Source organism: Pinus tabuliformis, chromosome 1_1 (assembly GCF_031772625.1).
Source record: "Pinus tabuliformis cultivar Carrire ecotype Pingquan chromosome 1_1, CPIR1, whole genome shotgun sequence".
Taxonomy (NCBI): domain Eukaryota; kingdom Viridiplantae; phylum Streptophyta; class Pinopsida; order Pinales; family Pinaceae; genus Pinus; species Pinus tabuliformis.
The window spans coordinates 515,064,327-515,136,415 of record NC_142297.1 but is presented as its reverse complement, the minus strand read 5'-3'; the positions used below and the strand labels follow the sequence as shown (position 1 = coordinate 515,136,415).

The 72,089-nt window shown below is 37.4% G+C and overlaps 1 protein-coding gene across 1 annotated transcript; it reads left to right on the top strand.

Moving 5' to 3' along the window:
* Positions 1–31,169: 31,169 nt before the first annotated feature.
* LOC149214049 (TMV resistance protein N-like) lies at positions 31,170–32,518 on the top strand. The gene is made up of 2 exons (XM_089389273.1): positions 31,170–31,549; positions 31,855–32,518. The coding sequence occupies exons 1-2, from the start codon at positions 31,170–31,172 to the stop codon at positions 32,516–32,518; spliced, it is 1,044 nt and encodes a 347-aa protein (XP_089245399.1).
* Positions 32,519–72,089: the final 39,571 nt, after the last annotated feature.

The following is a 72,089-nucleotide window of genomic DNA, read 5'->3' as shown; positions in this document are numbered from 1 at the left end:
TGTCCTGCACAAAAACAACACATTACCCATACCTGTTTAAGATGGGCAAAAATACATTGAAAAATATCCTTTCACGGTAAAAAATAAACAAACTTAGCATTCATTTATCCAAAAAACCTATAAAAAGACTTTTTACCATGTCATTTTTACCATTTTACTGTTGAGGTTGAGAAAAGGGATTTTGGCAAGAAACTTCCCGTGGACATTGCGGAGAATCCAGCCGTCAGAATCGAGCGCCGTCTCTTTCAGGTATTTCAATTTCATCCGTTTAGAATTTCATTTCAAGTTCTAGTTTGATTTTTTAGAGGGTTTTAGGTTTTAGGGTCCGCTTTTCGGGGTACGCAGGTGCCCCATGGGTGACCTGCGTACCCCGACATTTTCCTACATAGGAAAATGGTCGGAGTACGCAGCCCACCTTCAGAACAGCTGCGTACCCCCGCTCTGTTTTCTGAACGCGGGGTGCGTACCCCGTGAAACGCGGATTTTCAAACCCCAAACCCCAAATTTAACCAACCAAATTTTGTTTAATGAATTCTAATCATTGTTTTTTGGTGTGTAGATTGCCCACCATGTTAGATAGGCGTGAAAGAGAACACGAAGATGTTGATTTGGCCGCAATAGGTCATCAACCTTCTATTGATGTGTTAAAGGCATGCGGTCTGTACAAGTACTGGGCCATACCTGGCATGAGGGCCCAGGTGCCATTCCTTGAGTGGCTGGTTGAAAGGTGGAACATTCAGGATCAATGTTTCTACATCGGAGAGCACCAGCTCGAGATAGAGCCCTCCAACATATATTTTCTCACTGGCTTGCCTAACAGGGGCGAGCAACTGTCTCTATTCGGGACTAGGCCAGGTGGCCAATCCCTTGCTAGTCTCCGGCTAGAGTGGTGCAACAATCAAAACCAGGAGAAGGGGATAGAAATCAAATACATATCCCGACCTGAACTTATGGTGATAGCCTTTACTGTTACCAGACTTTGCGGTGCTGCCGCTTTGCACATAGCTACTGGTTCCCAAATGCGGATGGCTATAGATTGCTTCCAAGGCACCATCTTCAACTGGTGTGATGCTGTGTTGGCCAATATGAAGGGCCAACTAACTAGGGTAAAGAACGGACAACTGAAAACCTTTGGATATGGGCCTTTGGTTGTGAGATTTTCCCTAGAGAGAGTTCCAATGTTGACCCCCCAGCATCTTACAGTTCCAGTTGGGCCTCCTCGGGAGCCTAAGTTGACGAGATGGGTTGCGGTAATGGCCCGGAATCCTGATGAGGGCGCGACAGTTGTTCGATTTCCTGATGGTTACTTTCACTGGCTAGAGAGCCAGGTATTTGCGATTCAGGATTTTCCTTATGCCGGAATGGATTTTCGGAATGATCCGGACATGGTTCTTCCACAGGAGAACAATGGGATGACAGAGGTACTTCATTTTTCACAAGTTTTTAAATTATCTATTTTCTTGTTTTTTATATATATCGTCTCAAACTGACAGTAAAAATGTTCAAAATGCAGATGTAGGCCCACGGTGTCCAGCCAATCTCTGGGCTTTTGAGAGGAGACATCCAGCTGCACCGGCACCGGCCCCACAGGACGCGGCCGCAGAGACACTAGCTGAGTTGGAGCAGGATCTAGAGCGTCTGACGGCGGGTATACCAGAGACGACCATAGATGATATTCCTATCAGACTGCAGCACTATGTAGTCGCAGTCCCGGGACCTTTTAGGAGGTTTCTATGTAGGGTAGCCCGTGCAGTGGTGTCGTATAGAGAGCATCACCAGTGATCGGATGGTCACTTTTGTAGACACATGTGACATTTTGACTTTTTGTACTTATCATTTTTGCCGATCATAAGGTGTTTTAAACCTATGATCGAAGACGATGTATATTTTTTGACACACTTCTATCTATATATATATATCATTATTACCGGCTTATTTCGTTAAACATGTGTGATGAAATGTTTATAAATTTACAATTATTGCAAATATCTGTTTAACACTCGAGACGCAATTGCATCTGCTAATGTGTTTAAAGACCTTGGAATATGTTGATATTCAATGTAATCAAATTCACGTTCCAAGAGACACACCCTCAAAAACAATCTCAGTAACACTGGATTTCTAATGGCATAGACTCTATTAAGCTGTAATACAACGAGTTCAGAATCTAACCCCACTATCAAACTCCGAATCCCAAATGAAATAGATTCAGATAATAATTCAATCACTACACTGTATTCTACAATGTTGTTTGTTGTTTGACCGAGGCTCACCCCATGCATAGAAACTAACTCGTCAGAGGGCGAATAGATAACCCAAGCTGCGGAAGAGATATTCCGTGTACTACGACAAGCACCATCAACAAATCCAATGTACGTTTGGAGAGGCGTCGACATCTGCAATATCAAGAGTAAAACCAAGATAAGCCATAATAACGACAAAAACCCACTCTCTAAACTAAGCACACTGTCTTAAACTAAACACATAGTCTAAACTAAGCACACATAGCAACTAGAAAGAGAAAACTAATCCTAACTAAAATCTCCATACCCATCATTTAAGCATAATACCTCTTTAGGTAAAGTCCATTTCTGGGTTTACCCAAAGAGTCCCCGTCAAAGTCTACCAGCTCATAGGCCCCTTTTGCTAGCTTTCACTTGACAATGTAGGGCCCATGCCACATAGGAACGAATTTTCCAGCACCTAACTTATCATTAGCTTGATCATATAACAACACTAGGTCTCCTTCCAAAAAACTTCGAGGGGTCACATTCCGGTCATACTGAGCTTTCATTCGTTTTGTGTGAGTCTCGATTGCTAAAGCAGCTTCACGTCGAGTCTCATCTAATTTAGCTAAGTATAACAGACGCTTCTCCTCTTCGGAAGTAGCTGGGAGTAATTCGATGGCCATTTGCAGTGACGGGATTTCGCATTCAATGGGCAGCACGACTTCCAAACCATAAACTAGTTGGAAAGGAGTGAACCATGTTGATGTTTTCACTGAGGTTCGGTATGCCCACAGCGCCAAAAATAACATGTTGTGCCAATTCGACCGATGAATACCAATGATCCATCGGATCATGATGACTAGAACTTTATTGATAGACTCAACCAGACCGTTCACTTGGGGATAATAAGTAGTAGAGCTATCATGACGTAAACCAAGCTGGCCTGTAAGTTTTGTCATCATAATGTTTCGAAAATGGCGCCCATGGTCAGTGATTATCACTTGTGGGACACCAAACCTAGCAATAATGTGATTGAATACGAAAATTGATGTTGTCTTGCCATCTGCCTCGAATGTAGGCATCGCCTCGGCCCACTTAGTAAAATAATCAACCGCAAGGATGATATACGCATGCCCCCCGACCGAGTGAGGGTTACAAGTAATAAAGTCGATACCCCATTTGGCGAAAGGACCAATGACAATTATAGGGTGGAGAGGAGCAGGTGGCGTGCGCATCTTTCGATCAAACACTTGACAGTTGTGGCATTTTCGAACCGCAATAATACAGTCTTTAAATAAGGACGGCCAGAAATAGCCAGCGCGCAATATCTTTTGGGCAGTGGCATACCCAGACATATGACCGCCACACGCTCCAGAGTGACAGTCATTTAAAACCCTTTCAGCTTCCTCATGAGTTAAGCAACGTCGAAAAATCAAGTCCGCCCCACGACGATAAAGAGTATCTCCAATAATTTTGTATTGTTGGGACTGGAACCGAATTTTCCGATGCTCTGACTTTGAGATTTCGGGCCGAAAGGATTGGGTCCGGAGATAGACAATTATATCCCCATACCACGGATCTAAAGTACTGATAAGAAACAAAGATTCGTCTGTAATGGGCTCCTCCGCCACTGTCTCTGTATCAGCATGCGGGAAATCACACATCAACTCGGCAAAAACTAAGGATTTCTTAGACTTGGACTTCTCGAACTCCAAATCGAACTCCTGCAGGATAACGATCCATTTGGAGTACTTTCCCCCTAGCAATTGTTTAGTCAGAATATAGATCATAGGGTTGCAATCTGAAATCACTGTAGTTTTGCGGAGAAGAATTTAGTGACGAAAACGTTGGACAGCTTGAACGGCTGCCAGTGCCAACTTTTCCACATGTGAGTACTTTAACTCGGTTGGATTTAAGGTCCGACTAAGATAATATATCACATGTTCCGTTCCGAATTCATCTTCCTGAAATAAAACCATTCCAATGGTGGAGTGGGAGGCGGCGAGATACAAAAAGTAATCCTGGTTGTAGTTGGGAGGATGCAGCAACGGTGCATGGGTCAACGCGTGCTTAAGCGCATCAAAAGATTTCTGAGCTATCTCATCCCAAGAGAATTGAGCATTTTGTTTCAACAACCGGGTAAAACCCTTTGTAACCTCGGCGTAGTTAGGAATGAACCGACGTAAAAAGTTTGCTTTCCCCTGCAAACTTTGGAGCTGGCGTAAACTCGAAGGAGGGGGCAATTTGATGATAGCTTCCACCTTCGAGGGATCGACGCAGATACCGGCTTTTGAAACGACAAATCCTAGTAATCGTCCCACTTCTATGCAGAAGACACATTTGTGTGGGTTCAATCTAATTCGATAATGTCGACACCTCATAAAAATAGCTCGTAAGTGAACAAGGTGATCAACTCGATATAAAGAGTGAGCAGGCAAATCATCGAGATACGGTTGCACAATGTGCTTGATGTCATGAAACGCATAAGACATTTCCCGTTGGAAAGTGGCTCCGGCATTCTTAAGTCCAAAAGGTAATTTGCAATAAGCAAATGTCCCCCAAGGAAAAATGAAAGCCGTTTTTGGTTGATCGGCAAGTAGAATATTGATTTGGTTGTAACCAGAAAAACCGTCCATAAAGGAAAATATTTCACTGCCGGCACAATCATCAATTATTTGATCGATATAGGGCGTAGGATAGTTGTCTTTTGGACAACCACGATCTGTATCCCTATAGTCGATGCATATTCTTATTGTTCCTTGTTTTTTGTTAACCAGAACAATATTCGAAACCCAATCCGTTAACGGGATCGGATAAATGAAACCTGCTTTCAACAACTTCTCGACTTCTGCTTTAATCGCAGCCGCTTTCCTAGGGTGTATCTAATGCAGACGTTTCCGAATGGGTTTAGCGTTCGGGTAAGTCTTAATCTCATGAACAACAATGGAGGGATCAATTCCTGGCATTTCCTCATAGGACCAGGCAAACACGTCGCGAAATTCTTGAAATAGGGCCTTGTATGTTTGAATCTCATCATCTGTACATGAGGCACCTATATGAATGTTCTCAATAGTTCCGGTTTTGACTGAAATATCAATGGCAATAGTTTGAGAAATGTTTGCCAAATTCAACTCCGAATCAGGATGTTTCATGGGATTCTGAGCGTCCTTGACATATTCAGCGGTAAAAATGGATGAAAAATCGTTTTCAAAGTCATCACCCTCAGGTAAAAACGAAGATCTATGATGGAGATCTTCCCATGGTAGATCGTCTACACTTAGGATTTCGCGAAGTTGTTCGTCAGATGACACGACTTCAGGAAACGTTATCCGTTCTGAGGTTGATGTGAAAAGTGATTCTTCACCGACCACATTCATTTGGTCAATTTGGGTTGAACTCGAGTCGGAAAAAGACTGCATGGCTTCATAAGCAATTTCATATGGACTCAAAGGCATAGCATCACCAAATGAGTTGTCAGGCCAGGGTAACTCCAGCTATTGATGAACGCAAGACAGAACTGATTATTTCACATTAGATAACTATTATTTATATACACAAGAAACGGATCAGTTCATATTCTAGATGACTGTCCGGCTTCACCTCATCCGTTTCGGATTAGGTGTCAACATTCCCCCCCTTAATCTGAAGGGATGTTGGTGAGTCCAAGCATCGTTCTGAATCTTTTAAGCTTTTCTCTTCCAAGCGCTTTGGTGAAGATGTCTGCAATTTGTTCGTTTGTGGAACAATGACGGAGATGGATTGTTTTGGCCTCAACATGATGTCGGATCAGATGATATTTAGTATTGATGTGCTTAGTACGATCATGGAACTTTGGATTCTTGGCCAACTTTATTGCAGATGTGTTATCAATCATGAGTGGAGTAGATTGTATTTGTTTTACTTGCAAATCTTCAAGAATTTTCCTGAGCCACACAATTTCTTTCGTTGCTTCAGCTGCTGCCACGTATTCTGCTTTTGTTGTGGAATCTGCTGGTACTGATTGTTTGCGTGATCTCCAGGAGACAGCTCCTGATCCAAGACTCATAGCATATCCTGAAGTAGATACCCCAGTTTCTTTGTCTCCATCGAAGTCTGAATCAGAGTATCCAATCAAGTTGAAGTCGTCCACCTGTGTATACTTGATTCCAAGGTCTTGAGTTCCCTTCAAGTACCTTAGAACTCTTTTTGCAGCAGACCAATGTCCCTCACAAGGCTTTTGCATAAACCTGGAGAGGATTCCAACAGCAAATGAAATGTCTGGTCTGGTAGTAGTGAGGTAGATGAGACTTCCTACAAGCTGTCTATACCTTGTTGCATCCTCAAATTCCTTTCCTTCAGTAGATGTGAGCTTCAAGTTTTCTTCCATTGGAGTAGAAAGGGGATTGCACTCTGTCATGCCAAATCTGTATAACAAATCTCCAATGTATTTCTTTTGAGAAAGAAATATGGACTTTGGATGTTGGGTTACTTCAATGCCAAGATAGTAATGAACATAGCCCAAATCAGTCATTTCAAAAAAATTTCCTAATTCTTTCTTTATGGATTCAATATAGCTTTCATTGTTCCCTGTCATTAAAAGATCATCTACATATACCACAAGATATACAACTGTTTTGCCAACTTTCTTAACAAATAAAGTTGCATCATCAAGATCAAAATGTTTGAAGTTGAGTTTCAGAAGATGCTCAGTTAGTTTTTCATACCAGGCTCGTGGTGCTTGTTTGAGGCCATACAAGGACTTCACAAGTTTGCATACTTTGTGTTCATGTCCTTTCACAGCAAATCCTTCAGGATGGGACATAAAAACATTCTCTTTTAGATCTCCATTCAAGAATGCAGTTTTTACATCCATTTGATGGACTTTCCAACCGTTCTGAGCAGCTAGTGCAAAGAGTGTCCGGATGGTGGCCCATTTTGCTGTGGGAGCAAAAGTTTCCTCGTAATCGACCCCTTCTTTCTGTGCAAAACCTTTTGCCACAAGCCTAGCTTTGTGCTTGTCAAGTGAGCCATCAGCTTTGTACTTGTTCTTGTAGACCCACTTGCAGCCAATTGGTTTGGTTCCAAATGGAGGATCAACCAGCTTCCAAGTGCCATTCTTTATGAGGGCATCATACTCCTTCTGCATCGCTTCTTTCCATTCATCATAAGAAGCAGCTTCTTTGAAGGAAGTTGGTTCAAAATCTGTAGACAAGTTCAATTCACAATCATAAGTAACATCCATATCAACAGGTGAATTAGAGTTATCTACATCACCTCCATCTTGTCGATTTGAATTTCGGGTTCCTGTTTTTCCAATTTCATCAGGATGAACACTTTCAAGTGTCTTTGTCAGCCACTTTGGGGGACCTTTCTGACATGGTCCAGGCTGTTCTGTTGATTGAGTTGGGTCTGAATCAAGATTGAGTCTCCCAATTCTATCAATTACATCACTTAAAACATCATCCGTTGTTGGACTGTCATGCAGGGGAGATTGTTCTTCAGAAGAAGATTCCACATGTTGATCTAGTATAGGAATCCCCCCTTCAAGATGTGGAATCTGATTATCAAACTCTTGGAATGATTTTGGTTTTGTGAATCTATCCAAGCGATCAAGTTGCCGCTCAACAACACTGTCAGATTTGGATGATTCAAGAAAAATGACATCTCTAGATAAAACAAACTTTTTATTTACTTCATCATAAAGGCGATATGCTTTAGATGTGTTTGAATACCCCAGGAAGATACACTTACGACTTCTAGCACCAAGTTTGTTTCTATGTACCTTTGGTATTAAAGCATAACAGGTGGAACCAAATATCCTGAGATGTTTTACCGAAGGAACATGTCCATACCACAATTCATAAGGAGTCTTGTTTCTTATAGCACTAGATGGACATCTATTCTTTATATATGCAGCACATAGAACAGCATCAGCCCAAAACATTGTCTTTACATTTTTGAAGAAAAGCATGGATCGTACCATATTCAAAATTGTTCTGTTCATTCTTTCAGCTACACCATTCTGTTGAGGATTATAAGGCACAGTTGTTTGATGTTTAATCCCATGTTGGCGAAGATAGTGTTCAAATTCATTTGATGTATATTCTTTTCCATCATCAGTGCGAATAGACCCAATATGAGATTGTGCATCATTTTCAATCCACTTATGAAAATTCTTAAATGTTTGAAAAGCATCAGATTTGTTCTTCAATAAGTAAACCCAACACATTCTGGTGTAATCATCAATAAATGTCATGATATATTTATTTCCATTTGCAGAAGGAACAGGCATTGGACCACATAAATCTGAATGAATAAGTTCAAGCTTCCTATGTGCTCTTGAATGTGAATCATGAAAAGACTGTCTGCTATGCTTTCCTAGAATGCAAGCATCACATTGTTTATGTTTTCTAGGAATTGTAGGCAAACCAGCAACACCATTTTTCTTCAACAAGCGGAGACTATCATAGTTTAAATGTCCAAATCTAGCATGCCATAATAAACTTGATGGAAGTGCACCTTCTTCATTATGAGAAATATATGAGAAATGTTGTGCATGAGCAGAGGTTCCTTGCAGTTTAAGGAGTCTTTCTTCTTCTATACCCCTCATGACAAGTGAGTGGTCAGATGCCTTTCTTACCTCAAGCTTGCCATCAAACATGTGAATGGAGTGACCTTGCTGGCGGATGTGGACCAGGGACAGCAAGTTTCTCTTCAGTTGTGGGAGATATAGAACATGATCCAGAAGAAAGTCTGGAAGACCAGGCAGTTTAAGCCTGATTGTGCCAAGCCCTGATGGCTTGATTTTTGAATGATTTGCAAAGTATACTGCTCCATCAACATTGTTAGTGAAATCTTCAAATAAATCTCTCCTATGAGTCATATGACAGGTTGCTCCTGAATCAAGCAACCAATCATTTTTTGAAGAAGCAAGTGAAGCATTAAACAAGTCTTCATTTACTCCAATATTACATTGTGCCTCAATATAGTGTGTAGATTCGGGTGCTTTACCTTTGTCTGAGTCATCAGTTTTACCTTTCTGCTGATTTCTTCTCTGCTCAACTTTGTCCCATGGTAGCTTGCATGTAGAAGCATCATGTGATCCATTTCGTTTGCAGTGAATGCAATGCAGATCTACCTTTTCTGCTTGAGAATGTCTGCCCCCCCTGCCTCTGAAGTATCTTCCTCTTCCTCTTCGTCCACCTCTTCCTCTTGCAGAATCTTGAGCAGGATGCTTTTCTTTGTGAGCAAGGCAAACAGTCTCTTCAGAAGATTCAGGGACTGTTTTCTTTCCAAAGGCTTTCTCTCTTTCAGCAAACTTTTTCACAAGAGAGTCAAAGGTTATATCTTTAAGGTTTCCATTTGCTTGTAAAGACTCAAGATAATTGGAGTAGGTAGGATAGAGTGCTTTGAGAAAGGAAATAAGAGAGATATCCAGCTCAACCTTAGTGGATTTTATATCATGCATTATAGACTTTATTTCAGATGCAAGAGCAAGAGGATCATTATTTTTCAGTTCAAGAGTGAAGAGTTTAATCATGAGCTGAACAACTTCAAGTGCATAATGTGTATCATAGAGTTCTTTCAGCTTTTGTATAGCTTCAAAGGCAGTAGAATAGCAGGAAATATGACGACTTACTTCCTCATTGACAGATGCTGCGATCAATGCAAAGGATTTGTTGTTCTTGTTTTCCCAAATGGCGAGTTCTTTGTCTGATGTGGGCTGCACAGGGTCTCTGTCTTCTTCTCCGACACACACACCTTTCCACAGCTCATTGTAGATGAGGGTGTGTTTTACCATCCGAGACCATTCAGATTCAGATGGGACAATCCAAGGATCATCGTAAATAATAGTGTCTGAAGTAATCATATGAATGAAAGCAAAAAAAGGGAAAAGTTCCCAGTAAACCGGAATCTTTAACTAATCCTACACCAACATCCTTGTAAGGGATAGTCGTTTTACCGACATGCTGGATACTCTCTGAAGAGGCTGGGTCGGATGAAAAGTAAGCCAACTGGTCTATGGTCACGATCTTGCCATTGTGTGGAAACTTTATAACTCTGAAGACCGATGACACGACCGCTGTCATAGCATAAGACCAACTGTGACCCAAAAGAAGGTTGCAGTCTAGAGGGGCATCAACCACTTCCACATCCAGACTAACGGTTTTTCCTTCAACCCCTATAGGCAAATCCTGTAGAATGCCAAACAGATGGAACCCACGGCCATCAAAGGCCTTAAGAATCGTCGGGGATTGGTTCAGTGCAGGAGAACCAAGCGATCTCCAACACTGAAACGACATAATACACGTAGAAGCTCCTTCATCAACTACAGTCCGATGAATATGCCTGTTTTTTACTATCACTGGGATCTGGAAAGCCATTTGATGAGGGAGACGTGGTGTACTATTTTCTAGATCAAAGATTATCAGGTTCGTGTCCTGAATATCAACAGCTCCTATAGCCAACAAAAGTAATTTTCGTTGTGCTGGACATGATTGCAGCACTTCCAAAGCCGACATTGCTGAAGGTGAAACAGCTAAGTCCTCAACAATGTTATAATTCTGAGTTGCTCTCGCATGTGGATTGAAAGCAGACTTTCGAAGTATACCCTTGGCGGGCGGTTTGATTACTAAGTCCTGGTTAGTTTTCTCGATCTGTAGTGGATCGGAACCGGGAGCTGAGGTTGTTGGAATAGAATGAGAAGATTATGCTTCTTTGCCATCAACAGGACTCTTACTACCATAATCTTGTGATCGAGTCGAAATCCGTACATGAGACATCATCAATATGGGCTCTTCACTGGCACTCAAGGAAGAACCTATCATTTTACTCTCCTGCTTTGGAAATGGATCTTTCAAAACAGCAGGAGTTGGGGAACCTTTAACGATTTTCACAACCTCCGCCCGATGAGGGAAATCTCTTGTGAAATGATCTTCTTCACAAATTAAAAAAGGATATCGAGGTTTGCGCTTCTCGTCGTTAGATTCCGACTTCTCTTTTTTCTCCTTTGTAGCCTTATCTGATTTTTCTTTCTTCTTACCTTTCTTCTTACCACCGTTTTTTGATTTAGCCGTAGATGACTCTAGAGCGTGAACGTCGGCGGTAATTTCAGGAGAAGACTCTCCTGTCGGGGAGTCTGGTAAAGTTATTATTGGAGAAGAATTCTTTGAGGATTTCTTCTTACTTTTAGTATTTACCGTACCAATCATGCCATCAGCAGCATGAGACCCCGAAGGAGCAGCAGCGATTTGATTCGACTTAGGAAGATCTAAGATCTTATCGTGCAACGTACCCGACTGAGTATAAACTAAGTCAAGGTACTGGGCTTGAGCAATGACTTGCTCCTCAGTAACTACTCCGGCCTTAGCTACATCTTCAGTAATCTTCGGTAACAATGGTTTTACAAACCATTCAGCTAAGATTTGGTCCGGGATAAAAGCTTTCACTAAACGTCTTCGACGTCGCCATTCATGAATATGATCGGAAATATAAGTGGACGTCGATTGTTTTAATGAAGTTAATAACTCAATAACATTATCGTATCTGACCGACAACTGAAAATGAGTAAGGAACGAGGTAGCTAACTGGATGAAGTTATAAAAAGAGGACCGTGGTAACTCAATGTATCACTTGGCCGCGAGACCAATGAGCGTACGCTGGAAAAGACGTAAACAGATCGAATCATCCGAGATAGAATTTGAAGCACACCAGAGGTGGTAAGTCATCACATGATATGACCGATCCTCTCCAGAATTACCTTCGAACTTAGGTATATCACTGGGCAACTTATTTGGCATTGACGGCCAGAATGGAAGATAATTGATTGGATCGTTCGTTACGCGCGTCAAGTCGGGTAAATCCAAAGTTGCGATAAATGGCAATTGCCAGTTAGGATCTCTAAAACTCTGGGTCACAAAACCAGTTCCAGGAGAAGGATATCCAGGATAACTAGGAATAGGAATCGCATTCGGGATATTATATCCTCCTGGAAAACCAGGATTAACCGGACCGTACTGGGGCTGTTGAGGTTGTTGATAAGTATACCCAGGATACGGTTGATACTGGTAAACCGGTTGTTGGACAGCAGGACCGAATTGATACTGTCCCTGGTACTGTTGATACGTAAATTGAGGTTGACTTGTTACAACAGTACTTAAACCAGGCTGCCCTACAGGCATCTGAACCGTGGTTTGAATCATAGATCCGGACAACGGTAAAGATGTCTGAGGGGTGGTTGCAGAGACAGTAGAAACCGGAGCTGTCGATACTCCAGAAGTAAGTGCGGTAGACTGGACAGATGGTGTGGTAGTTGCAGCAGTCGTTTGAGATGGAGTACTAGGCGCAATTGGCGACTGAGTAACTACCGAAGTTACAGAAGTTTGAATAGATGACTGGACAGGTTGTGGTTGTTGAGGTGTACCAGAAACTACACGTTGTCCAGTTTGAGGTAAAAACTGTATACTTGGTTGCATCACCTGTTGACCTTGTGATGGATCCCACACTATCATTCCGGGGTATTGACCCGTAACAGGTTGAGGATATTGAGATCCGTAACCAGGTTGAGGGTAGGATTGATAATTGACAGGTACATTTCCTATACTTTGAACATAAGTTTGACCTTGAGGTGGTAGATAACCTTGAGTCGAGTACTGACCCTGGGGTTGATACGCTTGAGGCATATACTGATACTGGGGTTGACCTTGACTCGAGTACTGACCTTGGGGTTGATACCCTTGAGGTAAGTACTGATACTGGGGTTGACCTTGGGGTACATATTGAGGCTGGGGTTGACCTTGAGGAATGTATTGTACCACAGGTATATATTGTCCTTGAGGTTGCCCCCCAGATACAATTTGTGTACCTTGAGGTTGCCCCCCAGGCGTTACTTGAGGTTGCCCCCCAAGCGGTAACTGTCCACCTTGAGGTTGAGAACTAGGAGTTGAACCTGACATCATGTAGATGTCTCCTACACCCAACGGCTTATTACCATTGTTTCCAGCTAATAACCCATGTTCAATGGGTTGAGGAGATGCTCCTGCAAAAGTACCAGCAAGTGACTGATACCCAGTAGGAACAGAAGGACCGCCATACAAAAATGATTCAGGTGATTGAGTGAACATGGACGACTGACCAGACATATTTACAGGAGTATAAATACCTCTAGGTGGAAAAGGAGTACGAGGTGGAGAAAAACTTGTACCTGAGTTGTCTAAATAATTAGTTAACGAAAGATACCAAGTAGTACTTCTAGGAGGACTGTAAAAGATAGATTCACGCTCTCTTAGATCAATGGTAGGTTGATCTTCAAGAACAGGGCCTACTTCTTCTTCTGGAGCAAGTTCTTCAATAGCTATCAAACCAGAAGGAAGATTTTCGGTTATGACTCTTTCTACCCTAGGTGAATCAGGAACACTAGAAGTTGGAGTAACAGGTTCAGATATTTCAGGTTCTTCGCCTACGTCACTAGCAGATGAAAAACTACCAGCAAGCTCAGAAACTGCAACAGCTTCAGGATTATAACCTGTCTCTAGACTTTGGTAATCTTGATGGACTACCAACGAAGACTCTCCTTCTTCAGGTGAACCTACTCTACTGCCACTAGGAGGAGTTACAAGGACTTTCAAACCTTCGTAATGACTCGGAACCTCTTCGGGAGGTTCACCCCAAATTCTACGGGATGTCCTCAACAATTCGGCCACGGAAACAATCTCAGGAGACTGGCCCCAAAGTCTACGGGACTGTCTCGGTAATTCCGCCACAGTTAAATATTTTTAACTACTGCACACGCAAACAAAGTAAAATCTCACAACAAGGGATCTTCCCTCCACCGTCACCTCGGTAGAATCCTAAAGATTATGGTCACTAAGGTTACCAACAGCAACAAGTACACCTGGGGGAACAGTCTACACTCCGACAGCACGCAAGGACAGAGTATCAAGCTCAATCCCCTTGCCGGCTCCTTGACAATAATCCAAGGTTTACCGACAAGTGACCCCTGGCTCCTCGACAATGGTTAATACGAGGTTTACCGTTTGTAATACGTGCGTGTCTGGCGTCGTTCCCAACAAGGGAGGATTGATCCCCTCACTGGTTCGGACACGAGCTCGTGCTTCTCCTTTAAGAGGAGCTTTCCCAGAGTATAAATGAAACAACTGGATTTAATCTATCACAAGATAAGCTACTTGTTTGGTTTTGTTATCTTGGAGAGTTTATTACTCTCCTACTCCAAGACACTAGCCTGATCTATATTGGTGTTTCAGAGCCCTAGTAAATAAAAAGTTACTAAGTTGATTTTACTTTAAGCGTTAATTTTATGGCTTCCTTAAGACAAAAGGTAGTGGAGATGAAACTGGTGGTGTGTAGACTTGACTCGCAACCACTACAAAGATGCACCTAAGATGATTTACACTACTTTTTTTTTTCAATGAATCTCCTAGCTAAGAGAGTTGAGAGAATGCAAATTTTATAGAAAACAACTTTCTTAACAAAGACAATCAAAGAAACAATTCTCTTTTATCTTTTCAAAACATGCAACTCATGACCACTAATTATTCACGAAATTTCCTTTTCTTCAAAAGACTACAAATGCTACCAAATCAAACTTGTTTCCAAAGAATTTTTTGTATTTTTCCTATATTAATCAAGCATATAAAACTATTTACCAAAAATCAAATTTAACAAATCTAAGGCAATCAAATCAAAATCACTCAAAAGCAAATTAAAGGGAAATTTACCTAAAAGCAAAAAATAATGAGGACAAAAGCCTACAAGGATAATTCCCAGATGTTTTACTTAGTCAAAATGTAACTAAGGATCAGTCCATGCAGAATCATAAACTAATTGAAAAACGAAATCGAAATCTTTTTGTTCTTTTTCAAAAAAATGAAATTCAAAGCTTTAATCAACAAACTTTTTCGAGATTTGCAAAGAGAAGACACAAAGGTAGGTTTCTCACAAGGGTGAATTCTATGACAGGTCCGACTCCTAAGAGGGATGAACAAAACCAGGGAGATCCAAAGTTTGACAACCTCTAACGCCAAAGTCACTACAGGACCAGTTAAAAATCAAACCCTAAGGCAAAAACTCTATGAATTTCACCAAAAACTCTCGACACTAATGGAACAAGTTCAGGTGAAGATCTCTGACAGTAAACCAATGGATCTGGGCAGGAAAAACAAATTTAAAACAAAATCTAAAGAGCAAAAAAGCAAAAAATTGAAATTTTCTCAATCTTGATAGGGTACGCAGGCAACCTGTTTACACAGGTGCGGGTACGCTCTGTGCACACAGTCTCAGTGCGTACAAGTACGCACTGTGCTGAACTCAGAGCCTGCGTACTTCTAGCAAAACTAAGAAAAATGGAAATCTAAATTAACCCTAAGCTAACCTACCCAAACACACAGTTAAACAGCCAAAAACCAGAAAACAAGCGATGTTTCTCAGATCAAAATATGAAATCAAAAAGAACTCAAACACATCCATGGTTTCCCCAGTGGAGTCGCCATTTTGTCACATGGAAACAGTCGACGGTGCAGACACAACCGACCTTCCTAGAAGTCTAAGACTTTCTAATGACAAACAAGACAAAAAAGAGAAATCCTTCTCTAAATATGCATTATACTATGAGAAATCAAGTGTTTAGCTCTTACCTCTAACCCAATGCTGTTGTAGTAGTCCAGCTTCGTTGATCTGGATGAGCTCCTCCTTCTCTTCGAAACCTGCATTCACCAACAGTCAAACAATTAAATAGCACCTGATTATAACATAAAATAAAACATATTTAACATATAGACCAAGTAGTATATGAAACAACTCATAAATGACAAATTGTTGAGAAGAATGGACTAATTTGTATTAAAGGTAACAAAAGGAACCATTACAACCTGAGCCTTGGTGTTGTGCAAGCTCCTCCCAGGGTCCACAAGAGTCCTCCTTTACTCTGATCAGCTCACCCACCTCCCAATGGAAACAAGTAAAGATGGTAATCTCTCCTCACAAGCTCTCACAAGGAAGTCCTAATTCCAGCAGCATCTACCCTTAGGAATGTTCAGCTTTCAGCCTCCCTCCCTCTGGCCCAATGCCTGTATTTATAGTGCTCTAGAGGAAGTTAATTAGCTCCACCATGGATGGGATAAGCCCCTCTTTCAATGGGATAGGCTCCCCTCTTCATGGGATAAGTTCCTCTTTCTTTGGGTACATGAACCATCTGGAGGCGCTTCATACACGTCAAACAAGCTTCTAGAATGCTCTAGAAATGACCACAAGTAACTTTTTTAAGATGAAACTCGCGCCTTTTGACCTTTACAGGGGTACGCACCCACCCCTTTACATACAGAGCGTACAAGTACGCAGGTATTGTGAACTTGGGTTGTGTACACGCAAGTAAGGCTAAGAGAAACTGCGTACTAGAGATAATTGACTTTAAATGACTTTTCTCTTCTTTTTGGAGTTTGACATGAAGAGCAGAGCCATGAGACTTGCCAAGGAGAATAGTATGACAGTGGATGGAGCCATACTAACTGCAAATAGTCTTGGTGACATTTTTTAGTGTAACAATAAGGTTAAGTTCTAAAGGTAAAATGAAAAATTTATTTCAAACAGCAAGTTAAAAACATAAGGCATGTATAATATGGATAATCGTATGTCTCCTTAACAAATCATCATTTGATTTGATTTCCATCTCTATCGTACTGCATATCTGCCATGCCCTCCATACTATATGCCTAACGGTCCATAATAACTTCATCATACCACATCTCCGCCACATCCTCCATACTCTGTGCCTAACGGTCCATAATAACTTCATCATGCCACATCCTCCATACTCTGTGCCTAACGGTCCATAATAACTCCATCAGTGATTGTTAACGGTAATGGCTACGATGTGACCAACTTGTCAACGTCTCTCCAAACCCTCACCATCTACTTATTCCACACAAACCCGTAAGTTCCTTTTTCACCATACTCGTAGTCAATCCATTTCATAGACCAGGAGAGTAATTCTGAAGGTTAAGAAATTTTGCGAAACAGAAGACATGGGACTCATTGTCAGGACAGAGCCAGTAGGAGCAAAATATATGGAAGGATACCCACAACTCAAGGAAATGCTGCAGAAGGTTGGATGGTTCAACTTCATTGAAAAATTTGATGGTTTCCATAAATGGATCACAAAATCTTTTGCTAGAGATTTTGATGGTACAGAAGTAGAAATTGGGGACATTAAGTTTGCAGCAACATAATCCTTCATAACAGAGGCTACAAAACTTCTAAGACATGGTGAAAGATGGTTCAAAAACAAAGAATTCCACAGTGAAACATGTAAAGTAATCCTCAGGAATCTAGGTATGGATGTCTCTGTGTTTAGAAAAGGAATTCCTATTTCAGCTCTTAAAAGTAAATAGAGAAGCATGCTTTTGATATTACAGAAATGTATCACCTGTGAGGAGAGATTCAGGTTCATGTATGTCTACCATATACGTTTATTGATGAAATTTCTAGAAAATGGAGAAATCAATCTTCCTTTCTTCCTGCTAAACAGTTTAAGAAGGATGGCTTAAAATGTGAAGAAGAAAATAGAATTCATAAACACAACCATGTACCATCATGGGTTGGTAAAAATACTGATTGAGTTTCATTTGAAAAGCATAGGAGATACCTGGGAAAATTTTCTGATAAGAAACCATTTCCAAGAGGCACCAGAGTCACCTGAAGAAGGTAATGTCAGAAGGAGTAGGAGAAAGAAGACCGGTATAACCATTCAAAGAAAACCTGAATCCTCAACAAAGAAAAATGATGAAGAGCTAATCTCTAAAAAATTGACAGAGATTAGGAAACAAATCAAGAGAAGAGAAAAGATAAGAAAGGAGAAAAAGGGTACAGAGGAGGATAATGTAAGTCCTCTACAACTTAGAAGGAGCTCTAGACTCCGAGGTATGGTAAAGAAGACATCATCAAAGGGAACAGAGTTCATAAATTTAGAAGAAGAAACCCAAGTACCATCTTCTGATAACATTTCCTCTACACACAGTCCTCAAAATTCTCCTGAACATTATTTCGAAGGCAGCCCCAACAGAAGATCTCCAGGCATAGACCCAGTGCAGCAACAAATATATGACTATATAGAATCACTGGAGAAGAAAAGTGCCTCAATGGATCCAAAGCCTTCTGTCAATCCACAAGAACCTCTAATTGGTGCTCTCAAATAGGAAATTCATGAATTAGAGATATTGAATAGACATATCATAGAGGAGAATGAAACCTTGAAGGAACAAAATAAACTGGACAAAGCAATTCATGACAATACTATTCTGCATTTAGGACTGTGGTACAAGAAAAATAGAAAATTGAAAAGGAAGAATAAGATTTTGAACAAAACAATCATCAATCTCAAGTACAAGCTTCTTATGAAAAAGCCCAGGATGACAGTCACCTCAAGGAAGAACAAAAGAAGAAAATTAGATGTGCTAGCAGAGGTGTCTGAGAAAATGCAATAGGAAAAAGGAATTCATATTTTTGACAAATTGCATGAGGACATGCAATGATTTTGCAGTGGGGGTATGTTGAACCTCAGAATTACCCTCTCCTTGACAACTTTTCTTACCTTTTTCCCTTGCTTTTCCATAAAATTACAGATCCCAATCAATGATAAATGATAGATTTTGTCTTAAGGAAGGCGTTAAATGATTGACATGTTATATTTCTATGTTTTTTCTATTTGAATAATTTTTTGAAAATTAGCTACAGAACGCAGCTTATTCTGTAGCTAACTGTGTATTCCGTAGCTACTTCCATGGTCTAGCAGGTTCCAGGTGTCAAATGAAGAATTCGGCCACATGAGCATCTCTAGAATCATCTCCACATGGATTCTATCCTATTCACCCAACGCAAGTCGATAAGGAAGAAAACTCAAGATCGTAGTCAAAGGTGGAGTCAAACATATGATACCCGGAATCAGTAGGACTCTTCATCTGCTTTTTTTGTGGTTAATCAATAAATCTAACAGTTCTGTTGCAAGCATTAACTCGGATCAACCACTTGTGTTAACAGTTCTGTTGCAAACATCTCACTCGAATTTAAGCCACCTGTAGCTGATCGAATGTTTACACAGTTCTGTTCTAATACATATAAGCCACCTGTAGTTAAATTTCCTCAAAGACAGTTATGATTATTTCCTTTTAAATACTGGTTGTACAGAACAGAGGGGGGTTCGAAGGATTTTAGGTATTAAGTTCAGACTTTCAGCTTTGTATTTTGGACTTCGTTCTTTTCTATAATATAAGTTGTGTGTTGACCGATGATCATTTAAGAGAGAATTTTTAATTAGTTAACAGCTCAACCCAGTCAGTTGTAGAGGGTCCCTGCACTGAAGGAGGTTTTCTTTCCATTCGTTTTCTGTTTAGTTTTAATTTCATTACTTTGCTTTTAGCAGTTTTTCTAGCTTAGGTTGATTTATTTTAGTTTTGATCAATAGCATAATGTTAAAACTCAATTGTGCAGTCCTGTTCGTCCAACACATTTCATGAAAGGAAATGATTTTGTTTCTAAACAGAGTAAGGTGGAAATAATAAGAATGCATTGTTGTCTAGCTTACTCATTGTTTTGTTATTTATTTCCTAGGACAAATTTGTCAATCCACTGTGTTAATGAATGTCTTTGAACACCATTTCAAGTTGATACCCATCCTAAACTAAATGGTTGAAAATCCACTTCACAGAATGGTTGAAATCAATCAGTGACCTTCTGCATGTTTCATTTAGTTCTCTAGATCATAAAGTACAGAAAGTTGCTGGTATCCCATCTCAAGAAGGTTATCTTTCAAAATTGAAGGTTAGAGTAACTAGAAGTACTTCAGTTGATTTCATTCTCTGTATTTATTTCAACATGCATTCCAACTTCATCCTTAATTTTAAGAAATAGATTCATGACTTAGGATTAATGATGAGATAGGATAGATGCTCTGTTTTTCCTTTCTTTAAATTAGGTTTTGATTAGCTTCAGCTCTTGGTTCACCTTTAGGAAGTTAGATTAACTTAGGAACATTTTTCTTCTTTAAAAAAAAAGGTCCATTAGATTCACTTAAGTTTCTCATAATTCAGATTGTACATCATTAGGAATCAAAGAACAGAAACCCCCAAAACAATATAAAATACAAAACAACGAAATAAGAAAGGTTAAATAAGCACATATAGTGCAGTACACTTCATCAGCTTACAAACCTCGGTTGATAATTTATGCAAGCAATTTAGGACACTAAATTGGCTAAACATAGCTTTTGCAGTTTTTAATTTTGATACATATGGAATTAGAAACCTTTGGGCTCTCACTTCTCCCTTCATGTATCTAGCATGAGCTTGAGTATCTTCTTTTGGAGGTTGGGTTATTGATCCCTTAATGTGAACCATGACCTCATTCTCAATAAGATTGAGGTCAGTCCTTTTCTTCCATGCAAGGAAGTTTACAACCCCATCCATTTTATTTCTTTCCTTGCAAAAAGACATTTCGATATTATCGGATATAGTCATGGACTTAATTGTTAGATTGTTGCTTGTTTCCTCCTTCTTCTCAATGTCGATATAGGGCCTTCTTCTTGATTTATTGATAAGAGAGACCTTGATTTATGATCCTTTGATGATCTGAAGTGCTTCTAGGGTTCCAATTTTTCTTCCTGCTTCCTTCTTCGATCTAGGGTTTCTATGATGTAGATATTGGACTTATTGATAACCTTTGACTTGCTTTGATTCCTTCTTTGAAGCTTGATTTGTGTGTCAACTTGCTTTGGCTGCCCCTTCTTGTCTTCAACACCTAATCTTTGAAAACATGTTGAGAAATCTAGGGCATTTAATGTTAACAAATTTCTTTTCTTGATAATTTCTTGTGATATGTTAGTTCTTCTTTTCTTATGATCTTTCAATTTGTTAGCTTATTAATGTGTTATTTTCATCAAAACAATTATCAAAATAAATAACAACAAGTGACACACAATATAGGATTCTCTAGCTAGGGCCAAAACCTCTCACCTCTTGAGAGAAAACTCGATAAAATTCTTCTTCGAGACCTTCAATTATTCCTTGACTCTAGTATCCTCTTCAAGAACCTTGTCATCAACCTGGTCTTCCTTGCTCTTCCTTCTCCTGTTCCTTCTAGAGAAAATGGGTCTCTATTTCTTATATTGCCCCTTCACAACTGCCCTAGAGAATCTTGGTCTCTAGGTCTTATAGAGAAACTTGGTCTATACTTCCTTATCCCAGAAGATCCCTTCCTTCACTATCCTAGAAGATACCTATTCACTTCCTCCCAGAAGATACCTATTCACTTCCTCCCAGAAGATCCCTTCTTCATTGCCCTAAAAGATACTTCTTCGCTGCCCCAAAAGATATCTTTTTGCTTCCCCAAAAGATCCTACTCCACTACCCAAGCATATTCTACTTTGTTTGCCCCATAATATTATGTCTTTGTTACCCTAGAAGAGTGTCCTTTTAGCTTTAGAGAAAACCCTTTGTCACTGCCTCTTTTTCGCACTTCCTCCTGCACTTCTCTTCGTTGGATTTGAGTTCAAAGTTAATGCTTAGAATGGAGGCCAAGTTCCTCTATTTATACCCCTCTTCACCAGGTCTTTAGGCCAACTTGGTAGCTAAATGTAGGCCGACTTGAAGAGGTTAGGTGACAAGTTCTTTTGATGATACTTTACATAAACAAGATGACCTTTTACAAAGTGTAACATGACTTCATTTACTTGACAATGACCCTTGTATTTTATGACTAGACGAAAAATAAATCTTAAATAATCTCAATGGGAGTCTTGACTCAAAAACAAAATCCCTTGGTCATGAAACCTATGAATCAAGTCAATACAACAATTTCATTTTTCTTATTTACATCTCTTTACGTAAAATCATAATTACATGTCATTATGAAGAGCGAACCTAGTTACACCTTTCAATAGAGAGAGGGAGGGAAAGAGAGATGGAGGGAGATATAGAGACAAACAATAAGAGATGGAGGGAGATATAGATATAGATGGAGGGGGGAGAGAGGGAAGAATATTTCTTGCACTAGATGCATTTATTCCAGTGTAGATTATGATTTCTAATCATATTTGATTGCTTGCACTAGATGCATTTATTTTAGTGTAGATGTTGTTTTATAATGATATTTGATTGCTTGCACTAGATGCATTGATTTCAATGTAGATGTTTATAATCCTATTTGATTGCTTTCTCTAAATGCATTGATTTCATTGTAGATGGTGATTTTTAATGCTATTTGATTGCTTGCAATAGATACATTGATTTCAATGTAGATGTTGATTTCTAATAACATTTGATTGCTTCCACTAGATGCATTGATTTCAATGTAGATGATTTCCAATCGTATTTGATTGTCTGCACTAAATGCATTGTTTTCAGTGTAGATGTTGATTTCTAATCATATTTGATTACTTGCACTATATGCATTGATTTGAGTGTAAATGTTGATTTCTAATCCTATTTTATTGCTTGCATTAGATGCATTGATTTCAGTGTAAATGTTGTTTTCTAATCTTATTTGATTGTTTGTGTTAGATGCATTAGTTTCAGTGTAGATGTTGATTTCTGATTTGAAGTAATTGGATGTATGATGGTACATTAATTTTAAAGTCATTGGATTAAGATTGTGCAAACAAAAAAAATTATTGACAATGTACATTGATTTTTGTATTATAATAATTCAACATATTGGACAAAGATACAAGGTATGATGTTCACTACAATAGCTCAAGCTAAAGATTTAAATGGTTTACCATTTCACCTGTCATTTTCGTATAATTGATATGAAAAGATGACAAAAGTAACCAGGGTGACAATAAGAATAGTAGAAAAAAATAGTTTGAGATACTATTTGTAATTGATTATATTCTTATTATGCACATTTTCTATCATTCAACACCATTACATTGTTATTTTACATTCAAAATTTTGAGTTCATCATTTTACATAATTAAAGTTATTAACAATATTTATCATCTCAACAAAACCAGGTAACCAAACAAATTTAAAATTAAAATGACATATTTAGCATTTTTAAAATGATTATATTAATATTAGATGAATTCACATATTACTGATAAAATTAATTATATGTTCATTAAATTTTCTTTGACACACACCATTGAAACTAACCTACTTAACTCCAGATTTATCAAGCATTGAGAGGGATCAAATCTCTAGAAAAATTTATACATCAAAAAATTTGATTCCTCACAACCTTTTATAAATCCAAAATTAAAATCAATCTAAACTAATTTATAACACCTTGAAAATTCACGACACACCCAAATACTCCACTGGACACATCACACATGAATCCAAAAAAAACTCTCTCCGCCTATGCCCTCTTTCACTTTCGAATGCTTTTTCCATTTTACTTTTTGCGCTTGCTCACCACATCATCCTTTATGTGTGCATTCCTTCCTTGAATGTAATCCACAAGGTAATGTTTTCTTTGCAACCTCTCCTTTACCAAATGTGTTGTTCCCTTCTATATAATATTCGTTGATGCCTTTCCATTGTTATTTTTTCTCCGCGCCCTTTAAATAGGATTGCATGTTGACCAGAGCCAACATCCTCTACGGGAGCAGGATGGCTTGGTTTTTTTCTCAGGCACCCATATGCATATTTAAATGCATGTACATTTACTTTTTAATTCAACAAGGATGTGGGTTGGAATTAATCACATCATTAAAAGTTTGGTTATTTCCCAGCCATTCCGAAACACCTTCACATCCATAGATCTTAAATCCATATCTACTCTCAATCTAACCTTCACATCCATAGATCTTAAATCCATATCTACTCTCAATCTAATCATCATTTTACAGTTTACATTAGTTTAAAAAAAACAATTGCCATAATAATATTTATGGCGGATGACAAAAAAAAAAAAGAGTAATGGTTACACACACATTTAAATTGAACTATAGAGATTAAAAGGGAACAAAAATTAAACACATCCATTTAATCTAAAAAGTCCCTTCCAATTCTTTTATATATATAAACAAGTAAAAAATGAGGATAAATTATAATTCAATAACACTGAACTTCCAAATTTTAATCATTAAATAAATAATGTCATATTTAATAAAAATTAACTCACCATTTACTGACCTCACAGGTACATAATTGGCGACTTGACTTTGATTACAACTCCGATTTGGCGATTTTTGGCGATTTGGCGTGGTCAAATCCGCATTAAACACACAAGCCACAGGAAGAGAGAAATAGAAAATGCATTTTATCCGCACGGTTGTGCTGGCCCAACCCAGTTTCAGTGCGTTACATAGTTTCTACATCTACATGTAAGAAGGAGACGAGTGCTCGAAACATAGAACTGGCTTGGAAGGTACCACTTCGGCGTGCGTTAGATCCACGAGACAAGAAATTATTTCCTCTGCTCTATCTGCCTATCTAAATTTTCATCACCTCATTTGCATGTATCCATCCTGTTAATTAATGGCTGATTCAACAATCATTCCTCATCAACCATTCGATCCCTCCTCCTTTGCGGCGTGTTGGGTATTTTTATTTTTTTTTACATGGAGAAAATACCAAAAACCTAACATTCAAACACACAGAGGCAATGCTCTGTTTTTACTTTTCTCCAGGATCTTTTTGTGTACAGAAGACTTAAAAAAAAATTCACTGAGAGACAGAGTATTTCAACACCATAAAAGATTTCTGAGAAATTAATGGGTTAACTCCTGTATATCCCTTTTTACATTCACTGCAGTGAAAACAACTTACTGCTGTAATAAAAGTTTACATAAGTTAAACAAAATTCACACAGACTTACAAAAAAAAACTTCACCATTTTCTTTATGCACTGCTTGTGCAAAAATCACACATGGTTTTCTTACAACTCCAAAAATTACATCACCTGGTTCTTATCTTTTTACACACTGCTGTGTGTTCAATACATACCACACGTGGTTTTCGCTGCACCATGGTTTCTTTTGATGGCCAACATATATATAAAACATTACAGCCTATTGGTTTTTACTGCAGCAGGTTTCTCAAAAATGGTCAACACTAAAAAAAATTACATACACATATCCCATACAAAATTTATGTAATAAGCATATATGCCCATACCCCCGATATATAAAAAAACATTAAAATTTAAACCCTTACCAATACTTCTACGGTAACAATTAATTCCATAATTATTTTACTGCAGTCAACCATGCTTTTAATTTACTCCACGCAATAGCATTAATGTATGTTCGTATGCAGGTTTGGGCAATCAACGGTTGAAAGGAATGAAGCAGATCGAACGGCGAAAATGATATCGGAAGCCCTGAGCGCGGACTTGAAAGTTTATCAAAAATTATTTATAATGTTGTCGGGTCCGCTCCATCGCATCGCAACTTTACTCATGTTAAAGACCCCGACCCTATGATATTGCCGATAGCGATGCGCCGATAGCGATATCGGCGATCGCTCATCGGAAACACAAAAGCTTCTTTATAATTCCTTCACTTCGACTTTGCCGATGCGATATCGGCGATCGCAGTTGAAATTATATTTTCAACACTCCCCTTTAATTTCAACTGTCGGGCATTCAATCATACCCAAACACTTCCTCAAAAATTCAAAGCTCTTCTGATCCAATGGCTTTGTCAAAATGTCTGCTACCTGTTCCTGAGTACTGCAATGTTGTAAACTGATTTCTCCATTGCTTACCAATTCTCTGATGTAGTGAAACCTTGTATCAATGTGTTTCGTTCTCTTATGAAACACTGAATTCTTTGACAATGCAATAGCTGAGCTATTGTCACAAAAGATGACTGTCGCTTTTGCCTGCTCTTGGCCTAAGCTTCTCAACATTCTTCTCATCCACACTGCTTGACATGCTGCTGCTGTAGCTGCCACATATTCAGCCTCTGCTGTAGACAATGCTACAATGGACTGTTTCTTAGAAGCCCGTGAAATGGCTCCTGAACCCATATGAAAAACATAACCGGAAGTGCTCTTCCGATCATCTACACTTCCAGCCCAATCGCTATCAGTGTAACCAATTAAATCTGAACTTTCTGAGACATTATATAATATGCCAAACATTTTGGTACCTTTGACATACCTCAAAATTCTCTTTGTTGCCTGCCAATGTGCCTCCTTTGGCCTCTCCATGAACCTGGAAATTAAACTAACAGCATACATTAAATCAGGCCTAGTTGCTGTTAAATACATAAGGCTGCCCACAATGCTTTTATACAAGCTAGGATCAAAGTCCTTGCTGCTGTCTTCTCTGCTGAGCTTTAATCACATCACTGTGGGAGTGATTGCTGCCTTGCATTCTTCCATCTTAAATCTGTTCAAAATTTGATTTACATATCTTGCTTGAGATATAAAAATTCCTTTTTCATTTTGCTCTACTTCTATGCCTAAGAAGTATCTCAAGAAACCCATATCAGTCATTTCAAATTCATCCTTCATGACTGATTTAAAATTCTTAATGAGCTGATCATCATTACCTGTGAAAATAACATCATCAACATATAAGACCACAATCAAAATCTTACCATCCTTTTCCTTGATGTAGACGGTGGGTTCTCCTTCACATTTGTCAAATTCATTATCTAATAGATATGAATCTATCCTGTTGTACCATGCTCTTGGCGCTTGCTTCAGCCCATAAAGAGCTTTCTTTAACTTGCACACTTTGTGCTCTTCACCTTTCTTCTCATATCCGAGAGGCTGTTCCACATAGACCTCTTCCATTAACACTCCATTTAGGAATGCTGATTTCACATCCATTTGGTAGACTTTCCATTTGTTTTGTGCTGCTATGGACAGCACTGCTCTCACGGTTTCCATTCTTGCAACCGGTGCGAAAGTCTCCTCATAATCTCTCACATACTGCTGCTTGTACCCTTTGACAACCAGCCTTGCCTTGTGCCTTTCAATCTTACCTTCAACATTGCTCTTGGTCTTGTAGACCCATTTCACACCAATGACTTCTTTGCCTTTTGGTAACTCAACCAAATCCCATGTTTTGTTTCTCTCTATGGCATTCATCTCCTCATCCATAGCTTTTATCAATTTTCTATCTTTGATTGCTTCCTCGAAATGAATAGGATCATCAACATGGCAATACAAGGCAAATAAGGAATTCATTCCTTCATCATAAATGTCACTTAGATTTCTAAATTTCTTACCTCTTTCACTTGGTGTGCAAGTGCTTGAAGATGCACTTGAATTTCCTGCTTGTGGTGTGCTTGGAGAAGCACTCTCATTTATCCTCAATGGTGTACCTTGCTGTCCTTGTGTTGGCGCTGCTGTTTGGGGATGTACTTCAGCCACTTCCTCTTCATCTTCATCATGAGACAAACAGTTTTTGACATTCACTGTTTTCTCTATGCTTCCATCCCAAGCTTCTTCCTCAATGAATTGAACATCCCTGCTTACAAAAAACTTCTTGGTAGATGGGATGTACAGCCTGTAGGCTTTGGATTCATCACTGTATCCAATGAAGATGCATTTCTCCCCTTTGCTGTCCAACTTCCTTCTTAGCTGATCTGGTATGTGTGCATAGGCCACACACCCAAAAACTCTCATGTGGGTGACTCCTTGCTTTCTCCCACTCCATGCCTCTTCTGGCACTTTGTTCATGACTGCTTTTGTAGGACACTTGTTCAGTATATAAACTGCACTATGTACAGCTTCAGCCCAATACTCATTCGGCAAATGCTTTGCCTTCAACATGCTCCTCGCCATATCCATGATGGTCCTGTTCTTCCTTTCAGCAACTCCATTTTGCTGTGGGGTGTACCGAGTTGTGAACTGTTTATGTATTCCATTTTCTCTACAAAACTTTAGGAATTCCTTGGAGATATACTCACCTCCTCTATCAGTTCTCAATACTTTTATGTGCAGCCCGCTTTGGTTCTCCACAAGTGCTTTGAAGTTTTGAAATTTCTCAAAGACTTCACTTTTGTTCTTGAGGAAATATATCCAAGTCTTTCTTGTAAAATCATCAATGAATGTCAAGAAATATAGGCTGCCAGCTAGTGATGGAGCTTGCATTGGTCCACACAAGTCTGAGTGGATAATATCTAAGGGTGCCTTTGCCCTTATGCTCTTCCCTGATGGAAAAATTTCTCTATGTTGTTTGCCCAATATACAACCTTCACAAAGGCTGTCCGGCTTCTCTATCAATGGTAATCCTCTTACCATTCATTTTCTGCTCAATAAGTTTAGACCTCCAAAATTGAGATGCCCAAATCTCAAGTGCCATAACCAATTCTCACCCTTTGGCATGCTCTGGAAGGCCTCTTGGGTGACTGCTGCCATTTCCCTTTTGTTCTTCATGTCAGCCCTAATCCGGAGAGGGAACATCCTGTTCCTTGTCATCTTCACTTTAGCAATGCATCTTTTGCTGGGTGGTATGTCCTTGATGGTGCACACATCATTTTCAAAGTAAACATTGTAACCCTTTTGGATAAGCTGTCCAACACTCAATAGGTTACATCTCATTCCGGGGACATAGTAGACATCTGCTATGGTTTTCCTTTCTCCTTGTTTTGTAAATATTTTTACCTCCCCTTTTCCCATAACAGACACTTTACTATCAGTTCCTAGTGTGACCTCTGATTTCAAATTCTGATTTAAGGCTGAGAAGAGGGCAATGTTTCCTGTCATATGGTTGCTGCAACCTGAGTCTAAAAACCATATGTCTTCACTATGTGTTTCAGCCATGTTACAAGCTAACAGGACATTTTCTTGACTGCTGTTTTCTCTTGTAACATTTGCATTTTGTCTGCTGTTCATATCATGTTGTTTCTTTCTACAATCACTAGCATAATGTCCATACTTTTTGCAATAATAGCATTGAACATTAGATTTATCATACCTTTGTCCTTGAGCATGATGTTGATCTCTTTGTTGATTGCTGCCTTGACCTTGGTTATGATTTGGATTGCTGCCTCTTCCTTGTGCATTTGATGAGCTGTTCCTTCCTCCTCTGTTCTGGTTTCTGCCTCTTCCTCTTCGGTTTCCTCTTCCTTGACCTCTTCCTCTTCCAAAGGACATCTGGGTCTTGAAGGCTTGCTCAAGAGATGAGTTTTCATTCCTACTCAACCTCTGTTCATGTGTTATCAGTGATGCATGTAGCTCATCAACTGTATAGTTTGAGAGATCCTTTGTCTCTTCAATGGTGGTGACTATGGCATCAAACCTTGAGGGTAAGACCCTCAATATTTTCTCCACAATCCTTCTATCTTCAATGGTTTCTCCATGAGTTCTCATTTGTGTGATTACTCCAATCACATGAGTGAAGAATGAGTCAATGTTATCTGACTCCTTCATGTTCAAGTTCTCAAAATCTTTTCTCAACAATTGTAGTTTTGCTGTCTTCACTCTCTCCATGCCTTGATAGGCTGTCTTGAGGATTTTCCATGCTTCATTTGATGTTGTAGCTGCTGCTATCCTTGGAAATATACTCTGGTCTACTGCTAGATGCAACAATAAAATGGCCTTTGCATCCTTCTTCCTATTGCTCTTTAGCTGATCTCTCTCTCCCTGAGTTAGTGCATTGAACTCATTTTCATCTGCTACTTCTTCAAAACCTTCCTCAACTATTTCCCATAAATCTTGAGAGGCAAACAGGGCTCTCATAGTTATTGACCAGTAGTCATAGTTCTTCCCATTAAACTGTGGGAGCTGGGTGTTAAACAAACCCATACCAGTGCTTGTGCTCGCCATTCCTTGACTGTGTATTTAAAACAAATCACTGCTTCTTCAGCAACACAAAAAAAACTTTGAAATACCTGAATCCTTTGATGTCTGAGTCTTCTGTCTGCCTGAGAGGTTTTGCTGCAGCAACAACCTTCTCCCTTCAGCTTCTTGAACACCTTCAAGAGCCTAAACCTGCTCTGATACCACTGTTGGGTATTTTTTTTACATGGAGAAAATACCAAAAACCTAACATTCAAACACACAGAGGCAATGCTCTGTTTTTACTTTTCTCCAGGATCCTTTTGTGCACAGAAGACTTAAAAAAAATTCACTGAGAGACAGAGTATTTCAACACCATAAAAGATTTCTGAGAAATTACTGGGTTAACTGTTGTAAATCCCTTTTTACATTCACTGCAGTGAAAACAACTTACTGCTGTAATAAAAGTTTACATAAGTTTACTGCTGTAAACAAAATTCACACAGACTTACAAAAAAAACTTCACCATTTTCTTTATGCACTGCTTGTGCAAAAACCACACATGGTTTTCTTACAACTCCAAAAATTACATCACCTGGTTCTTATCTTTTTACACACTGCTGTGTGTTCAATACATACCACACATGGTTTTCGCTGCACCACAGTTTCTTTTGATGGCCAACATATATATAAAACATTACAGCCTATTGGTTTTTACTGCCGCACGTTTCTCAAAAATGGTCAACACTAAAAAAAATTACATACACATATCCCATACAAAATTTATGTAATAAGCATATACGCCCATACCCCCGATATATAAAAAAACATTAAAATTTAAACCCTTACCAATACTTCTACGGTAACAATTAATTCCATAATTATTTTACTGCGGTCAACCATGCTTTTAATTTACTCCACGCAATAGCATTAATGTATGTTCGTATGCAGGTTTGGGCAATCAACGGTTGAAAGGAGTGAAGCAGATCGAACGGCGAAAATGATATCGGAAGCCAATGATATCGGAAGCCCTGAGCGCGGACTTGAAAAAAAATTTATTTATAATGTTGTCGGGTCCGCTCCATCGCATCGCAACTTTACTCATGTTAAAGACCCCGACCCTATGATATTGCCGATAGCGATGTGCCGATAGCGATATCGGCGATCGCTCATCGGAAACACAAAAGCTTCTTTATAATTCCTTCACTTCGACTTTGCAGATGCGATATCGGCGATCGCAGTAAATTATATTTTCAACACGGCCACTTCCATGGATGAATCTCGCAGCACCAATTCAAATTCCAGTTACAATTACGAGGTGTTTATAAATCACTACGGGAAAGATGTGAAGAAAAAGTTAGCTAGCCACCTCTATTATCGTCTTCGTGATTACGGAATCAGAGCTTTTCTGGACCTGAGAGAAATGCAGGTGGGAAACAGCATAGATCCTCAACTAAAAGGAGCCATTGCAACTGCCTCTGTTAATGTAGCAATATTTTCCCCAGGATATGCCCGATCAAAATGGTGCCTCAATGAACTTGTGCAGATGAATAATCCGAGGAAGAAAAAAGAAGCTTCCATTATTCCATTCTTCTATAATGTTGAACCTTGCGATCTAAGGATCAGAACGGATGACGGGCAACGTGGACTGTTCGGAAAAATCTTGGGATTTTTTTGAGTGTCCATTGGGTCAAATCTTGAGATTTCTTGGGTGCTCCGCGGGCAACAATGGAGTCTATGCTGAAGCCTTCCGACGCCATGTAAAGAAAAGAAGACACTCACAACAACTAATTGCAGAGTGGAAAAGAGCATTGTCTGAGGTTTCAGAGATAAGCGGTTTGGAGCTAACGACTTATAATTGGTTAGAACTTTTAGTCTCACTGTCCCTAATAATTTAATTGTATAGATAAAATAAGTTTTTAGTACTCATGTTTGGTTTTGCTGTGAATAACCAGCAACGAAAGCCAACTCCTGAATGAGGTAATTCAACTGGTGATCAAAGAAGTTCAAAAACTGCCATTGTGTGAGCGTAAAGCTCTAATTGGTTTGGATGGAAAGCTACAAGATCTTGAGAACACAATAGCATCTGAACGGCGGCGTCACAGCAAGAAGGCCAAGGTTGTGGGGATTGTGGGTTCTGCTGGTGTAGGGAAGACCGCCTTGGCAATAAAATTCTTCCACAGAAAAAAGTCAGGTTACGATAAATCATATTTTTTGGAAGATGTGAGACACGAATCTTCTTCAATTTCCTTGCAGAATAATCTCTACCGCGGTTTGACTTTACAGGATCTAACAGTAGGTAAAATCGCTGAGGGCAGAAGGGAGCTTTCTCGTCGTCTCTCGGGTTGTAAGGCCCTCATAATTTTAGATAATGTCGATGATGCCACACAGTTGCATGCATTATTTTCACCCTTGAAGGAGGTTCTTAGTCACGATAGCTTAATCTTACTTACATCTCGCAATTGGGATCTTATTTCAAGAAACGGCGTCTCCTCTGTTTACAAGCTGTCAGGCCTCGACAGAGAACAGTCACAAATCCTTTTCTGCAAGCATGCCTTTCAGTCAGCCCTCGACAGAGAACAGTCACAAAGCCTTTTCGACAGGCATGCCTTTCAGTAGTGTCAACCCCCTGCGGGATTTGATGAAGTGGTTACAAAGTTTTTGGATGCGTGTGACGGATTGCCTTTGTCTCTCGAAGCGTATGGGTCTCATCTTTCTACACAACAAGATTTGAAGTCTTGGGAAGGCCTATTGAAGAAAATATCAGCTTTAGTACTCCTCCCTGAAATAAAAGACAGTCTTAAGATTAGCTACGACAGTCTTGACCCCCAGGAAAAAGAGGTATTCTTAGATATTGCCTGTTTCTTAATAGAAGAACATAAAGATGAGGCCATAAGCGTATGGGATGGGTCTAGATGGGCAGGAAGTGTGAATCTTCAGAACCTAGAGTTAAAGTGTATTGTGCAGATCGACAGTCAAAACCGTATAAAAATGCACAATCACCTCAGGGACTTGGGCAGAACTTTAGCTGAAGACGAACTTCCTAAATATCCTCGTCGTCTTTGGCGCCGCGATAAAAACATTTTTCATTATGCGTCTATTCAACCAAGTGTACGCGTTTGAATCTAATTTTCAAAGTTATATTCACAGAAATGTTCTGAAAAATTTAAAAGTATATTGTTAATACTGTTTAGCTCTGCAAGTATGTCCATATTGTTTTCTAACAGTTTTCAGATAACAATTCAGATGCGCGGGATTAACAGGGTTGGAAGGAGTATCTGACCGATCATTCCACAACCCTTGGTATCGCCCTCCCGTTGACATGAGCACGTTGAACCTGTTGAGGGCTGAAGGTGACTGTTTGGAAAACATATCCCAGTTTCTGAGGGAAGCCGATCAGCTTCTATGGCTATGCTGGGATAAGTGTCCGGACACTTCCTTGCCTGCTTGGCTTCCAACCCAAAATTTGAGAGTTCGCGCGTGTTCGCCCCGCCAATTGGAAACAACATCATGCCATAGCCATAGGGAAAGTGTGGTAAAGAATATTTTTTTTATTAGTATATGTTTATGTTTTTTTGGTTTTCTGATAATTCGCAGAGGGGTGTTAATGTTTGTAGATGTGTTATTAAATTAAATTGAAAAGAGTTCAAAGATAACAGATACAGAATGTATATTTATGTTAAAAAAAATCAGTTGCCAATAAAAGTTGTGGTATACGTTTTTAATTTGTTGACATTTAATAGAGCTATGTGAAGATAGACCTGGGTCCGTAATAATTTCAGGATAATTAAACGGAGGGCATTGCAGGATCCTTGTTCAAGTTGTTTCCGTGTGCAGATTTGCACACTTAGGCAGACTACTGCGGGGATTCAGGAAAAGTTCAGCATATTATCTTGAATGATCGACGTTCAAGGTTCGAATTGTTGCAGTCTTGCCCCTGTAACCTTCTTCAACTGGAACACTTGGATCTACAGGGGACGAAAATAAAGGAAGTGTCATTTCCTGAAGAGTTTTGTCTAGCCCTAAAGCATCTCAACATTAGTTGTTGTCAAGAACTAATGGAGATTGGAGCGTTGCCAACAGGACTAATATCTTTGAACTTGCAAGGAAGCACTGCATTGGAAAAAATAAGTGGGTTTCCTGGGGACTACTGGACATCAGCGGGTGTAACGAACTAGAGGAGCTGCCGGGTCTTGACACGTTGCCATCGTCGTTAGAGGTGAAAGGGAAATCTGAATGCAGAAAGCTGTGTATAAGAATATCGAAAGGGAAAATGAAACTTGTCGCAACTTTTGATCCAGTTAGGAAACATTTCATTTTCCCATTTATATTCTGCACCATTGTATTTAAAATGGTCACAGCAACCATATTGTTTTTACTAGTTTCTTCGGTATCCAAATAAAAAATAAACCTAACCAGGGTTTATAATACATGTTCATTGAGACTCACTGGTAAGCGAATATCAAATCAGTGATTATTGATACATGTTCATCGAGACTCACCACTAATCGAATATTAATCGGTTTCGTTAAATTAATATATAATATCTGAAAATGTTATTTTAGTAGTTTGAAGATTTATTATACAATAATTATTTCAATCACAATATACCCATAACGCATATATATTAACATAGTTAATTATATTGTTAGACTGAATAGAATTTCTATAAACCTAATTTTATCTTACAAATCAAATAATATATATTATTATTATAAAACCTACACAACCACATAAAATTTAGTATTTTTTTTAACAATGAGTACTCTTTATATTAATTTTGCCAGTAAAAGAGATTTACAATTCATATACATCAATGGGCTTCAATTTTGTCATTTGCAGACAGTCAATCCATGTCCAATTCTCTCTGATCATTACAAAGAGAGACAATACTTTATTTATTCTATACTAAGATATACCCCACAAAATTGAGACAGAAGGAAAACACAGTAAAAACCAGTCATTACATTGGAAGTTTAAGCATTAAGATCAGCGCGGGGTTTAGATCAATGTCCAAGTTCTAGACTTCAAAAGGGGAGCTTTGTTCTTTTGGGAGGATGCTAGACTTGGCCATTTGGAGATGGAGATCCCTGATCATGCTACACAGTGAACCGACCTCGTCCTCAAGCCTAGCAATCTACTTGCATTTGTCCTCTATTACATCAGAGTTTTCACAAGCTATTGCATTTTGAACTGGCAATCTACTTGCATTTGTCCTCTATTACATCAGAGTTTTCACAGGCTATCGCATTTTGACAATGCAAAAAACCTTAATGTCAAATAGCTCCGTTTTAATCTCTGGAAGCTCCTAGGCACATTGCACACATAGTCACCGGAACCAAGAGTGGTTGCTTTTGGCTCATTGTTAGATTATTAACATAATTTCCACCACCCACCCTAAATGTACAAGCCCACTGCCTCAGGTTCCCGTAGCCATCCTCTAAGAGCGCCATTGCAATGCAGGGCAAGCACAAAAGGCGGAGCATAGGAAATTCAACTCACGATGTGGCTTATCCTGTATTGAAATGCACAGAACTCTTGTTGGGGCGAGAAATAGCACCCAAGTAGGGAAACAAAATCCAAAATGAACACTGCAAACTCACACCTCTAAGACTTTCTTGGGTTATTCTCACTAAGAGGATGGAACCCAATCCTACCAGAATTGTAAACGATAAGAAGAATGGGAAATTGCAGACAACCCAAATGAAATTTATAGCATTTTCCAGACAAATACCTCATATGGTGGAGTAGAGACGAACTAAAGCCTCTAGATCCCAATGCAACGCCATCGTTTCCCTGAGAGGAGAGAGAGCTTCAATTGCTTATAGTGAGGAGCTGAAGTGGTTGGAGAATCTAGTCTAAGCCGAGGGGAGTAAATGCAAGACGAAGGATAAGAGGGCTCACATGGTGAACAACTTCAAATTCTTGAGATAATCCTTGAACCAAGAACTAGACAAGAATACTCCCACGCTTAACTGAGGATCCGGCACAAATAGCGTAACGTGGAAGAGAGAATGTAGTTCGTGCGTGAGGAGAGAGAGGTAGTGCTTCATCATGCAAGCTAGCAGGGAGGGACGAGGTGACCTCACAATGATACCAGCTAGCTGGACAGGAGGGTTAGAATTAGTTGCCTTGGGATTAGGGAAAATATACAATAAATGCCTTGGGTGGATGGGGCTAAGGGAGGGATACATAAAGGGGCTAATCATGGGGCTAGTAAGGGAGGGATACATAAAGGGGCTAATCATGGGGCTAGTTAGGGAATGGGAAAAAGGCCAAGGACCTTATTAATTTATGATTATCCTTCACTATTATCTTTCACTTAAGGGACAAGCTATGTTTGCCATTGAGTTAGCCTCTGAGTTGAGGTTTTTGAGAATATGTCAAACTCACAAACTATCAAAAGTAAGGAGAATACTTTGAGCATGTTGGAGAGTGATTTTGATGATTGTCTTGAGTAAGGGAGGTGGTTCTTAAATTTCTTATTATAAGGAAGGAGTCTTCCATATACAAGCCATAAATCTCAGCTTGATTATTGGTCCTTTTACCTAGACCCGAGAAGTACTTATCCAATATTATTCCTTCAAGATTATAGAGAATCTCTCCCCTCCTATCACCCCTATAAAATCTAATATTATTATAAACTTAATAAAATTTATAATATTATAATCCCAAAATAATAAAACTTAACATAAATCTACCTAAAACCTAAATAATAAAACTTAAAACAAAAATAATAAACATAAATAATAAACTAATAAACTTTAAGCAATAAACTTAAAAATTTAAAACTAAATTGATAAACCTATATTTTAAACCTAAAACATAATCGGGTGTATATGGCGTAATAAACCTAAAACCTAAAAAATAAAACATAATAAACTTAAAATATAAAAACTAAAAATTATAAACTATTAAAATCTAAAACCTATTACTCTAATACCTAAGTCTAAAACCTATTACTCTAATACTTAAGTCTAGTGTAATATTTGTCCATTAATCCTAAAATACAATTTCAATGAAGTTTTAACGAGGAGAAAGAAAAAACTATGCTTTATTAATGTAAAAAATGTATAAAAACTATAAATTATAAACTATTAAAATCTAAAACCTATTATTCTAATACTTAAATCTAGTATAATATTTGTCCATTAATCTTAAAATACAATTTCAATAAAGTTTGTAATTAATCTGAAAAATAAAAAATGTATAAAAACTATAAATTATAAACTATTAAAATCTAAAACCTATTATTCTAATACTTAAATCTAGTATAATATTTGTCCATTAATCTTAAAATACAATTTCAATAAAGTTTGTAATTAATCCGAAAAAATTTCAGATCTAACAAGATAAAAAAATGTTTATATAATCATACATATAGTATATGTGCCATAATAAGAATATAACAATATAGCCCAAACAACATACAACCACTTATCAATCTAGCAGACTAAACACACAGGCTTAAAAAAAAGTTACATATGTCAAATGCCCAAACAACTGACAGTCACTCATCAATCTAACAACCACAAGCCTGCATTAAAAACCCTTAGAATATGTTGTATTTATCAAATTCCCAAGGACGGGAATCAGACTATTACAAAACAAGTGAAAAACCAGCATATAAGCTTGAGCTTACACCCGAAATATGAAAGTTGAAAGAAATGACAAACTTACAAAAGACCAAAATAAGTCCTCCCACAGTTCAACGTCATGGGAAGATGCAAACGGAGTGGAATGAAGAGATTAATGTCAATGAGATATATATCCAACCCCAAAGAGATTAATGGAAAACATAAAAATTCAGTAAAGAGAATCAGGGAAAGAAAACGAAAATGGGAAAAAATAATAAATTTATGCCCTTATAAATGGACAAGAAGTTCCCCTCATTGATTGTTTAAGTTAGACTGGTTTTCTTGCCTCTCTCTAAAGGAATGTGAAAGGAATACTAAGAAAGTAAAAGAATGTGAAGAGAATACTAAGTGGCGCATGGAGATTTATATAATTCAATATATTAGTTTTTAATTAATGCTCTGGTATAAGTGGAGAAAGTTTGAGTGAAAAGCACAAGTCTTTGCCATTTATCTTCTTTAACTGAAAATTGTGACTATTCGTTATCTCAGCTTTTCAATTCAGTCCATCTGATTAAGGCACAGGCGAAGAATATTCCGAATTAATTAAATCATGGTCATTTAAACATATTTTTTATTTTAAAATTTTCAAATTGTTACATCCCAATTTTAATATAAACCACTCTTATTAATATAAACCACTCCTATCACTATAATTAAGTAATTATAGTGATTTATTAATGATAAATATTAAAATTTTATTTTCTAATACATTTCGAAATAAAAATAAATGGTAAAAATTAATAAAATGTAATTAGATTTTTTTAACTATGAAGATTTTTAATTTATAAATAGATTTTGTTGCAATCTATGGGTCAATATTATGGTTTAATCAATACCACATGCCCAAAAAACCATCACTCGTTTCATATGACAATTTTTTTTAATTAGTAAATTTAATTAAAATTGCATCAATGGTATAACTACTTTTGAGATAAATCTCAACTTTTGATTTATGATTTTTACCAAGAATATTCTAAAATATTCCATGGCGGTTAAATCCTTAAAATCCACTTAATAATTATTGATATCATTTTTGGGAGATTAATGGAGAATAAGTCATCAAACTTTGATCATATCCATGAGTATTGGTCTCAGCTAACCAAATTTCTCATGATTTTGAATAGATTTCAAATTGCCTTTAGATGAGAACTAGGACATCCTGCAGCAATTCCTGTCAAAACTATAGGAAACCAGTTTTGAGCATAAATAATAGACTGAGGTTAGGGCAGGCCCTCAACTTGACTCCCATGCATTTATCCCATTTTTAGGTCCTGGACAAAAGCTAGAAAGAAATTGGAGACCTCTTAGAACACCTCTTTTCATCACTGCAGTTTGAGTTCTATTTTGATGGTGAATACCTTATTTCTTTTTGTTTCCTTCTTCTTCTCTTTTGTGGCCTAGATGATTGCCTAATGGCCTTGCAGTTCTCTGTTTTGATTAGGTTTCTCTTAGACGTTGTCATTTGGGTTTTAGCACACTTTCTTCCTTTCTTCCTTCTTTTAGCACTATTTTGCCTTCCTCTAGTAGTCATTTCTTATTCCTTCAGAGTCTTCTAACTATATGGGAGTGAAATGAAATGATGAAGAGGGATTGGATGATGATGCTAGGGCTCAAAGGGAGTAGTGTAGGTTCGTGAAAATGGAGAGGATGTTCTTCTTTTTTTCCTCAAGAATGAAATGGGATCGATGAATGATGAATAAATAGTGAACATGAAATGGATGGAGGGCTTGGAGTGCTGTGGTGACTTGGCCTTTGCAAAAATTTCTTCTTTTCACTGCTATCCTCATTTCTTGAAATCATCACCCTTCATAATTTGACTTTTCAACATTGCATGAGTGAATGAGTGAGCTGCAATCAACTAGTTGAAGGCAGCTGACACTGTTGACCCATCCTTAGCTTATAAAACCTCATCTCTCATGCATTGACAACAAATTTCTAACTATAATATGCTTAAGAGAAGATGTCAAGAATATTGCATACCTATACCTACCTGATGGTTGTTGGAGAGACATGCATGCTACTGCTGAGTTGATGTTGATGTGCAGGTGTTGGATGGTGATGTTGATGATCCTGATGCTGCTGCTAATTTCTGGAGGAGCTTCTTTGACCTCTGGATCTCCTTTAAAACTACTCATTGCCAATCCTATAGGTGTCGTTCTGTATCCTATAGGTTTATAAGACAACGACTTTTTGTCCATATCTCCCAAACAGTAGACTAGATTGAACTGAAACATTTTGAGCATGTTTCCATCATCACTATGCACCTCCCCATAGAAAAATTTTAATCAATGGATGCACAGATCTCAAGAAAAGCTAAAAATGGCTTAAAGTGATGGAGGCCAATTTTTTGGGAACAGTGCGCTAGAATTTGTTGAAATTTCTTGGGCATGTTACCGTCATCCATATGCATCTCCCCATGAAACAACTTTTTAAATGGATGCACAGATATTGAGAAAATGCAAAAATTGCTAAAGGTGATGGAGGCCAATTTCTTGGAAACTGTGCACTGGAATTTGCTGAAACTTCTTGAGCATGTTACCATCATCCATATGCATCTCCCCCTAAAACAACTTGGCAAATGGATGCATGGTTTTCAAGTTATGGCAAAAACAAATTTATGCTCTATGTATTTTTGTATCTTATAGTAAAATAGAGCATCCTATAGTTTTTTAGAACAGCAAGCAAACTGAATGGTAAAAGCTTGAGAATATGTTACTATAGTGACGAGGATATGTTGTTATGATCAAGGAGTAAAAAGAATCTAGATGAGACAAAAGAGAGTATGTGGCACAGCAGTGAACTAAGAGAAAAAGGTGTTTTTGCAACCAACCAATTTCGTATTTACTTGTAATTGTATATGCCTCTATTTTCAGTTTGAAAATTGAATGAAATAGTAAAACAGTGGAAAGAACAGGTTGGTCACTGCATTCAAAAAAGGTTAGTGCCTATTGGCAAGTTGGTGATTGCTAAACTAAGGGGATCGTTGCCTTTTGTGAGTGGGTGCTAGCAAAAAATACTGATGTAATTAAGTTGGTCCTTTAATTACATCATAAGCAAACAAAAAAATGGTGGTTTTTTTCCTTCTGGGTTTCCACGAGAAAAGACCGACGTCAAAATGTGTATGATGCTCATGTGATTGGTTGTATTAACATATGAATTCATTTACAAGAGATGCATGGAGCAAGAGATGCATGGTTGTAGTTCTGCCTAGGTGCCTCAAAATAGGTTTTCACCTAAAATCTTCTTTTTTCTCTCTCTTTTTTTTTTTTTTTTCTTTTTTCAATCCATTGACTGCCTCATGGAGGCTTTCAATTAATGATCCAATCTAAGGCGCCTCCAAGGAGGTTTTCACCTTAGATTTTTATTTTTTTCTCTTATTTTTTTTTTCTTTTCTTTTTTTTCTTCTACCCTACCCTACTTGAAAAACAAAATCACTTTCAAGTATAAGAATACTTCCAATGGAGCCCTGTGCACATCATGATGTTAGAAAAAATGATGTGGAGGCTTGAAATGTATGCTTTGACATGTTCCTAGATTTTAGAGACCAAATGATTTGACTTTGAAAGGATCAAGCATATTTGAGGAAGAGAGTGATGCTGCAACTTAGTGACTGTCTGGAACCATATTTCAATATAGTTGTAATGCCCCTGGTCCACTTGTTGATTTAAATCATTCTTCATGTCTTCTTCTACCATGGCCTTCAAATATTCCTCTTTTTGTTGATTGTTCTCTTGAATACAAGGAGAAATTGATGGTAACCATGAGGGAGCTTTCTCAATCTCTGATTTTGATGTCTTCTCTTCATCAAGTACAACCCATGATTCTTTGATATTCTCTTTCGAATCTTCTTCTAGATGTAGTCCTTCAATGATATCAAGAGAATATCTTTTTTGCAATACTCTTCATTAGCTATGGTGAATACCATTGAGCTCAAGAGGAGATGTTTGGAAGTGTTGTACCTCAACATTGTAAGTGGGCTGAGCTACTTCAATGTGTGGGTTTGGAAATGGTGGTACAGGTAGTTGAGTGGGAGTGTATATTTGATATGGATGTGAATGGGGTTGTGGTTGTGGTGGAGGTGAATGGTAAGGATAAGATGAAGTTTGTTATGGAGGATATTGAGGAATATATTGACGATATTGTGGATGGCTCTTCTAAGTTCATTTCCAACCTTGTTTCCAAGATTGGTTTTGTGGTTGAAATGGCCAATGTTGCCAAGGAAAGGGTGTGTTCCAATTACTTTGAGGTGGATGTGCACAATCTTGAAATTGTTAATTAGGCTCTTGCATCATATCAAGCTGAATAGGCTCCCATGGTCCTTTTGGAGCTACATAACATTGCTACATTGGCAATTGACTTCCTCCATTGTCCTCTTGGTGAACTTCCTTCAACCTTGGTAATGAGGAGCAACATTTAACATCATGTGATTTTGAAACACAAATATCAACATTTTTTTTGCCTTCATCTTGCATTCTTAACATTTCTACTTGTTTTGTTAGATTGCTAAGAATTTCTATTTTTAAATTATCAAACAAATTTCCAAGTTTAGCTTGACTTACCGATCTTGATGCTGATTTACCTACTCTTGCTTTTCCTCTGTTTGCATGTTTCACAATTTTCCTCAAATGATAATTCATATACATCACCTCTACTCATGAAATTAAGGAGATCAATCCACTCATCCCTAATTGTTCTAAGAGGGTTTTTAGTGTGTCTGATCCTAAATGATGTAGTTTTTCCCTCTTAACATTATACATGAACCTCTCTATTAGATCCTCTACACTCATCTTCTCTTTGATTCATTCTAAAGATTTATTCCTTAAGATTATAATTTTTATATTTTTCTAGAAATATCTTTTGCATATCATTCCATGATCTTATTGAATTGGCCCCTAAACTCATGAACCATTTAAGAGCTATATTCTTCAATGTTGCTGGAAACAATCTCAGGTTTTGAGTTTTTGATAAGTAACCATAAGATCTACAAAAAATTTCAAATTCAAAGAGAAAGGATTTTGTATCCTCTAACCTTAGATCATGAAATTTTGGAAGAAAAGATGGAGGGATGTTCTTTATGTGCACACTACCATCAGTATCTTGAATGGGAAATCCAAGAGGATCTTCCTCATTGTCATCATCTCCATCCATTTCTTCTACATTCTTTGTCATGTTCTTCTTCTACCTGCAAAAGTGAATGGTGATATTGATTTTACTGCACCATGTGATCAAATGGAGGGGTGGGTTGGTGTTGGATAAATTTTGTTTTTGTTTTTATGATTGAATGAAAACTCTAATGCAATGCACTTTTCTATTTTTGAAATGAAATATGCCTAATGCAATTATATTTTGTTTTTGCAAAAACTAAAAATAGATTAATCAACTAGGAAAAAAACGATGCATACTTTGACACCTCCCCCGCAATGGCGCCAAAAAGTCATGAGCCTCGGTATTGCAACAAGAATGTTGCAACTCCCAAAGCTCATACAAACATAAGAGGTATCGACACTATATGTCCAACATACAATGTGTCATTCCTTTGTTGTCATGATGTAATGGAGTGCATGTACTGAAGTCAAATCCTAAACTAATTGCATAAAAAGAAATGCTCAAAATGGAACCTTAACCTATTGCAAGAAAGGAAGTATAAGGAAAGAGAATGAAATCAAATGCTAAAACACACCATTTTCTAACTAACTCCTAAGAGGCTTTGCTTCAAAAGAATGCTAAGTTAATATGTATGCAATCCTATTGTCCTAAGCATGTAGATTAAAACCATAAAACCTTCTACCATTGTGCATGTGAATGAATAAAATAAATTTGTTTTTCTTTTTGTCTTTTTTCATATGAGAATGTGAAAGCTAATCTCTTTTGGTGACATGGCAAGTGGCTTGGAGATGATGGTGAATGGTCAGAAGGTTTGGGAGACAAGTAGGGACCCTTTACTAGCTTCTAGAGCCTTTTTCCTCAATTCACCCTCAAAATAGGCTTTCCTACAGGATGCTACAATGATTTCCTACCGGATCCCTTGATTTCCTACAGGATGTACAGATTTACTATAATTCATCAACTGACCAAGAAAATCAAATACAAATTGGATGGGACAAATTTTGGTATTAATTATGATGTCTTAGGTCCCCATTCCAAGGGGAATCACTCAAAAATACCTATGTTAATCCATGCAAAAAAATAAAAAAACATTACTAATTGAAAATTTAAAAATTCGAGAACTAGTGAGCCAGTAAATAAAAAAAAAATACTAACCAAATCAAGTGAAAATTGAATGGGGTGATTTTGGTTATGAACTATAATGTTTTTGTGATCTAATGCAAGTGGAATCAAGTTGATAGAATCTCGTTAGCATGCTCTAAAAAATAGCATAAATTTATTGTTCTTTGCCAAAAAGGAGGTCCAACAATCTAGATTTAGGAATAAGAGGATTAATCCAAGAAGCTCAATGATTTCTATGAACTTCCAAAGATTTTCCAAGGATGAAATAATGCCTGTGATCCCGCAAAAGAACTTATATCAACCATTTAACTCAATCCTACAACAAGAAATTACTAATCCTAAATGCAGAAAGAGAAAGACATGAAAACTAGAGATGCATGTGAATAAGCAATGAAAAGAAGGAAAGAAAATGATAAAAAAGGGCTCTGAGGTTCCTGGGATGGCCAAACCCAAGGAAACTTAGAGACCTCTGGAAGAGAACAAGATTTAGAAGCTGAACATGATACCAATCTTCATTATTTTCATCAATAGAATTACATCCCTGCAAAAAATACAATGGCGCTGCAAAAATACAAGCTCTCTCCATAATAACACTAATGAGAATCTATCTCTAGAGGAAAATTCAACTTGGTACTTATACAAAATGATTATGAATCATTCCCCATGAATGGATGAAGTTTTCCCCACCGAAATCCTTTCATTAGGGGATCTGTTCCCTTGATTACTGGAACACATTCCTAGATTTTCGTAATCATTGGAGTTCCACAATTTGTACCATAATTCCATAATATCTTGTTGACTTATTATTTATTATTGATCCTCCAGTAGTAGGGAACAAGTCCCTAAATTATCTCCTCCTCCAACTATTCATAATTTGCCCAATAATCTCATAATATTCCACAAAAATAAATAATATTAGGCACAAATATTCAATTATTCATAAACCTTCCTGATGAATATATTAAAGTGAAAAATAAATTATCTAATGCAAAAAGAGAGGTTTAATTTGCTGAAAGATGGTCATAGGCCTTAATTTATGTTTTAAATTAGAGGCATGGGCCTTAATTTATGTCTAATTTAGAGGCCCATCAAGAAGAAAGCAAAGTGCTGAGCAACAAGAGTAAAGAGTGTTGTGAGAAGGGCAATGAGGGAATAGTTGAAGAGTGTCCAAAAGACATCTTGTGCGAGAGAAGTTATAGTGACGAGGATATGTTGTTATGAGCAAGGAGTAAAAAGAAGCTAGATGAGACAAAAGAGAGTATGTGGCACAACAGTGAACTAAGAGAAAAAGGTGTTTTTGCAACCAACCAATTTCGTATTTACTTGTAATTGTATATGCCTCTATTTTCAGTTTGAAAATTGAATGAAATAGTAAAACAGTGGAAAGAACAGGTCGGTCACTGCATTAAAAAAAGGTTAGTGCCTATTGGCAAGTTGGTGATTGCTAAACTAAGGGGATCGTTGCCTTTTGTGAGTGGGTGCTAGAAAAAAATACTGATGTAATTAAGTTGGTCCTTAAATTACATCATAAGAAAATGAAAAAATGGTGGTTTTTTTCCTTCTGGGTTTCCACGAGAAAAGACCGACGTCAAAATGTGTATGATGCTCATGTGATTGGTTGTATTAACATATGAATTCTTATACTTGCTGCTTACTTTCCTTACGAATAAATACCCTCATAAGTAACAGAAAATAAAAAGCACTCAAATGATATTCAGGAAAAGGATTAAAGAATATCACTATTATTGATTCACCCACCCCCCCTCCCCTAGTAATTCCTTATTCCAATAGTTTGACATGCCAAATATTCCTTTGTAGTTGGATTACCTCAGTGTGCAGTAGATCTTGCAGCCTAAATTCATCTAGACCATTGAATTGGAGTAACCTCTCCACTTGTGCTACAATGAGGTCAAGCCTAACTAAGATGTCATCCTTAAGTTGTTGTATTCAAATTCAATAGACAGAAAAGCTTCCTTACCATAGACTAGTTTGAATGGCGTGAATCCAGTGGTAGTCATCCAAGTGGTTTAGTAGGCCCAAGTGGCTTCCACAAGTCTGTCTTTCTAATCTTTGATATTGTTGTTAACAACCTTGGTTAGAATGTTCTCCAATGCTCTATTTGTGACCTCCACCTTCCCATTTTCTTAAGGGTGATAGGTAGTGGATGTGTTGTGCTTGATGTGGTGTTACTTCATGATATCTTCAATTAGATTTGATGTAAATTGTGCTACTTGATCGATAACTAAATCCCTTAGAAAACCAAACTCGTAGAAGAGGTTCTCCCTCAAAAATTCAACCACCTTTTACTCAGTTTCTTCCTTTACTCCCTTTGTTTCAGTCCATTTATTCAAGTAATCGATGCACACAATGATATATTTCTTCTGTCGTGATAGGGGTCAATAGGTCCAATGAAATCCATGCCCCACTTCTCAAATGGCTCTAGAGTCACTTGAGGTTGTAAGAGCATTCCATCCTTGGGTGTGGGCTTACCCATCCTTTGGCACTGATCACAATTGGTGGTGTGCCTCCTTGCACCCTAATGTAAAGTGGGTCAATAATAACTTGATTGTAGAAATTTGAAGGTTGTCCACTTAGCAGAAAAGTGGCCCCCATAGGGTCCATTATGGCATGCTAAGAGGATGTTAAAGACCTCCTCTTCCCTCACACATCTCCTCATGATCTAATCTGGCCCTTATATGAAAACATTTCCCCCAATCCAAATGAATGGGGCACTTTTCCTGACAATCTTTCTTTTCTCCTTAGAGGATGGATAGGAGGGAACCTTCCAGCAACCAAGTAGTTGGCTTTATCAACAAACTAAGGAGAAAGCACTGATATGGAAAAGAGATGTTCATTTGGAAGTTGATCATCCACAATTTCTTCCTTCTCTATACGTAAGGTTATTCTTGAGAAGGAATCTACAACCACATTCTCTTTCCCTCGTTTATCAATAATAGCCAAATTAAACTATTGCAATAATAACAACCATCTCTTTATCCTAACATTGACATCAATTTTATTCATTAAATACTTAATGGTGCCATGGACACTGTGAACAAAATTTGGAAAACCAGTGATATAATTCCTAAGCTTGTTCAAAGAATTTACCACTACCAATAGTTCCTTTTCAGTGATTGTATAGTTTAAGTCATCTTTAGAAAGGTTCTTACTGATGAAATAGATAGCATAAGGAAATTTGTCTCCCACTTATTCTAAGGCAACGCCTACAGCTTTGCCTGAGGCATCTGTGTGTACATGGAAAGGTAATTCCCATTTGGGACCCTTAAGGACTGGTGCAATGGTCAACATTTCTTTCAGTACATCGAAGGCTTCTTGACAATTGTTTGTCCAACAAAAATATGAATCTTTAGCCAACAATCCAAAGAAGGGTAACGCCAGTTTACTAAAATTCTTTAATGAAACTTCTATAATACCCAACTAATATAAGGAAAATCTTGACATCTCTTTGTTTTTAGGGACGGGGACCCTTTTGATGATGGAAATTTTGTTTGGTTGGCATGTATCCCTTCCTTGGGTATATAATGGCTAAGGAAATTCCATGCATTCATAAAAAATTCACATTTATCGTGACTCAATGAAAGATTCATTTCAATGCATTTATTTAAGACTTTACACATATTAGAATGAGATTCCTTGAAGTCACATCCATAAGGGGTGAAATCATCCATGTATATCTCAACAAAATCATGAACAAGTTCAACAAAGACACTTATAACCGCCCTCTGGAAAGTAGCAGGGGCATTGCACAAACCGAATGGAAGGACTATATAGGAAAAGGTACCCCAAGGACATGTAAATGTGGTCTTATATTGGTCTTCAAGGAAGATCTAAGTTTGGTTGCATCCACTAAACCCATCCAGGAAGGAGAAGAATTTATTTCCTCCAAGGCCATTTAGGACATGTTCAATGAAGGGAAAAGTAAAATTGTCCTTCTTTGTAGCCTTTTTAATTTCTCAGCAATAAACATAGATCTTCCACTTCCCATTCTTCTCAGGGACTAAAATAAGAGGTGACACTCACTCACTATTTGAAATGGGATACATGAACCCTACACCTAATAACTTTTTCAATTCTTCTTTCAAAATGTCTTTAAGAGTTGGTTCATCCTTCTCTAGGGTTGGTGCATAGGCTTTCATCCCTCTTTGATGTAAATATGATGAGTACAAAATGATGGATGCACACCTTTCATTTCCTTATAATCCCAAACAAAATCATCCACGTGTTGCATCAACACACTGCAAAATTATTCTTCTTGCTTAGCAGAAAGAGAGGGGTTGATCTTTAGAATTCTAGATGGGACAATCTCCATAGTCGTGGTGTATTCCAGGCTAGATTCAATAGATCACAAATCAATCCAAAGACTACTCTCAAATTCTTTCATCAGTTCATCAACTAGTATAACAATGGGAGGTTGATTATGTAAGATATGGTCAATAAGGTCATCTTTATCAAGCTTCCCCCCTCCTATAACAATGTCTAGAGTGAAAACTGCGTAGAGGGATGTCTAGTAAAATTCTTCCTCTTCCTCACCCTCTAACCATAAGGATAAATTATGCTCAATAGAAGGCTGAGTAGGAGGATACAACACAAGTTGTTTTGATAAATTTCCTTTCTTAATAGCCATGTTCCCAACCCTCCAACTAATCTAGGCATCAACATTGGTTTCCCAATGTATCCGTAGGATGAGAGGATAACCATTAAACTTGGTTTTGAGTTGGAGGAATGGGAAATTAGTGGGGTACTCTCCGAGGTCAATGGAAACCATCACATCCTCAATAACTCCCTTACGAGCTACTATGAATCTATCTGCAAGCTGCAGTATTGTAATGGTCTTCCTTAAAGCCCCTTGGAGGTTGAGATTCAACATGCTTTCCTTGGTCATTACATTGATTGTAGCCCCAAGATCAATCAAGGTATTAGGGACCATAATGCCATGAATGTGCACATCCACTACTGGGCTACTAAAATCCAAGTAATTTGGAGAGATCACCCTCCCAAGCATCAGATCAAATAGTTGTCCAACAAAATTGATTATGGGGGTATCTCTTCTTCTATTCCTAGGCCTTTTGAAACAATCCTCTTTGATAAGCTTGTTGTAAATGGGAACATCCTTGATGACTTGGAGAAGGATTATCTTGACACACAAGATTTTCAGTTCTCCCAGAAGTTCAACCTCTTCTAGGGTGTGTTTTTTAGGGTGGACCAACCTTTCAGGTTAAGGAGGTATATTGGCTTCACGTAAACTCACTTCCTTCTCTTCTTTAATTTCTTCAGGTGGAGAAGGTGGTTGATTATCTCGGAGCACCTTCCTAAACCGAAGGTTGATCTCTTGGATTTCCACAACATAAGCAGGGTATGATGTCTCCCCACTATAATCTTATTTTTTCTTCTAATTGTTTGGGTTTTTCTTGGGTTGAGCAGGCATTTGAAGGTTCTTAGGTGGATTTTGGTGAGGAGGTTGTAGTTGAGGTTGAGGTCGAGGCATTAAAGTAGGCGGTTGGGTTGTTTGAGGCCTCCACCCTGGTGAGGGGTTGCCCCATTGGGAAGGTTGGGGCAAATACAGTTGAAAGGGAGGGTTGATATGTTGAGGCGGATATTGAGGAGCATAAGACAAAGAATGAGGTTTGAACCATGATGGATGAGTGGAAGGGTACCATGGTTGGAAATTTGCATTTTGATTTGGATTGTAGTGAGGATAATGTGCACCTTGCATGCCTTGTTAATATGGCTAAGGACTTGTGGGTCTCCTTTCATTAATGAAGCACAACTACTCTGACCCACCTTCTAACCCTCCCTAGTATACAACATTTAGGCCTAGAAAAGAGGGACATTTATATATTGTATGATTCTCTTCATAGACTAAGCAGACTTTTATGACATTTAGTGGGCATTCATTCCTAGGATGTATTTTAGTACATCTAGGGTAGAAGATAGCTAGTTCCTTTTCTGCTTCCTTTTGCCTCCTTTTGATTTTCATAGTATCCATTTGCAAGGAAAAGGTATGCAACATTTCACTCTTAAAATATTCCAACACACTTCCTATCCCATGCTTGATGGTTGTTGTGGAGGGAGAGGAATTGACCAAGCTTTGGCTAGACCTACCCTTCTTCCTAGCAGCCCTAGAGTGATTCTTGTATACAATTTTGATTTCATCATAAGGAAATTGGTAGATATCTCCTCCAAATGAGAATGTTGAGGGTTTCCATTACATCCTCCCTGATCCCTCAAGGAAGAACTAGCTTTAGTGACTCAGGATCAAGGGTACAATTAGCCGTCCTATTATTGAGTTGAAAGATTCATCGGGTCCAAGGTTCATCCTAAAGATTTCTTCCCTTGTTTCTTTGGACCTACAATAATCCTGATATTTTTCATTGAAGGCTTGTTGCATTTGGGCCTAGGTAGCGATGGCGCCTCTAGGTAGACTCATAAACTAGCACAAGGCTGCATCTTTGAGGGTAGAATGAAACAAATTAAGCTTATATTCATTAGTGGCATATTCATAGGTCCTATAGACAACAACAAACTCAAACATGAAGGTGTCAGGGTCCTCACAGGTCAGGCCATGGAAATGTGGAAGGGAAAAAAGGCTTATATTTTTCATTTTAGCCTCTCCATTCGTTTCTATGAAATGGAAAAGCTCATTGTTCCTATTTTCATCCATCTTTTGGGTAGGTGAGGTAGGTTCTTCTTATCCTATAGATTATTCAAAAATTCTGGGTTACTCACCTAGAGGATGTTCTAACTCTCCTCTAGTTAGAGAAGGAATTTCACAGTGAACAAATAAGGATGAAGGTTGATTGCTTGAGGGTGTGGTGGTTTCAGGCAATAATTTCCCTTGGTTATCCCTACTCTTACAAGGCATGAAATAACCAAGTTTATTTTTGAAATTTTCACTTTTTTTTTCAAAGCAATAAGATTGATAGAAAATAAAAGTAACTCTTAAGCAGAAACAACACCTACTTAGACACCTAATCGAAAACGATGCCAAAAAGCGATGAGTCCTATTATTGCATCAAGGATGTTTCAACTCCCAAGGGATTCTCAACTTAAATTATCAACCTAGGGTTCATACAAACTTAGAGGTGACAATGTTATATGAACAACAGGTTAGGTTCTACTCATGTCAGCCTCATTCAGGAAATCAGATTAAGGTGTTCATAGACCACTCCTCCAACTAGATATAGTGAAAACTTCTTATGAAAACATAAATGAAAATGATTCTAACTACATTGGTGAAAATACCATTCATTAATGTAATAATAATTGAAATTTCATGAAACCAAAAGGTTGATCTACTTGCAGAATAAATCATGCTACTTTACTTGCACACTTAATAATATCAATCTCCTACTTACATGAATCATTTATCTACTCAAATTTGCTTGAAAATGAGGAATTCGATCTTCAACATACCTATGAATAAAAATACTATCTATAACTCTGTTTTCTTATCTGATGGTTTCATTGAGGAAAGGATGAGGTTGGAGTGGTCCTGCAGTCTTCCCTAATCATAAAATCACAATGTTGGGGCCATTATTCAACTTCATTAAGCCAGATTCAAAATATGGAGAAAAGATGGTTGAAGAAAGAAATGTTATAAATATGCTACAAGAGGGAGTTCCTGTATCACTATAGGAGGCATTTCTGAGAGTTTTTTGAGGATAAAAATGTTGTCTTGAAGGAAAATGAAGGTAGACAAAGGTAGAAGGAGGCAAATTAAGGGTGTGTGAGCCCGTTATCCAAGCCTAGTACCCCTCGAAGTTCTCTCTTGCACCAAAGTTGATTCCCACAATGTCCTTCATTTACCTTAACAGAATGAATTCAGAGACATAGTTTGGTAGAAAGGTGAGGTTCTTAGGGGGGAGATGAAAAGGTCCACATGGATGTGGAAAGGTTTTCCCACCCCTGAAAACCATCACAGTTCATGTAACTAGCCAATTACATGCATCAAATGATCAGTATTGCAACAAAGTAAATAATCATGCAAAATATGAGTTGAATTTTATTGAAGTCTATGCTAACCTATAACAAAATTCCAATTGCCAAACCAATACCGCTAACTCCTAAGTTACAAATATTAAACATGTAGAGAGATTTCAGTATAATACCTAACACTTTCCAAGAAATCTTAACAAATATTTTTGAGCTATTATTTTGGATCTTTCTAATCACTCTTCCCACAAGAGAGGTGATAGGAAAGCCTGCAATTACAAGTTTTTATGATATAACATCTACTGAAGCAAGGAAATAATTTCAAAACTTTGAAACAAGAACAAGAAAGAAATACAAGAGAGGGACATCTACTGAAACAAGGAAAGAATTTCAAAACTTTGAAACAAGAACAAGAAAGAAATACAAGAGAGGAACTAAATCCTATTGGTTTGGCCCAAAACCATGGGTTTCACCCCTCCAACACTAACTCCAATGCAGAACAATAGTAAACTTCTCATTAATAGAAAACTATAGTCACATACATCATGAAAAATAAGAATGAAAATGTCAAGCACTAGGCTAACAATAACTACTCCTAGATACAACAAAAAATTCAATCCTAATGAGCCTCCTGGCTATTTTATTTATACAAAAAGGTATTTAATGGAAACTCCCTTGAAAAGAGGATTGATTCCCTCCAAGATCTCGAGATTTTTGGCTATGGTCCTCCTTCATCTTTACATGTACTTGGAGTCCCTTGACTGCTAGTGAATTCGAACTATGAGTGAGGATTTTGTGATCTCAAGTTGAGTTAGAACATTAGTGAGGTGGAAAATCCCCCTATATTCTCTCTTGGTTGTCTGCATCAATCCCCTGCATAGTAAATGCCTCCAAAATTGCTTCTTTTCCTGCAAATTAATCACACCAGGCCATACAATATGAAAAACACCCTTTAGTCTTCCTAGTAAGCATATTATGGCTAAAAATGTGAATTAATGTGAGAAAAGTATAGTTTTAAGGACTAGAGGATAACACAATGAAATTTAAAATATACCTATTGATGGGACCCATCAAAACACTTTAGAAAGATAGCATACAAACCTTCCATAACATACCCACTAGTGTATGTCTCCCCTTCGAAGGTATTTTGAAAGTACAGTAATACCAGAATTGGTGCTTCACTGATCTTCTTCTTTAGATCCTGAAAGGACCTATGTTGGCCCTTTCCCCACTAGAAAATCTTGACTTTTATTGTTATGGAATGGAGTAGTTCTTCTACTACCGGAAATGAGGCTATGAATTTTCTCAATATTGTACCACCTTAATGTAACTACTAACCTCATAAACATTAGTAGGCACTGTCCATTTCATGATGGTCTTTATCTTAGCAAGATCTATATTCAACTCTCCTCCATCTATAACATACCCCAAATACACCAAAGACTGCTATGCAAACTCACACTTCTTGGGATTTGCTAGCATTTGGTGCTTATTTAAAGTATCCAACACCTACATCGAATGTGATATGTACTTCTCCCAAGTAGCACCATATATCAATATATCATCTAGATGGACAATAACAAATTAATCTATAAAATGGCATAATATATCATTCATTAGTTTCATAAGCATTGCTAGCACATTACATAGGCCAAATCGCATGACTAACCACTCATACAAACATTTCCTAGCTTTTAAGGTGCTCTTCTAGGTATCTTCTTCTCTGACTCCAACCTAGTGATATATACACTAGAATTCCATATTTGGTGAGGTATTTCGCTTGATAAAATTGATCCATGATATCATCTATTCTAGGCAGGGGGAACTTGTTTTTTAGCACAATTTTGATCAACACCATGTAATCTATACACATTCACCAAGTCCCATCCTTGTTTGTAACAATGACGATGGGTGACCCGCATGCTGATGTACTCAGTTGAAACCTTGTTCCAGTAGTTATGACAACTATTTCTTCACATCACTTGCTTCTATAAAAAACTATCTATACAACCCAATTTTTGGAAATGGGGAGTTTGGAAATAACTAGATCTCATTATCCATTTCCTTCTTGGGTGGTATCCCTTTAGATTCTTGGAACAAATCCTTATATTCCTATAACAACATTTCTAGTTGCTATTTTTGTTTCTTAGTACACCCATACAAGGATGCATTTTCTCTCATTAAATCTTATACAAAGTAAATTTCTCTTAAAAATAGTAAAACATACTTCTTGCTAGATTTGATTAGTTTATTGGCTTGATTGGTACTTACCAAAGAAAATTTCAACTTCCATTTGTGCGGGTTTACAGTGACTATTTTCCATCATTGACAAAGCGATATTGTTGGCTCTTTGCATGAATATTGCATCCTTCATGTACATACAGGGACTCCCAAACACCACCCCACAAACTTCAAGGGAAACTACATCTAGTTCTACTTCATCAATAAAGTTGGCATTGATAGAAAATCTAATTTTTCACTTTTTGTTTACCTTTATTTATGCATCTTTATTTACTCAACCCAATGGATATGTGCTTGGATGATCACAAACATACAATCAGAATTTGCTAACCATCTCTGCTACAATGAGATTCACCTACAATCCAAGGTCAAACAAAGAATCAATCAACGTCTTTTTAACTTGTATGTGTATATGGAAGAGCCTGGCCTTTTCATTCTCCTCATGTTTCTGAAGGAAATTCAAATTCAACTCCTTTTCCATTAATGTACAAACGATATTCTCATCCACATCCAAGCTTCTTTCAACCTAGTTGCTAGAATTAGTCACCATGAGATTCTTCTTCTTCTTATCTTTCTTTTTGTTCTTCGGGTTAAGCTCTAGATGTAGCATCCAAGACTTTTCCTTTGTATGACCATCATTCTTTGGATCTTTGTGTTGGTGTGTTTTGGTCGCCATATTTGTATCTTTTCCCTCTTTCCATTTCTTCTTCCCCTCCTTGGAAGGGTCCTAGTGTTCCTTTTTCTTTGATCCACTTGATTTCCCTTTTTTTAAGCCTATGTTCTCCAGGTATTGTGCCTATATGCAAGTCTCATCCATGAATCTGGGCTTGAATACTTGAGTATTACATTTTGGTTCTTTTGGGAGATACTCAACATTATGGCCATATTTCTAAATTTTGTGGTGTAATCTTATACACTCTACCCATGCTTCTTCATGAAGTATGCCATTAGATCCATTGGTATTATACATAACTGATAGGGTAAAATTGTGACTTTATGAGGGTTTTAAAATCCTCCCACTTAGTCACCAGAGGATATCCCTCCAACCTCAAGGTCTCTATGTTGTTTCCCCACCAGGTCAACGAATGACCCTCTAATTTTAGTTGTGCAAATCAAATCTTCTATTATTCCTCTATATGATCAACATTGAAATAAACTTATATTTTTTACATAGTGATTTAGCTTCAAAGAATCGATTTCACCTTGATACAAATTTATATCAAACTTCACTTCCATTTTGAATAGAGATTGTTAATGGTTCACGACATTCAAATTGGGTTGATCGTTTTTGGGTTGTTTTTTGGGTTCATTCTCTCTTTCTCCCTGATCTCCTTATTTCCTCTCTAATCAGACCTCTGATGTAGAACCCCCATCTTCTTTGAATAGTTTGAGCTTATTAGTCAAGGCCTCCATAAATAAGTTTCACGTAACAGTTTATATATGCAACTTGTGCTTCTAGCCACAAAAACCTCTCCTCTATATGATCAGGAGGGTTATTCACAGATTCATTATCCATGATTAGGGTATTACCACTTTTGGCTTACTTGATCTAGATCCTCTATAAACCCACAATATACCCAAAGAAACATACTTTGATACCTATACGATCAATAAATCGCCATGGTTATTCCACTCAATAGTTCATCACAAAAAGGTCGATAAAATTATACTTAAAAATATGAAATGTACACTATAAGAGTATTTCTCTTTATATTTCTAGATCTATAAATTATTGTTTATTGTGGATGAATACAAATTATAATTATGCAAAGAATATAAAATAGTGAAATAAAAACTCACAAACCATAATTGACACAAGAAATAACGCGTGTAACCTTTTAGGGAGGAAACCTAGCTCAAAGGTGAGGTCGTTCTACTCACTTTCTCTTTATAGAAAATGTTTGCAAGTATAAAGAAGCAATGGTTGTGTCCTACGGGTTACTAAATTGTACAAATCTTATATGTGTGCTCTCTCCCAATCCCTCTTAGCTATTATACTCATTTATGGAGAAAAATGCACTCGAAAAGAATGGGACCCCTTTCCCTCCTAGTGGCTCAGTTATAACATAGCTTGATAGCCTAATGCTGATTACATTTGACTCAAAATATTAACTAAATTTACAATATTGAATCTTCTATAGAATTATTTGTCATGATCATGTGGCTAACCTCGTTTCCTCTGATATGCATTCAAGATCGATCTTGTGTTAGCAAAAAATGAAATTTCGCTATGTCATGGTAAGATCGGAAGCCTCCCAAAAGTTGTCTCCGCTATCAACGACAAATAATCATTTGACTGGACTATGTAGAATGGGCTGTTCGCATCCCTCGATGCCCATATTAATGACCACTATATCATTTTCCTTTAGTTGAAGTTCCTCTTTGATAAATTTGGTGGTGTTTACAAATAAATTTGTTGATGTTGATAAATATTTATTATATCCAGCATCCACTGGGATACCTCGGGAGTGGCCTTGGTCATTAAAGACTAGTAGATTTCGTCTTTAATTTTTCCTATTAATCAAATCCCTTAGAGGGCTTCTTCAGCTAGTGGGAATTGAACTCAAAGGCATGAATCTCGGTGAAGTCACAAGGATATATGAGCATGAACCATGTGACGTTGTTGTTGAATCGATCTTGGAAGCCAACATCTACGAAAGAATATGTGTTCTATCTTCCACATCTAAGGCGTATCCTCTCCTAAAATTCTCGAGTCATCCAACTTATCTATGAGATTCCCTTTCACTCAGCATGGAGCAACTTCTCCAACACATTTCATTTGATGCAAGGAATTCTCCCCTTATTATTGCCCACCTATAATACACATGAAAAATGGTTGCCCATATGAATGCACCATGTTCATCTCACGATGTGTGTGAATGTCTCACTTTGATTTTGAGACTTAAATTGATATGACGATGTGAGTTGCATCATGAAATAGCTTTGCTTGGGCCTTTCAGAGATTCATTAAATGAGTCCTCCTCCTACTCCATGATGAGATTGGTCGTTAGTGAACAAGTAAGTAGCAATATATACTACGCAATTTCCACACTACCTTGCTTCTGGTTTACACTTTGACAACAACACGGTTCAATACTTTGAACTGAGAACTTTTTCTTACACTCCAAATTTACACACAAAAATTAGATCTAGATATATAACAAAACAAAATACACACATGGAAATCTTCACAAAAACAATACACAATCCACTCTCATATACTAATCTACTTATATAGAGGAGGATTAAATATCATAGTTGTATATCTTCCTAGCTCTCCCATGAGGGAGTTACATTAGAACTGACTCTGATACCAAATAATTTTTTTGAGTAGCAGACATGGTATACAAATTAAACACAAAAACAATATTCATATATTACATTAGAAAATCAAAATACATCCCAACTATATAGTGCTTATGAGATCCAACAAATTCCAAAGTAACAAATTATTGTTGAGAGAATATCTAAACAACCCAATCCAGCCAACAAACTCAATCTACTAATATACTATTGTAAGTTTTAATTCTAAGTTGCAAACTCCTTTTTGAAAAAAAAATTGCATATCGTAACATTGAATAGCTCTTAGCACTTAATAAATCCAAAATTAAAATAAATCTAGACCAGTTAAGAAGAAAATAATATTTCAGATTCAGAATTAAAATAAAACTAGGCTAGTTTAAAAAAAATTATTCTAACCGTGTAATTCAAGACATAATTATTTTTAAACTATATTACAACTGACATAAAATTACCAAATATGCATTAGGCCACGACAAAGCCATAGAAAAGAAATATGAAAATGCACAACAGTTGTGATATACCAACCTCACTGAGCCCAACTTCAAGAAGGTGTTACAGGAGTAGTCAATTATTGACCACGCACATATTCGTCTGATTGCGGAATATCCAGAGAATCAGAAATATACATAAAGTCAACGGCTCTGTCTGATTGCGGAATATCCAGAGAATCAGAAATCTACATAAAGTTGGGGGATTTAGCAGGTTAAGTAGTCTCTACATCTATAAATAAGAGCGATACGAGTACCTGAGGCATAAAACTAGGCTTGGAAGATTGCACGCGTTAGATAGGCGTGACAAGAAATACCTTCCAGAGACTTGTACCTGAGGCATAACACAAAGTAGTGGTTTGGAAGGTTGTACGCTTTAGATTGAGGACACCAGAAATACCTTCTACTTCTCGATCTGGCTACCTAAATCTTCTATCAGCTTATTTGTCTGTATCCCATTAATTAATGGCCGATCTAGCAAACCTCCCTTGTCATCTCACAGTCACTCCCTCCTCTACCTCCACTTCTATGGTTGCATCTCGCAACACCAGTTCCAATTCCAACTATGAAGTGTCTATAAATCATCGTGGGCACCCAGCCATCTCTACTATCGTCTTTGTGACCGTGGCTTTAGATTCTTTCTGGACCAATAAGAAATGCAGGTTGGAGACCGCTTAGATTCTCAAATTTTAGAAGCTATTGCAACATCCTCTATTGATATAGCCATTTTCTCTCCAAGATACGCGGAATCGAGATGGTTTCTAAATGAACTCCTGAAGATGCAGAAGTCAAATGCTACAATTATTCCAGTCTTTTATAATGTTAAGCCTTCTGACCTGCGCATTAGGATGGACGAGGGCAGACATGGACTGTTGGATCAAATATTGGAATTTCTTTGGTGCCGGTTGGGTTACATCCTGAGATTTCTTGGGTTCTCCGGGACAAACAATGGAGTCTATGATAAAGCCTTCCGAAATCACATAAAAAAATGAGATGCAGCCAAGAGACAATTGCAGGTTGGAAAAAAGCATTGTCCGGCTTGGAGCTGGAGGCGTATAATTGGTAGAACTTTTAGTATCACTGTCTATTATAGTTTTTCGTGTTAGAACTTTTAGTATAATCATCCTAAATAAATAGGTTGTATTGATAAATGAAACTTTTTGCTTTTAGTACTCATTTGTGGTTTGTTTTGTTGTGATTAATCAACGACGAAGGCAAGCACGTGAATGGGGTAGTTCAAGTGGTGGAGGAAAATGTTAGAAAACCATTTTTGTATGTGGCTAAATATCCAACTGGTTTGGATGAAAAGCTACAAGATTTTGAGAAAACAGTGATGCTGTAGCAGTGACACGGCGGGAAGACAAGGTTGTGGGGTTTGTGGGTTCTAGTGTGTAGGGAAGACAACCTTGGCTTTAGAGTTCTTTAACCGCAACAGGTCAGCCTACCATCAATCTTGTTTTCTGGGAGATGTGAGAGTCAAAACTTCTTCACTTACCTTGCAGAATAAACTCCACCAAGGTATGACTTCACAGGATCTGAGAGTAAGTAACATTGCTGAAGGCATATTGGTGCTTTCTCGTCGTCTCGTGGGTTTTAAAGCTCTCGTAATTTTGGATGATATCGATGATGACGAGCGGTTAAAAGCATTGTTTTCACCTATGAAGTGTTGAAATATTAATTTCATCTGCGCGCATTTACTTCTACCAAAACAGCTGAGGAAAACCACCAACTTTCATCGGACCACTTTTGCTGAGGCAACGGTATTCTCTCAAACGCCCACGATATAATCAAAACTTGACACGCGTCCATAGTACATTTTTCAAAACCACTTTTTATCAGGACATAATGTTTGGGTGACTTGATCGAGCGATGATCGTTGGATTAAAGTGAAGGTTTGAAGCCGTTGATTAAAGTCAAAGCTGCGTACAAGACCACAGCAAACACATTGCGTGAAGTTTTTTGTTTGACCGTTGTTTACTGCAATAAAGTAATTAATGGTATTTACATTGGTTCGTAAATCGTTGGTGAGAATTTTAATTTTATTATTTTCTATCAGCGAAAGGTATGGGCATATTTTTTTTTATTGTTAAAAATATGCAATGAAATATGTAAAAAGTAATGTTTTTTTGTTAGTTGTTTGTTGACTTTGTATTGTAATGAGAAACGCACAGCAGTGCGAAACAAGACAAGAAAAAGCAGCGTGAAAACATTATGAAGTTTGGAATACGCAGCAGTGGGTATGCAGAAGAAAACAGGGGCAGCTTGTGAATGAAAACTAAAGGGAAGAGCGCACAGCAGTGTGAATGACTGTATGAATTTTTTTTTGGGTTAAAATGCATGTAACAGCAGGGCATATGTAATGAAATTTTTCACAACAGTAAATGAAAATTTTACATACACAACAGTGTAATTTTGTGCAAGAAGAAACAGAGTGTTTTTGTGGAAGTTCTTGGTGAATCCCTATGAGAGAAAGAGGATGAATTTTGTATTAGGCATTTTATTTTAATGAATACAAAGCTTTTGTGAGTGTATGTAATACCCTGTTCTTAGAAATCAGTGATAGCTTCCTTGTGTTAAGATCTTGTGGCAAAACAGAGCATTGTCTCTGTGTTCAGTTAATTTGTTTTTGGAATTTTACCAAAAAAATTCCCAACAGTGCTATCAGAGCAGCTCCAGGTTCTTTGAAGGTGTCAAAGAAGCTGAAGGAAGATTCCTTTTTTTGCAGCAACTTCTCCAACAGAGTGAAGTCTCAGGCAAAAGAATCCAAGGTATTTCTCAAAGTTTTTTTTGTGTAGTTGTTGAAGACAATCAATGTTTTTTAAATACACAGTGAAATATTTGAAGCATAGCTGAGAATGAAAGGGATGGCTAGCACAAGCACTAGCATGGGTATGTTTAATACTCAGCTCCCACAGTTTAATGAGAAAAACTATGACTATTGGGAAATAACCATGAGAGCCCTGTTTGCGTCATAAGATTTATGGGAACTTTTTGAATATGGGTTTGAAGAACCAGCAGATGAAGATGAGTTTAATAACTTAACTCGGGCTGAAATACATCCCCAAACAGTAGCGCCAACACAAGGACATCAAGAGACACCCTTGAGGAGAAATGAAAGTGCTTTTCCAAGCACACCACAAGGAAGAAATTCAAGTGCATCTTCAAGCACTTGCACACCAAATGAAAGAGGTAAGAAGTTCAGAAATTTAAGTGACATTTATGATGAAGGTATGAACTCTTTATTTGCTTTATATTGTCATGTTGATGATCCTATTCATTTCGAGATGCAATCAAGGATAGGAAATGGATAGAAGCTATGGATGAGGAGATCAATGCCATAGAGAGAAACAAGACATTGGATTTGGTTGAGCTACCAAAAGGTAAAGAAGTCATTGGAGTTAAATGGGTCTACAAGACCAAGAGTAATGTTGAAGGCAAAATAGAAAGGCACAAGGCAAGACTTGTAGTCAAAGGATATAAGTAGCAGTATGGAAGAGACTATGAAGAGACTTTCGCACCGGTTGCTAGAATGGAAACCGTGAAAGCAGTGTTGTCCATAGCAGCACAAAACAAATGGAAAGTTTACCAAATGGATGTGAAGTCAACATTCCTAAATGGAGTGTTAATGGAAGAGGTTTACATTGAGCAACCTCTAGGCTATGAGAAGAAAGGCCAAGAGCACAAAGTGTGCAGATTGAAGAAAGCTCTTTATGGGCTAAAGCAAGTACCAAGAGCATGATACAGTAGGATAGATTCTTATCTACTGGAAAATGGATTTGAAAAGTGTGAGGGAGAACCCACCGTCTACATCAAAGAAAATGATGGAAAAATTTTAATTGTTGTGTTATATGTTGATGATGTTATTTTTACAGGTAATGATGACCACCTCAGTGAAAATTTCAAATCAGTCATGAAAGAAGAATTTGAAATGACTGACATGGGTTCGCTGAGATACTTCTTAGGAATAGAAGTAGGTCAAAATAAAAATTGAATTTTTATCTCACAAGAAAAATATGTAAATGAAGTGTTGGAAAGATTTAACGTGCAGGAGAGCAAGGCAGCAATCACTCCCACAGTAATGGGATTAAAACTCAGCAAAGAGGACAACAGTAAGGATTTTGATCCTAGTTTTTACAAGAGTATAGTTGGCAGCTTTATGTATTTAACTGCAACTAGGTCAGATATAATGTTTGCTGTTAGTTTAATTTCCAGAGTCATGGAGAGACCAAAAGAAGCACATTGGCAGGCAGCAAAAAGAATTCAGAAGTATGTCAAAGGTACTAAAGGGTTTGGAATTTTATATACTACTTCAGAATGTTCAAATTTAATTGGATACACTGATAGTGATTAGGCTGGAAGTGTAGATGATCAGAAAAACACATTCGGTTATGTCTTTCACATGGGTTCAGGAGCCATTTCACGGGCTTCTAAGAAATAGCCTATTGTAGCATTGTCTACAACAGAGGCTGAATATGTGGCAGCTACAGTAGCAGCATGTCAAGCAATTTGGATGAGAAGAATGTTAAAGAGCTTAGGCCAAGAGCAGGCAAAAGAAACAATGATTTTTTGTGACAATAGCTCAGCTATTGCATTATCAAAAAATTATGTGTTTCATAAGAGAACAAAACACATTGACACAAGGTTTCACTACATCAGATAATTGGTAAGCAATGGAGAAATTATTTTACAACATTGCAGGACTTAGGAACAGGTTGTAGACATTCTAACAAAGCCATTGGACCAGAAAAGCTTCGAATTTTTGAGGAAGTGTTTGGGTATCACTGAATGCCCAACAGTTGAAATTAAAAGGGAGTGTTGAAATATTAATTTCATCTGTGCACATTTACTTCTACCAAAACAGCTAAGGAAAACCGCCAACTTTCATCGAACTGCTTTTGTTGAGGCAACGGTATTCCCTTAAATGCCCCCGATACAATCAAAACTTGACACGTGTACATAGTACATTTTTCAAAACCACTTTTTATCGGGACATAATGTTCGGGTGACTTGATCGAGCGATGATAGTTGGATTAAAGTGAAGGTTTGAAGCCGTTGATTAAAGTCAAAGTTGTGTACAGCCCCAGCAAACACATTGCGTGAAGTTTTTTGTTTGACCATTGTTTACTGCAGTAAAGTAATTAATGATATTTACGTTGGTTCGTAAATTGTTGGTGAGAATTTTAATTTTATTATTTTCTATCAGCGAAAAATATGGGCATATTTTTTTTATTGTTAAAAATATGCAATGAAATATGTAAAAAGTAATGTTTTTTTTGTTAGTTGTTTGTTGACTTTGTATTGTAATGAGAAATGCACAGCATTCGAAACAAGACAAGAAAAAGCAGCGTGAAAACATTATGAAGTTTGGAATACGCAGCAACTGGTATGCAGAAGAAAACAGGGCAGCTTGTGAATGAAAACTAAAGGGAAGAGCGCACAGCAGTGTGAATGACTGTATGAATTTTTTTTGGGTGAAAACAGTGCAGCTTGTGAATGAAAACTAAAGGGAAGAGCGCACAGCAGTGTGAATGACTGTATGAAGTTTTTTGGTTAAAATGCATGTAACAGTAGAGCATATGTAATGAAATTTTTCACAGCAGTAAATGAAAATTTTACATACACAGCAGTGTAATTTTGTGCAAGAAGAAACAAAGTGTTTTTGTGGAAGTTCTTGGTGAATTAATGAATACAAAGCTTTTGTGGGTGTGTGTAATACTCTGTTCTAAGAAATTAGTTATAACTTCCTTGTGTTAAGTTGTGGCAAAATAGAGCATTGTCTCTGTATTTAGTTAATTTGTTTTTGAAATTTTACCGGAAAAAATATCTACCTTCAATTACTTTGTTTTTGGAATTTTAACAGAAAAATTTCTAACATGAAGGAAGTCCTTAGTTCTAATAACTTAATCGTACTTACATCTCCCAATAGGGATTTTCTTACAAGTAACGGAGTGTTGTTCATTTACACGCTGTACAGTCACAAATCCTTTTTTGCATGCATGCCTTTCAAGAACCTCAACCTGGTGTGGGATTGATTTGTGATTATCCTTAAGTTGATTGCAGATTTCCAAATATTTGGAAATCTGATGGATATCCTGGTGTGGGATTGATTTGTGATTATCCTTAAGTTGATTGCAGATTTCCAAATATTTGGAAATCTGATGGATATGAGCGCCGTTAATTATTTTTTGACCACACCTATGTCCGTCGGATTTTATTCGGAGAATCTGCAAAGTTCATCGGATTTGAAGAAGAGGTTACAAAGTTTTTGGATGCGCGTGATGGATTGCCGTTATCTCTCGAAATATCAGATTTAGTGCTTCCTTCAGATATACAAAGCATCTAAAAATGAGTACAAGTGTATTCGGGAGATTCCCTCTAAAAACCGTATAAGAATGCACAATCACCTGAGAGACTTGGGCAGAGATTTCGGTGAAAAAGAACTCCCGAGATGTCATCGTCGTTTTTGGCGCCCCACCGACAACCTTTTTTATAATGCGTTTATCCAACCAACTGTATGTGTTTGAATCTAATTTTCAAAGTTAGGTGCATAGAAATGTCTGTGAGTTTTGAGTTCTGAAAACTTCGCGAGTATTTTTTCAATATGGTTTAATTCTGCAAGTATGTCCATATTGTTCTAACAGTTTCAGATGGAAATGCAGGTGCGCGGGATTAACATGGTTCAAGGCACATCTGGCCTTTTATTCCGCAACCCTTTGGAGCATTTTTTCCGTTGACATGAGCAAGTTGCACCTGTTGAGGGCCGAAGGTGATTGTTTGGAAAGCTTATCCCAGTTTCTCAGATATTCGGATGAGCTTGTATTACTTTGCCGGAAGAAGTGCCCGTACACTTCCCTGCCTTCTTGGATTCGAATCAGGAATTTGAGAGCCATACAAGTGTTCAGCGGCCAATTGAAAACATTGTGGCAGTGCGAAATTGCGGTACGTGCAAATTTTGTATTTTTATTTTAAATTTATGTTTATGGGTTTTCCGGGGAGACGTTCGATTCCAGATTTCTAAATATTTTGGGAATCTGATTGCTGAACTTAGAAATCTGATCCGGGAATCTGATTGTGAGGAATTGAACTCTCTTTCCAGATAATTAGTTTTTTGATATTTTTGAGATCTGCAATCCTCATATTAATGCCCAAATCTAAGGTGTCTCTAAGGTGTAGGAATTAAGTTAATTATTTGATTTTCACTTCATTGATTTTGAATTTTAAATATTCTAGAAATCGAAAACAGAGGAGACAAGTTAATGGTTGATTTTCACTTTATTAATTATTATTAATTTTTTTTTTTTTTTGGGAAAAAAAGTATTATAAAACTCATCTTTGTTCTTCCAGTTTACAATCATATTTGTTTGAGGGAGTTACAGAAAAGTCCACTAACAGTAGTTTTGCCACGGTAGAGCAAGTCAAAAATTACAAAAAGTTGTAGTAAGTGAGCATAATATCTATGAGCGATTACATAATTTTTATGAGTAACACAGTTGACATATTCTCAGAATGTTGTTGTGTCCATAGAGGAGAAGGATTTAGAATGTTGTTGTGTCCATAGAGGAGAAGGATTTAGAGTTTAAGAGCTTCATGTGTTTAAACTGTAAAAAAAAGTTTATCTGGATCTGAGTAAGTATTTTTTTGAGAGGAGGTTTATTACTTGATTTTGCTTTTTGTAGATGTGGGTTTATGTAATGTTCCAAAAGCTATTAGCTAGTTTCCCTGACTCACTCCTGTTTTTTTTTACATATTTTGAATATTCCAAATTTGTGATGTTAGTTTTAATATTTACAAATTTGTAATTCAGTTATCTTTAACTGTTTTTCTAAATATTTTAGAAATCCAAAATATAGGACTCATATTGACTCTCTTTTTCACATATTTTAGATGAGAAATCCAATTTAAATGCGATAATATAAAATAGAGGAGTCAAGTAAATTATTGACTCACTTTCTCATTTCTGTGTTTTACATATTTTAGATGAGTAATTGAATTTAAATGTATTAATATTAAGAGATCTTTCCGTAAAAATCACATAAATAAACTATAAGTCTAAACCACCAATTAATGTGCTTCATCATTCTGAAGATAAACCACACTAGTTGGTAAACAGGTAAGCTTATAATTTCTTTATGTGTTTTTTACAAAAAAATCTCTCAACCTTCATAATATGTATTAATATTATCATGAATAAATTTATAAAAACATTTTTAATTTTTTAAGTGATCAATATGTAAATATGATTATATAATAAGTAATAAAATTATATTTTTTTATTATTAAATTATATTTTTGAAGTATATTTATTTAATATTTAAAAAAATATTCTATTTGAATTAGAGAAATTCCAATAATTAACCTATAAAATTTTATATATTTGACTAAATTTTAAAATAAAATAAATATAATACCACAATAGAAAAAATAAAATATGTAAATGATTACCATTCTGGTTTGGTTTGTAAATGTATTATTAAATTAAATAGGCATATTTATTTTAAACCAGTGTGTTTAAATTTTCTTAATGTCTAAAATATTCAATAGGCACCTATTAATATTAGCCTATACTCATAATAATTTCAAAATACTTAAGCTAAGAGGTCATTGCAGGCACCTTTGAAGTTAGAGTTGTCTGGGTGTGCGGATTTTCAAATACCCACAGACTCCGTCGTGGATTTAAGAAATGTTCAGCACATTAGCTTGAATAGCTGTTTAAAGTTCGAAATGCTGTGGATTTATTGTGACATTGTGCTTATAGGGTGATTAGTCCAAACATTTAAATAATTGTAATGAGTTTTTTTAAGAGGCAATCTAACTATAGTATTATTTTGTGAATATCACTATAATTTCTTATTAAAAGGAAAAATTGAAACTTCCAGCACAATTTTTTATAAAATAAATATAAGTTACAAGAATCTTTTGCCAATTAGGGTCATATTAATTAGTATACGAGTGCATTATGGTTGAAATTGAAGATACCATCCGCAAAAGAAATAGATTAAGTAGTAAATACAAGCCAGAGAAGTAGGCAATAAATATAAGCAAATGGAGTCTAAAACAAGAACATGTATGGGTGGAGCCATGGAAAGTGGTAGCCACCATTTGTAAACCCAAGAGCAAGAAGATGTTAGAATTGGAGTTTTTCTCTTATGAGAAGCAAAAGTATTCACCAGAACCAAAGTTATACATGCATGAAATCCATAGCAAGAAGATTCCATGAAATAAAAATGATAATATTTCTTCTTTTGAACTATCATGATAGGGAAAATACTTTTTAACATTTTTTTTTTTAATTTGTGATGATATATAAAAATGATTAATACAGAGGGAAAAAAAAAACTATAGTAATAATGACAAGTAGTACATATTATGAAAAATTTCCTTACCCTTCAATTGAAAAAATCTCAAACAATTTTCATTTCAAATTTGACAAATGTTTATTTTAATTTTCATTTGCATGGAAAATAATTTTATGATCTTCTATGACAACCTTTGAAGGGCAATGCCAACTTCAATTTTGAACCTTTCATGGTGGGATATTTATTAGACATGGGAGAGCTATTTAAGTAGGCCAATGTCAATGATCTAGGAGTTGTAGCAATTTAGCATATTTTCTTACTTAACACAATATAACTTATATAACTTGTAAGGTGTTGCAAATATTTGGTGTCCAACACTTGTTCAATATGTTCTCTTTTGCCAGTTTGGTCCAACGGTTCTCTTCCTTGTTATAATTTGTCCCCACTAAGTATAAGTGAAAATCGTCAACAATAAAAATCAAACTACTGTCTAGCTCCTCTAACAGATCAATCAAATAAGCATTTTCATTTATTATTTTTGAGTTTTTACAAGGATTAAATTTTCTAGTTAAATTATAGAAAGAAAAGGCTTCATTTGACTTGTGCCTTAGTCAAATGAATAAATTCAAATTTCCACATCATTAGGATGACTTGAGTTGCAGTTAGCAAGAGTGACATGGCCAATTCACTTAGTTAAGTATATCAATTCGAGTTTGTGGGTAGGAGTAGAGTTGTGCATGAGTTAATTGCTAAGATCTAGCAATATAGTGGAGTTACAGTGAAACTCAATTATTTGAGCTCTAGTCATGAATAGAGTCAGTATGAGTTCAGTTGAGTATTTGTAATTGTTGTTAACTCATTGATCTTTCAGTTAACTAGTCAACTACTAAAAATGGCCCTAGCCATGCATGGAATTTGAATTGTCTAGTTGAGAGGAGGAAAATGCATTAATGTAATAATCATTATTGTATACTACTGAGTGTATAGAGTTTGCATGTAGCAGGTGAGAAGTTCTCTTGGGATTGCATAAGAAAATAAGAGTTCTTTCTATTCTTGAGGAGTAGGAATTGCACAAGGAAATAGGAGGAAGCAAGAAGCCTATTTTGGCTAAGTATTGGACAGAGAAGACTCAGTAGGAGATCAATATTATAGTGCAAATTGAGCTTCAAGGATTGAAGTTGTCATTATAATAGATAAGGTTCTCTCATATGATATAATACAAACAAAGGAGGGGTTTTCCCCAGTTGGGTTTCCTAGTAAAATTATTGTGTTCCTGATGATTGAATGATTGGATGTGTTTCTATTGTATGTTTTCTCTTCTGCATATTGAGTAGAATAAATGTGTGTCTAATGATTTCATTTTGATTTCAATAGCAGTTGTAATTTTAAGGAAATTCTACAAGGTATATGTTGTCGCTCCCAGAGACAGCCTTGGATTTCTTACAAGACCAGTCCTTGGGCACATCTATATTTGTGTGTCTCAAATGATTTACAGGAAACTGGAGACATCACTTATGTGCTATAGATACATATATTTATAAGAAATGGGTTGGCTCATTTATCCAAAGAAATAAGACATAGATTTATGGTACTTCTTCACAGGTATGGATCTTAGAAATATGCATAAAAATAATGGAGGCTGAGTATTTCAAGGGCTTTGTTAGGCCCCTATACTACTAGTGTAACCCCTTATTATTATTAGTACAACCCCCTTATTATATTGATGTACCCATGTAGTGCCCATATTGTTACTATTTTGCCCTATAGAAGCCCACTATTGTTATTATTGTGCCCTTACATTATTATTGTTATGTCGGCTCTGATTATATTATGACCCCTTAGACTCCTATATATAGAAAGGAGGTCTTTTCATTTGTAGCTGTTAGGATTCCAAGAAACTCTCCTAGGTTGTAGCTCGGAGATGCCTGGTAACATATAAATTCAACTTATTGTTGCAAATGGATGCATGGAAGGAATGATGCTTGTCCAAGCTAGATAACCACTTCTACTTTGCTTAACTCCAGACATGCATGAACGCCCTCAAACTACAAGGATTTAGACCACCAACTACTCACAAATTAAGACTGGGTGAATATGGACAATACTGACCATACCAGCAGATGCACAAGACCATGTGATGGCTGGCTGTAACCAATAAAGAAGTCTGTAAATCTAATCTACTAATGCACAGACAGGATGACAACTCTTTGGCACCAGATGACTAGAAACCTGAATGACTCATACAATGATACATACAAGAGTTTAACACAGAGATAGGATAACAACTACTCTAATGCTAAACATCAAGAGTTCAAGCATACAGCATATCAGGCACAGCTTAGAAGAGAAGATAAATGGAAAGTGAACAATTAACAGCAAAAGAAGCTTGTATTAGTTGAAAATGAAGACGAGACGTTGGAAGTGTCAAAATAGTTACAATCTCCAGAAGTTAAACCTTACATCAAAACATCAACCATCAACCCTGATTATATCTTGTTCTTAGGTATATATATAGAGTTTCATTACAAAGGCACTTGGCCATTTTAGGTATGGAAGGGTCATAATTGACCACCAACCGCATTTAGTTGCCTGATGGAGTCTTTGAGTGTGTTTACTTGTCTCAGTGAGTGAATTTGGTCTTCTCGGGTGCTCTGTTGTCCTCTCAGGCAAATGGAGTGTCCATATCCATGAAATTCCATAACTATTAAATGCAGCTACATGCTCATGCTTTGTCCTTTTTCTCTTTGACCATACTGTCTTTTAAATTTGGTTGTTGAGGAACAACTGCGACTAGTACTGATAGGCCAGTCATCTTCGTCCTTTAGGTGCACAGAGTGGTCAAGCAACGTGGGTTGTGCAGTGAATGGACGAGCTGGATGAAGGAGAAAAATTGGCCATCAGATCATAAGGATAGATGGCGGAGATGGTTTGGCGAAGGGCATTGGAAGAGGTGGGAACGGTATGAACGTGGGCCATTGGATCTCTAGCGAACAGATCCGATGGTCGTCGGGCAGCGAAAGTGCATGGCAGATATCGGGCGGGGTCATGAGGTGGAGCGGTAAGCGGTATTGATCGCACTGCTTTTGATTGTCGGGTAGTAAAAGGACAAAGGTGCGCGATTCCACTCAGCGCATGACACATGGCAACAGAGGAGAGAGGAAAACCACTCTCTATCGCGCGTTAACGTTTCATCATTTTATGGGCACTAGAAGAGTGACTATTGTTGGATCTCCGGTAGAGATGATCGGGTGGCGGGGATTTAATCACGTGGATTCCTTGGTTGGGCACAATGTGAGCCCTCAGATCAGTGGGGAAAGTCAACGGTTGAAGTTACGGTGATGTGTTTACAAAGGCGCGCAGTCGTATGGGTGCAATTTTATGAGGTTTTGGGTTTTAGCGTTCAGGGCTTAAAAAAGGGTTTCTTATGTGGTTTTTTAATAGAAAAGCACAGGAAAGGGAGATGAAGGGAGGATGAGAAGGGTAAGGAAAAAGGTGAAGACGAACATTATAGGCCTCCTTTGAGCATGACCAATCACAATCAAACCTATCCCTGACCTTCAAGGACCATAGTTATGTGGCACAGCTAACACTGGCTCCTTCTGGGGATGAGATTCTCCGTGTGAGGTCTCAAGAACTGCAGATCATTGCCTTTCTTACAAAAACCATATCAGCCAAAATTCTTAGTATTCCATTGGGCATGGAGTCTAATTGAACCTACACTAAAACTAATAAAACAACATATTTACAATTTTAAGGCCCGAAAACCTTAAACAACATAAATTTTCAAAAACCACCCATTAACTAGGCCATCAAAAACTATCTCTCCTTCCATACGTTGTAGTGTGAAAGTATTGTTCCCTTGGATCTGAGTGATGACAAAAGGTCCCGTCCATAGAGCATCAAACTTCCCATGGTTGCCTTTCTTCTCTTTCAGTGCATCCCACTTAAGGACCAAGTCTCCAACCTGAAAATTATCTACTTTCGCCTTCCTGTCAAAGGCTTCCTTGATTTTCTTTTGATTCACCATAGACTTTTCAACTAGTTGTTCTTGGATCTAATGTACTTCTGCCAAGTTAGTGATTCTTTTTGCCATGTCATCTGCATCATCCTGCCCTTCTTGCCAGAACTTTGCCACAGGGAAGGTTAACTGGATTGGGAATACGGCCTCAGTGCCATATACCAACTTGAATGGAGAAGTCCCTGTGGATTGCTTGGTGGTTACTCTATCAGCCCGCAGTGCATACTTGAGCTTAGAATCCCAATTCTTTTTGTTGTCTTCCAACAGCTTTTTAATTATCCTTATCAGGCTCTTGTTGGAAGATTCTGCTAGACCATTACCTTGAGGGTAATATGAGGTGGAATGAACTAGCTTAATGCCCATAGAATCACACATGTCCACCAATTTTTTGGCCCTGAAGGCTGATGCATTGTCTATAACTAGTTTATGTGGACAACCAAACCTAGCGAAAATATTTTCATTCAAGAACTTCATGACCACATGATGATTAGCCTTTTTGGTAGGGATGGCCTCAATCCATTTAGTGAAGTAATTAGTGGCTACTAGGATCCATTTGTGCTAGCCACTGGAATGTGGATTGATTTCTCCTATGAAATCCAAACCCCACTGCTGAAATGGGCCACTAGCATGTATTGGATTTAAGGGCATGGACTTCAACTGCTGTTTTCCTTCAAATCTCTGGCACCTGTCACAAGATTTAACAAATGAAAAGACATCGGAAAACAAGGTGGGCCAATAATAACCAGCCCTCAGGATCTTGTGGGTTGTAGTTTTCCAATAGTGATGCCCTCCACATAAGCTGGAATGAAACTGCTGCATAACCTCTATGGATTGTTCTTTGTCCAGACACCTCAAAAGAATCCCAGAGGGGTCCCTCCAGTAGAGCAGATTTTCATGAATGCAGTATTTGGCTACCCTAAGCTTGATAGTTCTGGCTTGGCTTGAACTAAGGCCTGGAGGAACTTCTAGCTTCAGCAATAATTGAGCTATTATGGAATACCATTCACAAGAAGCTAGATTTTGTAC

Excerpts from the sequence above, each read along its gene's own strand:
- LOC149214049 (XM_089389273.1), top strand. The coding sequence starts at position 31,170 with ATGGATGAATCTCGCAGCACCAATTCAAATTCCAGTTACAATTACGAG. Across the intron at positions 31,550-31,854 it reads GATGACGGGCAACGTGGACT|CAACGAAAGCCAACTCCTGA; the intron begins GTTCGGAAAAAT and ends GTGAATAACCAG.